Source organism: Oryx dammah, unplaced genomic scaffold (genome assembly GCF_014754425.2).
Source record: "Oryx dammah isolate SB20612 unplaced genomic scaffold, SCBI_Odam_1.1 HiC_scaffold_2, whole genome shotgun sequence".
Lineage (NCBI taxonomy): Eukaryota > Metazoa > Chordata > Mammalia > Artiodactyla > Bovidae > Oryx > Oryx dammah.
The window spans coordinates 83,472,964-83,543,924 of record NW_024070186.1 but is presented as its reverse complement, the minus strand read 5'-3'; the positions used below and the strand labels follow the sequence as shown (position 1 = coordinate 83,543,924).

At 49.3% G+C, this 70,961-nt stretch overlaps 2 protein-coding genes across 3 annotated transcripts; both read left to right on the top strand.

Annotated features, from left to right (window-relative positions):
* The first annotated feature begins 15,495 nt into the window (after window positions 1-15,495).
* Window positions 15,496-29,107, top strand: LRRC15 (leucine rich repeat containing 15). 2 transcript variants are annotated; one of them, XM_040267587.1, is made up of 2 exons: window positions 15,496-15,593; window positions 23,453-29,107. In XM_040267587.1, exon 2 carries the CDS (start codon window positions 23,458-23,460, stop codon window positions 25,210-25,212), a length of 1,755 nt encoding a protein of 584 aa, XP_040123521.1. In that variant the 5' UTR covers window positions 15,496-15,593; window positions 23,453-23,457; the 3' UTR covers window positions 25,213-29,107. The 2 variants fall into 2 exon arrangements, with proteins under 2 accessions (XP_040123521.1, XP_040123531.1); XM_040267597.1 differs by lacking the exon at window positions 15,496-15,593 and adding an exon at window positions 19,292-19,345.
* A 1,594-nt stretch (window positions 29,108-30,701) lies between these two features.
* Window positions 30,702-40,328, top strand: CPN2 (carboxypeptidase N subunit 2). The gene is made up of 2 exons (XM_040267576.1): window positions 30,702-30,816; window positions 38,406-40,328. Exon 2 carries the CDS (start codon window positions 38,409-38,411, stop codon window positions 40,050-40,052), a length of 1,644 nt encoding a protein of 547 aa, XP_040123510.1. The 5' UTR covers window positions 30,702-30,816; window positions 38,406-38,408; the 3' UTR covers window positions 40,053-40,328.
* The last annotated feature ends 30,633 nt before the right edge of the window (window positions 40,329-70,961 follow it).

The following is a 70,961-nucleotide window of genomic DNA, read 5'->3' as shown; positions in this document are numbered from 1 at the left end:
GGATTGGCTGGTTTGATCTCCTTGCTGTCCAATGGACTCTCGAGTCTTCTCCAGCATCACAGTCCAAAAACATCAATTCTTCGGTGGTCAGCCTTTATGGTCCAACTCTCACATCCATATATGACTACTGGAAAAACCATAGCTTTGACTAAATGGATGTCATGACTATACTGACTTTTTATTTGAGCAACCTCAAATCCTTTCTGGAACTGGAAGGGATGAGAGTAAATATGCAAAAAGATGAATGAGTGTCTGGATAAATACACAGTTCTCTGAGATGACTGGGAAGCGGATCCACCCAAAGTCACTAGTCCTGAGGACTATGACTCCATCCTAGACATGAGGAAAGGCTTCCCAGGCGGGATGGGTGATCAGAGCAGGAGAAAGCCAGGGGGAATCCTTGTTCAGTCCTGACACCAGCTCTGACATCAGCTCTCTCCTCCTTGTCACTTGTCACCTGGGTCTCCACTCAGCCTGTTAACCACTTGCCACTTCCTTCTAGGTTCCAGCTGTAATAAGCTCCATCATGGCACTTCTGTCTTCAAAATCCTCTGCTATCAGGAGCAAAGCTTAGTTATGTCCCTTAATTTGTCACCAGGGAAATGACTGATGCCAGAGAAGACAGCCTGTCTTTCCAAGGACTCAGGTGATGGCTCTGATGATGGAACCCAGTCACTACTGTCATTTACCCTTGTTTTCCCCTCCAAGTAGTAACCACAGCTTCATTAATGAAGACTAGCAGCTTGTTCAGCTGCCTTATTTCTTATGCAAAAGCTGAACAGAAGGCAGTTTTAAGAATAAAAATGTGTGGGGTAACAGAAAATGTAGGACTCTAATCTCAATCTTTGACCAAGACATCTCTGGAATTCAGTTTCCTTTTCTAGAAGAGTGTAGATTTAAACTAGATGAGGTCTAGGGTCCTTTCCAGATCTTGGCTTCCCCCCAACACCTCCCCAGAAGCATATGGTTTGGGTGGGTAGTGTTGTGAGGACCCTGACCACTTTTAAGTGACAAAAGTGGTTCTGGAGAATAACACATGTATAAGCAATTGTTTGAATAGAAGAAGAAACCCCAGTTCTTTACTGATTTTATTTGGAAAAGTTTGTAGATTTATTTCCTTTTTGCACAAGTCTTTAAAAGGAGGAATGGGAACCTCGCTATGAAAATGTCTCAGTTTCTGAACAGTAGCTGCCATGACCTTTCAAGGTACAGGATTGAATAGATGGCCTAAAAACACAAGTTGGGAGTTTTTTGAAGCAAACAAGGAGCAGAATTACAGAGGCCTCAGGTCAGGCAAGCCATCTGAAGGGGCTCCAATTTGAAATGCTCTTTTTAGGTCCTACTATGGAACTGAGTTGCTGAAGGCTCCAAGCGCAATGAAACCTCTGAAGAACTAACTATTTATGACAGTCTGTTATTCAGTGAAAAAATCTGGGTCTGGGACTTATCCAGACCCAGCCCAGCGGACTCCCATCCTGCAAGAGCCGCCACTTCCCCAGCCAAGTCTAGAAGGAGCCTGGTTCTCTCTATGCACCTGTCTGGTCTTGTTTACCATTTATATATAATAAATAACAACGATAATAAATTAAGCTGGAGGCTGTCGAGTCTGGGTACTGATGTATGTGGTGCACAGTATGGAGTCAAAGGGTCTGAAATTAGTCAAAATTAAGGTGTTAATCACTCAATCATGTCCAGCTCTCTGCAACTCCATGGGTTGTAGCCTGCCAGCTTCCTTTGTCCATGAAATTCTCTGGGCAAGAATACTGCAGAGGGTAGCCAATCTCTTCTCCAGGGGATCTTCCTGACCCAGGGATTGAACCTGGATCTCCTGTATTACAGGCACATTCTTTACCATCTGAGCCACTAGGGAAGCCTGAGATGAGTCAAGGCAAATGCAAATATGAACTGTGAACAAAAATTTCCCACCTCTTTCTGTCCCTTCTCTCCTCCCTCCCTCCTCTCTTTCTTCTCCTTTATCAGATGGAATGGGATGAAAAATTATGATTTTTTCACAGAAAAACAGACTGTTATAAATAGTTAGCTCACGCAATGTCCCCACTTTATGGATGGGAAAACTGATACCCGAAAGGGAACAGGACTTACTAAAGTCCAGATTCTGGGCTCCTGGCTGTCCCTGACTGTCTTAAACATGTTGGTCTAGCTAAAAGCATCTTCTTGCTCCTTTTTGGGTTGTACACAGAGAGACATTTGTAGTGGGAGTGATGGGCCAGGCAAGTTTCTCAAAGTGGGGAGCAGGAGAAGAATAGGGCTTCTCAGATTGAGCCCACGTGCCCCTGTGTTTTTGTGTAAACTTCAGTCATGTAGGGCTTTCAAACCAGACCTGTTCATTCGTGTCATAATTAAGGAAAACACAGCTGCTCTCCCTGCGCTCATCTCTGACCTTTAATTAGGTGTGGTGACGCTCTGGAAGCTGTTCTAGCCATGAGGACCAGGAACTTGCTAGTTTAATCATTTCAAAGGCTGCTCTGTTTTATTATGGCATAAAATTTGGAAGTCTCACATTAAAATGTACAATTAAATGTAACTCAAATAAATTGCTTTAGGCCAAAGAGAACTTTTCCCTTCTTCTTCTAGCTCTGTCCCCTTCCCACTCCTGTCTGTTGACTATTTTAAAACTCCCTGAATAGCTTTGAGGGAAATGGAGGATGGGGCTCTTTGAAAAGCAGTGTTTAAAAAGACATTTGGCAGGCTTGCTGGAGTCAGTCTGTACATTCAGAGACAGCTACTGGTTAGGCTCACACTGTCCTCTCGGCATGACTTGAGGCTGCCGGGACAACAAAGCAGAGGCTGAGGCCTCATGGTCCAGGTGGGCTAGTCTGACAAAGTAAATGAAACCGTAGCCACCACCAACCACCCTCCTGGTTTGCAGTCAACTATAGAAGCCCAAATCTCTCAGCCGGACATACAAGGGCTTCACGATTGACAACCAGCACCCTTCAAACAGTACCCTTTCCTGCCTTTGGTCACCCCATGGCCCTTGTCTGGAATGCTTCCTCACCCGCTTCAAACCCTTTCAGAACCCCATTCACTCTCCGAAGCCTGCAACCCCCCCACCATGGCTTCCTTGATCTGTTTTGGCTGGGGAACCTTGCCCTCTTCTGTCCTTTCCGGACACTCCGCTTGCATGAGGTCAGGACCTGTTTCAGTTTGGGATGCTTTATGGTGGCTGTTTATGTGTCTCAGGCCCCTGAGACTGACCTCTCAGGATGAGGCCTTGAAGGTCATTCCAGTTTGTCTCTGCAGACAGTTTGTCCCTACAAGTGCCTACCAGGAGCTCGGCTGATGGCCACAAAGGTTTGCTGGGATGTCTGTTCATCTGGACTGTGAGCCTAACCTATCCCTGTGGTCCTACCTGCATGACTCACTTAGCAAAAGAGCGTTTCACTCGAGGGCTGGTCCTGAGCAAAGGAGGTCCCTCCTGAGAAATACTGAGCCCTCGATCATAGGGGCCGGCATGGAGAATGGGATCTTTAAAATATGGGGAATTTAAGGAGTGTTTTCTTAAATGTAAAAATCATCAAGTCAATTACAGAAAATGTGGAAAATTACAGAAGACAAAAAATTATAGGGGAGGGAAAGATGGCTCATATACTCGTCACCCAGAGGCAAGCCAGTCTCTCTCAAAGGCCCAGACATGTCTGCTGGGTGAAGTGAGCTGAGTTCCGGCCAGAGCAGAAGGGTGCGTTCTATAACCTGTCCACGTCCATCTGAATCAGGAACCAGCTTCCTTAGTCTCTATATTTATCTTTGATAGTGTTTTCAGAAAGGCCTAATTTTAATTGCATAGAGAAATATCTCACCAGTTAAACAATGATCTTCATTTCTGTCCAGCATAATTCAGTATGAGAATTGTTCATACTTATATATTATATACATATATGTATCTCATATCTATATCTATATATATATGAGATATAGATATAGTTGTTGTTGTTCAGTCGCTAAGTCATGTCTGACTCTTTGCAATCCCATGGACTGCAGCACGCCAGGCTTCTCTGTCTCTCACCATCTTCCAGAGCTTGTTCAAACTCATCTCCATTGAGTCAATGATGCCATCCAACCATCTCATCCTCTGTTGTCTCCTTCTCCTTTTGCCTTCAGTCTTTCCCAGCATCAGGGTCTTTTCCAATGAGTTGGCTCTTTGCATCAGGTGGCCAAAGTATTGGAGCTTCAGCTTCAGCATCAGTCCTTCCAATGAATATTCAGGGTTGATTTCCTTTATAATTGACTGGTTGGATCTCCTAGCAGTCCAAGGGACTCTCAAGAGTCTTCTCCATCACCACATTTCAAAAGCATCAATTCTTTGGCTTTCAGCCTTCTTTATGGCCCAATTCTCACATCCATACATGACCACTGGAAAAACCATAGCTTTGACTAGATGGAACTTTGTCTAGATGGACCTTTGTCAGCAAAATGATGTCTCTGCTTTTCAATATGCTGTCCAGGTTTGTTACAGAATTCTTTCAAGGAGCAAGCATCTTTTAACTTCATGGCTCAAGTCATCATCCTCATTGATTTGGAGCTCAAGAAAATAAAGTCTGTCACTGTTTCATTTTTCCCCCATCTATTTGCCATGAAGTGATGCCATGATTTTAGTTTTTTGAATGCCGAGTTAAAAGCCAGCATTTTCACTCTCCTCTTTCACTTTCATCAAGAGGCTCTTTAGTTCCTCTTCACTTTCTGCCATGCATATCTCTAAGTGACTTGAAAGATAAATGCACACCCATGTTAATTGCAGCATTATTCATAATAACCAAAAGGGAGAAGCAACCCAAATGTCCAAAAGGACAAATGCTGTATGACACAACTTATGTGAAGTGCCTAAGCATTCATATTCATTAAGGTAGAAAGTAGAATGGTGGTTGCCAGGGGTTAAGAGAGGGAGGCATGGGGAGCCAATGCTTCATGGGTACAGAGTCTCAGTTTGGGGCAATTCAAAATTTTAGAGATGGGTCGTGATGATGGTTGCACAATAATATGAATATGCTTAATGCCACTGAACTGTACCCCTAAAAATGGTTAAAATGTTAAGTTTTATGTTATATGTATTTTACAACACAAGAAAAGCAATTTTCATATCGAATTATGTGAGACAGAGTTGAAGATCCTTGTTTAACTGGTGAAATGTTTTCCTATGTAATTAAAAATGAGGCCTTTTTGAAAAAGATAAACACAGAGACCCAGTCTAAATGAGCTGGTTCCTGGTTCACCCAATGTGGACAGGTCATAGAACCAACCTTTCTAGTCATTTGGATAAATATATATAAGCTTCCCAGGCTTAGCAGTAAAGAATCTCCCTGTGATACAGGAAACACGCAGCAGACCTGGGTCCGATCCCTGGTTGGGAAGATCCCCCTGGAGAAGGAAATGGCAGCCTACTCCAGTATTCTTGCTTGAGAAATCTCGTGGACAGAGGAGCCTGGCGGGCTACAGTTCATGGGGTCACAAAGAGTCGGACACAACTTAGTGACTAAACAACAACATATACGTGTGTGTGTGTGTGTGTGTGTGTGCATGTGTGGGTGTGTGTGTGAAATTGCTGGGTCATACAATAATGCTGTGTTTAATTTTATTTTATACTGTAGTACAGTTGATTTACAATGCATCAGTTTCTGGTATTCAGCCTACAAAGGCTCCAATTCTCCACATCCTCTTCAACATTTAGTAGGTTCTATTTTGGGGATAGTAGACAACCTAATGAGTGTGAAGTGATACATATGGTTTTGGTTTGCAATTCTCTGATGACTAGTGATGTTGAGCATCTACTCATGTGCTTGTTGGGCAGTTGTATATCTTCCTGGAGAAATATCTACTCAAGTCCTTTGCCCATGTTTTAATTGGGTTGTTTGTTTTTAAAATTGCTTTTTCATGTGTGAAATCCTCTCTCCTCCACCCATTGCTTCCAGGCTTGACAGCCTCTGACCAAACAGCCTCCTTGGGACACTCATAACTCTAAACACATCATCATCATCATCAGGAACAGAACGCGAGGATAAAGAACCATCTCATGACACTTGGAGAACTACCACTAATAACCAGTTATGGATGGAGATGAGTCTGGGAGTTGTCACTGAGGATTTTAAGAAGGTAACTTTCAGAACCCTCCCACACTGTTGGTGAGAATGTAAATTGGTGCAGCCACTATGGAGAACAGTATGGAGGGTCCTGTAAAAACTAAAAATAGAGTTACCATATGATCCAGAAATCCCACAGGCATATATCTGGACAAAACTCTGATTGGAAAAGATACATGTACCCCTAAGTTCACACCTGCATTCTTTTCAACAGCCAATATGTGGGAGCAACTTAAACGTCCACCAACAGAGGAATGGATGGAGATGTGTTATGTATATAATGGAATGTTACTCAGCCAGAAAACAGAATGAAATATGCCATCTGCAGCAACATGAATGGAACTAGAGATTATCACACTAAGTTCAAGGAGATCCAACCAGTCCATTCTGAAGGAGATCAGCCCTGGGATTTCTTTGGAAGGAATGATGCTAAAGCTGAAACTCCAGTACTTTGACCACATAATGCGAAGAGTTGACTCATTGGAAAAGACTTTGATGCTGGGAGGGATTGGGGGCAGGACGAGAAGGGGACGACAGAGGATGAGATGGCTGGATGGCATCACTGACTCGATGGACGTGAATCTGAGTGGACTCTGGGAGTTGGTGATGGACAAGGAGGCCTGGTGTGCTGCTATTCATGGAGTCGCAAAGAGTCAGACACGACTGAGCGACTCAACTGAACTGAACTGAACTGAAGGAAGTCAGATAGACAAATATCCTATGATATCACTTACATATGAATCTTAAAAAAATGAAACAAATGAACTGAGTTCCACAACAGAATCAGACTCACAGAAATAGAAAACAGATGTAGGGTTACCAAAGGGGAAACAGTGGGGAGAGATAAACTAGCAGTCTGGAATTAACAGATACACACTACTATATATAGAATAGATAAACAGTAAGGACCTACTATATAGTACAGGGAACTATATTCAAGAACCTATAATAAACTATGATGGAAAAAAATAAGGTGACTTTCTACTTGTTTGTCCCATTAATTTGTTTGTCCTACTCTGTGTATTTTAAGCATTTTATTCTTCCTTCATGAGGCTGGTATACGATTCTTTAAATGGCCCAAATCCTGACACTTTGGGACAAGTAAGAAGATTATAAAGTCATTTTCTTAAAGACTATCCTTTCCCTGAGAAGTAAAAAGCAGCTGTCCTGTAAGAAGGGGAGGATGGGGAGGAGAGAAGGGCCCTCCCAAGCACTGAGCACCTTCTGTGATCAGGACTGAGCTGGGTATTTCACCCATGATTTTTCTTCTCATCTGAGTTCACACACAGAGACAAGGAGGCTTGGAGAGGCGACTAATTTATCAAGGACCCAGTCAGAGAAGACAGGCAGAGGTGGAAGCCCAGCAGTCTGAGCCCTTTTCTGTGGCAGCAAGAAAAGGGTGCAGCTGTGGTCCCTGGTGCAGGGACCATACCTGAAGCTAGTGTCAGGAACCGGTTTCAAGAAGAAGATATAATTTGCACTATCTCTCTCTTCACAATCCCAGTCTCTCTGCTGGACATTTCCACTCAACCTCTGATGCATTCAATCCTCTGTCACCCCCAAAGCCCTGTGTCCCCTCCAGGATGGGCCGTTTGTCCCACCCTTCTCTCTGGGACCCGGCTTCCTACATCTGCTCTGGTCCTGCACACTACCGCCATGTCTATGGGCCCCACCCGTCAACTGCCACCCCCAACTTAATGCTCCATCCTGCTGCTCAGCACTCCTACCTTCCTTACTGCTTTCTGGTCCCTCTGCTGGGCTCCTCTTCCTCTCTCTGCCTCAATAATATCGGGGAGCCCCAGACTGCCTTTCTGAACCCCTTCTTACCTTCTTACTCTGCACGCAGACCCCTGAGAATCTGATGGCAGCCGCAAGCTGTCTCCCCCTAGAAAAGTGCTCCTGCACAGCACGTGCTTTGACAGGCCATCTCAGGGGGTCACAGGTGGCCCCTCCCTCTTGTCCTATATGTGTAGAGCCTGCTTGAATGGCTGGGGTTCTTGGACTCCACATCCAGCGCCTTTTCTGGACAGTGTCCTTATTGACAGTTCCTCACATCTCCATCCCCACCCGGACTGTTCCCCTGAGCTCAGACCCTGATCTTGGACTCTGCTAGACAGTCTACATTGTGGTCCCATTGGGCTCAAATACAGTCTGTCCAAGTGACTGCCATCTCCCCACACGCCCTTCCCTGTGTTTCCTCCTCTTGACAGAACTCACCATCCACTCAGTCACTCATGCTGATACCTGCCTGTTTTCCTTCCCGATATTTTTCTCTTTAATCATCTGTGGCACGGACTGCTGCGAGCTCTTCAGGAGCTGCTCACCCCTACTTCCATAGTTATAAGAGCTTTGCTTTTATACATGGCACTCAGCTCAAGACTGCATTTCCCTGACAAGTAGTGGCAGCCACGCAACTAAGTTCTGACTGATGGAACGTGATCAGAAGTGGTATGTATAGCCTCTAGGTCATTTCTGTAGAGAAAAGGACTGAGTCCTTCCACTTCCTCTTTCCTTGCTTTTCCTTTGGCTAGAATATGAATGTGAAGGCTGGAGCTGGAGCAGCTGTTTTGGATATGAGATGGCAACCATGGTTTGAGATGGGAATTCCATCTCAATCAGATAGATGAGAACCCATTACCGGAGGCAGCACCATTCCAGCTCTAGATGGAAAATAAGCATTCATTTAAACTCTTGCTTTTTTGGGCTCACTTTGTCGTCATCTTATCCATATAGTAACAGCTCTCACTTAATCACCATAACCAATCCATCACTATGTTTAACTCCTAATATAACGTTTGATTCAGGTTTCTCTCTCAGTCCTGGTCTTGTCTTAGCTCGGGCTTTCACCATCTCCCCTCTGAGATATTTCTATAATTGTTTTCATGTCTCCATACCCCTACCCCCTCCTCTCATGCAATCCATCTTCTGTACTGCTGCCAGAACTGTCCATCCTCTGTATCAGTGATTTTCAACCTCAGCACTGTTGACATCTCAGCCTGGATAATTCTTTGTTGTAGGGGTACTGTCCCATGTCTGGGAAGATGTTTAGCAACATCTCTGACCTGTACTCACTAGATGTTACTTGCATTCTCCAAGTTGTGACAACCAAAAATGTCTGTAGTCATCGCCAAATATCCCCTGGGGAGCAGGGTGGCAAAATCACTCTTGGTTGAAAACCACTGCTTGACCCCAAGCTGATGAATCTCTCCTTGACCAAACCCTTCCATGGCCCTCCACAGCCCGCAGAATGAGTCTGCTGGTGGGACCCTGCACACGGCACACTCTGCTTTTTTCCCAGATAGTGCTGCTATAGAACCCTCACACACACCTTGCCTGTGGTTTATTTGCTACAACTTGGATATGCCATGGTCTTTGGTGCCTGCATGCCTTTGCAAATGCTATTTGTTCTTCTCAGAGTGCCCAAAGGCCTGACCATCCTACCAGGCTTAGACCAAGAGTCATCTCCTAGGGGAAGCCTTCCTCTTGCAGCTCAGGCAGGCTGGGCAGCTCCCTTGTGTGGCCCCACCTCACGCAGGCCTTATGCTCAACTGTGACTGTTCACGTGTTTGAGTCCCTTTCAGACAAATTCATTTCTGTATGTGGGCCCCTGGCCAGACCTGCTTTTCACTGAACATTCAGTTTGCTGAGTGAATGCTGGGGCTCCAAGCTGAGCAACCAGGATGGTGGAGGGAAGTGACTGTGTGATGTGTCCAAAGGGGTAGGAGAGGAGGCGGCTCTGGAGAGGGGTGAGCCTGCTCACGGGCCCCAAGCATCCAAGGGGTTGGCCCATGGGTGATAGCAGGCATGATGGGGCCTGAAGCAGAGGAGAGAACCATTGGTAGAGGGCCCAGGAAGATAGGTCTCAATGCAATAAAATGAAACATTAAAAAATAGAATTCTGTTTTTATCTTTTAAAATAGTCATTCTAATGATCAATTAGATGCAATTCAAGAATGTATGTTTATTTAAAATTTTAAAATTGTAGTATAGTTGATTTATAATATTGTTTAAGTTTCTGATGTACAGTCCTCTGTGCTCCACAGCTGGTCCTTGTTGGTTATCTATTTTACACATATTAGTGTGCATATATTAATCTCAGCCTCCTAATTTATCCGTCCCTTCGCCTCCCTTTCCTCTTTGGTAGTCATAAGTTTGTTTTCTGTGTTTGTGTGTCTCTTTCTGTTTTAGAATTAAGTTCATTTGTGTATTTTCTTAAGATAAACGTAAAACAATACACAGTTATAAAAAATCCTCCTTCATCATTGCTCCCTGTTCCCCACTACTGTAGCAATTTTATATGTATCCTTCTAGATCTTTTTCTATGGGTTTATATATGAGATATAGACAAAGCATGTATTAACATGTATGTATTAATATACACACAAATACAGATGTATAGCTGGTTGAAATTTTCTCTCACCTGCACTGTCCTCTGTTGTTCCTCCTTGTATGTGTTGGTTTTTTATAAAACAGAGTAAGTGATCAGAGACAGGTGGTGGCTGCATCCCAGTCCTGTTATGAAAGGCTGTCCAGGTGAGCAAAAGCGATGCCTGTCTTTGGGATTCACTGCTCTGAGGAAAAACCTAAAATTCCTCCTTCAGAGAGAAGCCAGGGCTGTGGGAATGAGCTTGGAACCACAACCATGCATCTGGAACTCAGGGGCCATGGCCTTCTCTGTCTTCAAGACAGCTGGGCCACTGGGAGGGGAAGAACAGGTGAGGGCTGAACAGGGCCACCTTGGAAAGGAGAGAAGTAAGGGAACAGGCCCTGGATGCCCATGCCAGGCTGACCCCATAGGCACTGAAGAGCCATGCAGTGGGAAAACTGAAGTTTTGTACCATCTGGCTTTTTGAGTGATCGTGATCAACAGACTGTTTTCCTAAAACCAATTAGTGCAATCGTGCACTTCCTTGGTGGCTCAGATGGTAAAGAATCTGCCTGCAATGCAGGAGACCCAGGTTCTATCCCTAGGTTGGGAAAATCCACTGAAGTAGGGAATGGCAACCCACTCCAATATTCTTGCCTGGAGAATTTCATGGACAGAACAGCCTGGCAGGCTCCAGCCCATGGGGTGCAAAGAGTCAGGCATGACTGAGCAACTAACACACTATATATTAGTCTGCTGAAAACATCATATATTTTTCTTTCTTAGCAAACAGAGATGAACCTCATCTTTAAAATTAGCTGCTTGGTACGACTGAGCGACTTCCCTTTCACTTTTCACTTGCATGCATTGGAGAAGGAAATGGCAACCCACTCCAGTGTTCTTGCCTGGAGAATCCCAGGGACGGGGGAGCCTGGTGGGCTGCCGCCTATGGGGTCGCACAGAGTCGGACATGACTGAAGCGACTTCGCAGCAGCAGCAGCAGCAGGGGTTTCAGGATGCATGGAATCACTGTCTTATGGATGGACATCTGCATTGCTTACAACGATCTATTATTGCCAACAACGCTGCATGGACCCATCTTGAACATGTAGCTTCTTGTCCATACAGTTTCCCATCTGTGTATGTAACATTGATGCTGGTGAATGGATTTACACATTTTTAATTTTGGTACCTACTGCTCTGCCAATTTATATTCCCATCAAAGTGCATAAAACCACATACATCTTTCCCACGCCTAAGTGTCTCCATGTTTTTTATTCTGCCCAACTACCAGGGGACTTCACTGTGTGGTAATGACCTCCCCACCCTGGAAGCAGACCAAGCAGAGTTATAACTTCATCTCTTGAGGTGGAGGTGGAGGGGCTTCCTCCCCAGGGGGGAGGCTAGATCACATGGCCCCCAATTCCCTGGCTTCTGCACTTGTTCCCCAAATTAGAGAATCATGTGTGGGTGGGAGAGCAGAGCTCCCTGAAACTCTGAGACAACCTGGCCCTTCTGGTTCTCCCAGGGGGGCTGGAAAGTGAGCTCTGAAGTTTACAGGGCCTGCAGGGAGTGAATCAGGCTTTTACTTTCACCAGTAACAGATCTCACTTCTGGGGACTGGCTTGGATCATTTCCCTTTCCCTGTAGCAGAGAATATGCCTCCCCATGAAAAAGAGGGCCTCAGTGAGCAGAAACCCAGATGTCCTGTAGCTAGATCCCCACATACACTCTCTTTTTTAAAAAATTGAAGTATAGTTGATTTACAATATTGTGTTACTTTCAATTGTATAGCAAAGTGATTCGGTCATATGTACGTGAAGTGAAAGTCGCTCAGTCGTGTCCGACTCTTTGCAACCCCATGGACTATACAGTCTGTGGAATTCTCCAGGCCAGAATACTAGAGTGGGTAGCTGTTTCCTTCTCCAGGGGATCTTCCCAACCCAGGGACTGAACCCAGGTCTCTCGCACTGCAGGCGAATTCTTTACCAGCTGAGCCACCAGGGAAGCCCAAGAATACTGGAGGGGGTAGCCTTATCTCTTCTCCAGGGGATCTTACATATTCTTTTTCCTCAATTCTTTTCTATTATAGGTTATTACAAGATACTGAATTTAGTTCCCTGTGCTATACAGTAGGTCCTTGATGTTCCTCTAGTTTATATGTGGTTGTGTGCAACTCTTGCTGATTGTTAATGTGGAAAACAGCCCTCCCTGCACAGCCCAGTTACTGTGCTGAAACCTAGGGCTGGTCGTAAGGACAGAGAAAATGATAGAAGTGCTCTGGAAACTGCTTTCTCTGTGAGTACTCATGGGTCCTCCGTGAAACCTGGGAACCCTGCTGTACTACACCTCCAGTAGTATGGACTGTGCCAGTCCCCTCCTCCAAAACTTTTGGGGGCTCCCTACTGCCTGCAGAGGGGCAGCCCAACCCTCGAAAATATGCCCCAGGCCTCCCCGGTAGGGCCATGGCCACCTTGGGCTCATGCCGTGTTTGACTGTGAGCTCTCTCTCCTTCTTACTCTGACTCCATGATTTTCCTTAATTGTCTCTGCATTTCCAAATCCAACTCATCTTTCTATTTTTAATTACAAAATTATTTATCTATTATTTTTGCCCCACCGTGAGGCTTATGGGATCTTAGTTCCCCAAGAAGGGATTGAACCTGGGCCAAAGCAGTGAAAGCACCGACTCCTAACCACTGGGCCACCAAGGAATTCCCTCTGCTCATCTTTTTAGGTCACTTATTACATGAAACTCAAGTCCTATCCCTTCAAATGCACCCAGAGGTATCAACCTTATCCCAGGGAAGATTCTATCAGTGACTTCTGTCAGGGGCCTCCCCTTCGAATCCTTACTCTGCACCAATCACCACACAGTCACACTTCTATCTATAGTATTACATGTATCCAAGCATACAATGTGGTGAAAATAGCATACAACAAAGAATCTAAGGTTTGAATTTTAGATTCGCCACTTGGTAGGTGGCCTTGGGGAAATTAGTTAACTGCCCAGGGCCTCAGTTTTTCTATCTGTAAAATGCGGACAATTACTCGCACTCACAGGCTTATTTGGTAATCATTGGTTCTTGGCCATGTCTATGTGTATGCACACAAGTGTGTGTGTGTATTGACTTCCTAGGGGACGTTTGGCACTGGGTAGAGACATTTTTGGTTGTCACAACTTGGGAGGGATGTTTCTGGTGTCTAGTGGGCAGAGGTCTTGCACGCATGCATGCAAAGTTGCTTCAGTCATGTCTGACTCTTTGAGAACCCATGGACTGTAACCCACCAGGTTCCTCTGTCCATGGGATTCTCTGGGCAAGAATACTGGAATGGGTGGCCATGCCCTACCCCAGGGGATCTTCCTGACCCAGGGATCAAACCAGCGTTTCCAACAACCCCTGCACTGGCAGGCGGGTTCTTTACCACTAGCACCACCCAGGAAGCCCCAGGTAGAGGTCAGGGATGCCTGAGCATCCTACAATACATAGGACAGCTCCCATGACAAAGAATCCTCTGAACCCAAATGTCGATAGTGGTGAAGCTGTGAAATCCAGTGTAGACAAAGTAATGCATAAATGCAATAAATGCCTGTGCGCTTTCTGGTTCACAGTAGGTGCTCACTGAGTGGCGGGAAATGTTTCTGATTCATCCCTGTCTTGTCCAACAGCTCCCAGGATGGGGCTTAGCACAGGGCAGCTGGGTGTCAGGATTGGGAAGGGAGGAAAGAAAGTAAAGAGGGAATATTCTTAATCTTGTAGGTTCTAAGGAAAGGCAGTTGAAGACTCAAATTTGGGGCTGTGGAGGTTCCAGGGGAGTAAGGGTTCGGGGGGAGTTCTCCACATGGACTATTATTTGGAAGGGAGGCTGGTGGCTGAAGAGGACAGCTGGGAGCTGTGTGGGGATCCCCTCCAAGTTCTGCCTGCCCCTCTCGAGCCAGTGTGACTTAATGGACTGGGTGCTTTTTGTTTCTGACTCTGAATCACGGGGCCATGGTGAGGAGGCATGCGGCATGATTCAGGTTGAAGGGCTTGACCACGGCAAGCCACCCAAATGACTATTTCAATAATAACACTACGCACTTTTATGTTTTCCTTTCATCACAGATCTCAAAGCACAGTGCAAACATTAATTAAGACTCTCGGCATCCCATGAGGCACTGTGTGTAAATATCACTCTCCCCACTTGGCTGCGAGGGTAACTTGAGCCGAGGAGGGCAGGTGGCTTAGTCCAGCGTGGCTCATACCTTGTTGAGGCTCCACCTTGGAGAAGCTGGGGCTTAACAGCCTCCCCACCCCTCCAACTATGACTTCTTCCTTCCCTTCCCAGGCCCTCTTGGTGATGCTATGCACAGAAATGGTTTCTCACCCTCCCACTGGGGCAGCAGGTTGACAGCTCCAATGCAGAGGTGCGGGGCATAGGGAGACCCTCACTCTGACAGGTCCCCTGACTGCCCTGTGTACCCACTTCTGCGAGGGGCAGTGAGGGGACAGAGGATGGTGTCAGAAGGGAACTGAAACACTGTTTTTAGGAGTAACACCCTGGGGGTAACTTGCCTCAGAATTTTCCCAAAATGTTAGCACAGGGTCAACTGGGTTAAGCAAATAAGAGGGTTCCTTGTATTGTTCTTGCAAATGTTCTGTAAACTTGAAATTACTTCTGAGTAGAAGGTTTAAACGGAAAAGACAGATGCTTTTTCTAGAGCCACAGCCCTTTCTTAGAACCGCAGCAGCCCATGCCATTGAGAGTCCAAAAGAAACACTGGGGAAATAGAGACAAGAGGAAAACGTGTTCAAACAAACAAACAACGCTCCCTTCCCACCCCAGTTCCCGGGCCAAAAAAAAAAAAATACAACATCTGGCAGAAGGAAACCCCCTCCCCTGAGCGCTGCAGGCTTGCCTCCCCGGGGGATGCCGCGCCGCTGTCCTCGCACGTCGGGCGCTGCAGTGGCGCGCGAGCCCCTCCCTGCCACCGCGCCGACACTGCCCCTGGCGGTGACTCACGCCAGGCAGCCCTTAAATACGCGGAGGACCCGGGAGCCGCACTCATGCTGCAGCCTTGAGCCGCCCCACGTCCTCCTCTCCTGCTCCCTCTGGTCGACGGCAAGCGGGCGGGCGGGCGCCGAGCTGCTGGTAAGTAGGCGGGTTGGGCCCCTGCCTCCTCCCTCCCTCCTACCGGACTGGAAGGACCCCGGCTACCCACCCCCCTTTCTGCTGACCCCGCTCCCCCGGGGAAGAGAGTCCAGAAGAGGCAGGGCTGGCGTGGTGCCTGAGGATGCTCTCAGAACGCGCCTCCCTGCTGCCCAGGCGCCTGGGGCCACAGCCCGCCTCTCCTGATCCCTGACCCGCCTCTGGCTCCACTTGTCCTACCCGTCCCTGATGTCGACCTGAGATGCTGAGAAGATGTTTTAGATTGGCAAGACACATGGAAAGTTGACTAAATTATCACACCAGTTACCCATCAAGTGTATCTCTTTCGGGATACTAGCTCCATCGGGAGAAGAGTTTTCTCTTTTTTAAGTTTCAGATGATTCAAACCCAGGTCCTCTTCTTCAGCACTTACTATGGTGGCCACCAGTGGTCCATGGTGAATTTGGGTCTCTCAGGGATTGCTGGGGGCTCCCCAGGCAAGAACTGTCCTCTTTTCATAGACTGACTCACAGTTGCTACAAAAGCAGCTTCAGCAGATGTTCTGGTGTCTGGTTTGGATTCCAGTTTGGAATTCCACTGTGGATTCAGAGTTTTTCTGGATGCTAAGTTTATGTGTGGCTTAGGCCACTTTGGGCGGAGAGAGTCAGGGCTGAAGATGGATTTGTGATGAGGGTGGTTTGCATTTAAGACTGTGACTGTTGTACCTTTACCAGCTTCTCTGCTCACACATAGAGGCAGAAGTGGGGCCAAGGAACCAACTGTGGAAAACCAGAACTTTTCTAGAGTTTCCCAGCCATGCTGAGTGCCAGTCTACCTCCAGGGCCAGAGGCGTGACCTCGGAGCGGGCTGGGACTCTCTCTTGGATGACACATCACTCAGACTGAAGGTGCTAGACTGAAATGCTCTGGCTTCTCCTTTAGGATTATATTGCCGTATCTCAACTGGCTCCATAATTTAGAACTTTTCTAATGGCCGCCACTTCTTACACTCTGCCTCGATTGAACATCTGGGGCACATTCAGGGCCAGACCGTCCTATGTGCCTGTGGTCCTGAGTCAGCCAGGCAGGCTCTGTGGGGAGGAGACAAGTATGTGAGAGGGGTCAGGGCCAGGGGGAAGGGTTCTGAACAGACCCTGCAGAAAGTCAGGACATGGAAGGCTCTCCCAGGGCTGGAGACTACTTGGCTTGCTCAGCAAAGGAAGGGGTGGTGGGGTGTGGGTGGAAGTAGATCCATTTGGGGAGAAGTCAGGAGAGCTGGGGTAGAAGCTGTTCTAACTCTGTCCTGCCAGCGCACGCTGCTGGGGCAGTGATCACACATGGCAATTTGCTTCGCTGAGTCCTGACCACCAATGACTGACTCCAGCTTCCGGTTTCACTGCCTCCCTGGGCTTTGGGAACACGGGATTTAGAAACTTCTTTCAAGATCCTTTGAGGAGGGGATGATCCATTTTATCAAAGTTGGGCCCCCCCAGGTGTTACCCTGAGAAGGGGGCTGTAGCCCAAGGCTTTTAAAATAAAAGCCCCAAGTAGGAGTGTCTCTCTGGTCTGCTGGCAAGTTTGTCAGTATCTCCTGCTGCTTCTGCCAACCTAATTACAGCTCTGCTCTGGCCTCTTTAGGAAGCCCTGCCTCCCCTAACCCTGGGGCTGGAAAGGACTGGCTTTTTCTTTCTCATTTTCTTCTTTAAACAAATGAACTGTATGTTGACTTTGGTGGGCCATGAGAGATGGGGTCAATGATTGAACCAGGTGGGGGATGAGGGTGTGGCCCCTCCTCCTTTGGGGTTCCAGGATGTGTTTGGGGGTAAAGTCCTGAACGGGGCTGTGTATTGAGATGATGGGATCAATCCCTCTGGTTCCTTCCCTGCACTCCTCCAGGGCACTCAGGTGAAACTGAGCAAACATAAGCATCAGGGCAGACTTAAGGAAGAACATCTCTCAGACCATGCAGCCTGGGAGTTGGGAGAGGCACTTGACCTTGAACAGTCATGCTGGGCAGCTAGAGGGTGGACTGTAGATGAACCTGAGATCATTTTAGGATGGAGAGAGAGAAGCCACCTCTTTCTGCTTCCAGGTGCTGCCAGACACGTGGTTGATGAGGTCCTAAAGCCTCATGTTAAGGTTCAGGGTGTCACCAAGCATTATGGTTAGATAGAGCCCTGATCTGGGTGTCTGGAGTCTTCCATTGATTATGTGACCTTAGGCAAGACCCCTCATTCCTCTGGGTACCTTAGTTTTCCTCTCTACACATTGACCAGATGGTTAGATCAGATGGGCTCAGAGGACCCTGGTACCTTTGATGCCCTGCCCTCTAAGTGTTGCTCCTGGAAGCAGCCTCCACTGCTGGATTCAACTCAGTTCAGACCCCAGATTTATGACAGGGATGGAGAAAGGACCACTGAAGGAAAGAGCGACAGAGGGGCTGGACCAGGTCTGTGGCCTGACCTTTAGCTCCCCCATTCAGGGTTCAGTCTCTCTTTACTGCTTGGCAGTAAATGATATATATCAGGAGTGTGGGGTCCCAGCTGACCTAGGTCTCAAGTGGTGGTAAGGGCTGTGGACCCCTGTGTCAGAGTCACTTGGGGGATTTGTTAAATGTGCAGGGTCCTGGGCACCCACTCACCCCAGACCTCAGGGTCAGGAGCTCTGTGGGTGGAGCCTCCAGAGATTCTGATTTTACTCAACAGGTGGATAAACAATAATTGTAAGTAACATTTAGTACTCATTTGGGGCCAAGAGCGAGTCTAAGTGCTTTACATGTAATCCTCATTGATGTGATGCCGTGAGGTCGGTTCTGTTAAGCAAACCTCCCAGGTACTTCCAGACAGTGTTTGTATACTGTTTGGGGTCGGGGGTGGTTACCTCATATCAGTGAGATGGGAGGTTAGGATGCAGTGAGCCTCTTAGTGACTTCAGACCCAGCGGACCATGTACAGAGGAGCAGCTGGACCGAGGCTGACACTGGCTGAGTGAGGGAGAGACAATACAGCTCCCTCAGTAAATGGGGCAACATTCAGTGCACACGAAGCCACGTTTTGGGAGGCCTCTCTGGGGGAAGGACACAGGCCAGGGAGAGAGATCTCCTGTCTGGGGCTCAGTTTCCCCAGATGGGTTAGGAGGTGGCCTCCCAAAGGTCCCCTCTGAGCTCCCCAATCCATGAAATGGCTATTGGCCATGTGAAAATGCACCAGTTAACAAGCAGGATTACCCTACCTGGAGAACTTCTGAAACATGGTGGGCCTGCAAAGATGGATACGAGGTCCTCAAGCCTCAGTGAGAAGGTGGCTCTGCTGGTGGTTCCATGCGACCTGTAGGGGGTGGTGGGGATGGCGGGGCTTCAGGCCAAATCTCCATTCTGTCTCTGGGAAGATATCAGAGCTGCCCAGGGGCCTTGGGAGTCTTTACAGGAGGGGAAACTGAGGTCTGGAGAATTCACCTAAACTTACACTCCAGGTTGGAGTCAAGACTGGGTAGCTCATCCGTCTCCAAGGCTCTTTCCAAAATCTTTGCTCCGTGGCATTGAAATAAGAAGGCGTCTCCTCCCATGGAAGCTCGTGTTTAGGGAATGTGAATGATGGTATTAAACCCCAAAGTCCCAACCCACCAGCCAACAAAGCCCAGGGCTTCAAGGCTAATTATGTGTTTGCCCATGAGTCATATAGGCTAAGGCGACCCAGAGCCAGAGCTCCGGGTCCGAGCACTTCTCCTCCTGGGGAGGGACCACGTCAGAGTGCCCAGGTGAGCTGTCTGTCCGTCCTTCTGTGTACTGTGGGCTCAGTGAATTCCCCAGACGCCAGGCTGGGCCCCCTCCGAGGACAGGGGCTGGTCGCTGCAGTGACTGACAATGCGTTTGGCTGCTTGGAGGAGGAAGGTGTAATTAGAGTAGCTTTGTGGGACTTTAAATGGCATTTGTCACGGCTACCAAGCGGCGCAGGGCAGCGTGGGCTATTAGGCTGCTGTGTGCTGGGCTCCCGAGCGCCTCGGGCTGCCACAGACACAGGCCACACTTACTGGAAATCTAAGGGCCTGCCCTGTGTCCAGCCATGCTCCTGTGGTTCCTCCCTCCCTGGAGGCTCTGCAGCTGGGTTTGGAGTGGGCTCCCCAGAGGTCCTTTGGAGCAGTCAGTGTCAGCTGCAACAATAACAAGTGCTGGCAATTAGGAGCCCACTGCATGTGGTGCTGGGATGGGCTCTGCAGACGGGACAGTTTTATGAGGGGGAAAATCTGCAAATTCTTGCAATATTTGTCAAGCTGAGTGTGGTCTGTTTTAAACAACAGTGGCTCTGCTCCTATAAGGGAATTATCTTGTGCTTCTTCCTCCCAAATCACAAGGTACCTCCCCTGGCCCTGGGCCCTTCCTGGGCCTGGTTTGATGCCCCTCCCCAGCTGGGGAGTACAAACTCAGAGAGGTCTGAGATGTGTACCTTGGCCCACCCCCTCATTTATAGATGGGGAAACTTGAGAGGCTGCCCTGGGCTCGCCAGGTTATGGGCACTTTAATTTAATCTCTAATACTTGGGCAACAATACCATTTTGAAGCATTCTGGGCACAGAAGCTGAGTACTGCATGGCTCATAACCAGAAGTGACGCTTCCCCTGGTAAGTTAGTCCAGGGAGTGGATCTCTCTCACACACGTGTCAAGGGGATGGGTGAACACCCACTACAGTCTGCACGGACTCCCTGGGAGTGCAGACACTATTGTCTTGGTAGATGGCTCTCATGTCCTTGCTCTGACACCCAGCCTTAGAATCCTAACCTCTTGGGGATGAACAGGACACCAGTTGTCATCCAGCTCAATACTCTACCTGGTGTAGGAACCTGTTCTCCAGCATCCTTACCAAGTAGTTGCTCAGTTTCTATTTGAACACTTTCAGTGATGGGGAGCTTACTACCTTATAAGTTTGTCCATTCTGATTCTGACAAGCTGTCTTTGGTGATGAACTGAAATATGTGACCCCATAGCTTCTGCACACTGGTTTGGACCTTGGAGGCCACATGAGTAAGGCTGCTTTCTTTATCCCAAGTCAGCCCTTGACATATATTAAGAAAGTGCTTGCAGATTCTTCACATCTCTTCTTCTGGCTATTCATCCACAGTTCCTTCAGTGGGTGCAAGGATGTTCTGGTGTCTGCATCCCTTCACCCTCCTCAAACTCTTCTCCAGAAGTCCTTCAGGAGACCAGTTTATCACTGGTTTTCTTCAAGTTCAGGGTGAAACTGAGATCAGCACTGCTGATGTGGACTGATGGCAGTGTAGAGGAAGACCATCACCTCCTTTGTTCCACACTTAACACTTCTATTAATGCAATCTACAATCACATTAGCTTTTGTGAGCAGTCTTCCTTCTCTGTTACCATCAATTAAGAAGCCCTAACATCTGAGGGTGGATGTTAATTCACTTTTTAAAGTGCCCCCTATCTAAGATGTTAATTTTCTGCTCTCAAGTTCTGGATCTGACATTTGTCTATACAAGTTCATCCTTTTAAATGTGTCTGTAGCTTATTCTGGCCCCCTTCCTTTACATCTTGATTTCATTAGTCAAGTTGTTATTTTTCTTTCTTCTCTCTACAGTTTTACATACTTATTTGAGTCTTTGAAGCGAAAGCACAGCAGGTCAAGCCTTGGATGGGTTGTGCCTAAGGCAACAGTCAAGGTCCGGGGTGGGATGAACTTGGGTAAACTTTTTGGGGGACAGAGTTCCTGCACTGAGTACCTGCACTGAGTTCCAGGTAAGGAAGCCTGGACTATCCTGAGTTATGGACCAGACTCAGGACCCCACGAATTCAGGGGAGCAAAGAGAGGTCAAAGAAATACCTTGTCTACCCAGTCAGTTTATGGCCTTATAGACCATCATTTGAAATTCTTTCCTCTGACTCAGGGCTTTTGCTCATTAAAAGGAGAGGCAAGGAGAGGCACTGCATTAACACTCAAAGTTCTCATCAGGTATCTGAAGATCTTGGCTTGAGGCTTTAAGCCTCAGTTTCCCTGCTTCCTACATCCTAATGATGGGAATGCATGATCAGCAGTTCTTAACCCTTCGGGAGTTAAAGACCTCTTTGAACCTCAGATGGAAGTCACAGATGCTCTGCACGTACACAGAAATTCTTCATCACTTGACTAAGAATGCCCAGGTGAAAAGCACTTTGAGGCCTTCCTGCCTGCAAGAGTCTATAAGGGCATATTGTGGGTGAGCTTGGCACATGCTCACACATTTTCACAATGCTGTACAGATCAGTTCCACAGCCTTTCTCTTATCTGCCCCCTCACAATGGCCTCAGGTGGGGACAGTGGTTATCGGCATCACTGAGGGTGAGGAAGCTGAGCCTGGAGGCCTCAAACTTCATTCAAGATCTAGCAACCCCATGGACTGTAGCCTGCCAGGCTTCTCTGTCCATGGGATTTTCCAGGCAAAAATACTGGAGTGGGTTGCCATTTCCTTCAGGGGATCTTCCCGACCCAGGGATTGAACCCACGTCTCCTGCATTGCAGGCAGACACTTTACCCTCTGAGCCACCAGGGAAGCCCCAACAACTAGTTAGTGGTCCTTAAATATTCACATAGGGCCCAACCCCCATGCCCCATTTTCCACTTTCTATACAGTTTATAGGCCTGAACTCAAATACCAAAACTTCCATGATTATGGATCCATTCTCAGATCAGTACTGTGTCTGAGGGAACATTTGGGCCTACCTACCACCTTTCAGTGTGTCCAACTCTTTGTGAGCCCCTGGACTATAATCCGCCAGGCTCCTCTGTCCATGGAATTCTCCAGACAAGAATACTAGAGTGGGTAGCCATTCCCATCTCCAGGGGATCTTCCTGACTCTGGGACCAAACCAGGGTCTCCCACATTGCAGGCAGATTCTTAACTGTATGAGCCACCAGGGAAGCCCTCTCAGCTCAAAGTACATCCTAAGTTTTCTGGGACTTACTCAAGGCCACTCGATGTTTCTTTTGGACAGTGGTACTGGTACCCAGAAGGCAGACTCCAAACATCAGCTGACCCACAGCAGTCCTTTCAGCGAGACAGGAAGTGGTGTGGATAATTTCCTTTTTTTGAGAAGGTGGTTTGCATTAAACAGTGATAAACACCCGTGAAAGGGTTAACACGGGGCAGGCTGGTGCTGGTGGTAACGGGGCAGGGCGGGGCCCAGGAAGAGCGAAAACTGAGCTTCCCTGCAGTCTTTTCCACCAGATCACTGCGTGGTCCCGCTCTGTTGGCTGCCGCAGCTCCTCCCAGCAGCCTCCATGTTCATGGCCTCAGCATCTTCCCCCTGGTTCAGGCCTGGTTTTTTTGTTTTCATTTCCTATTGGTTTCTCCTGAGGAAGCTGTGTTCAGCCAGCAAGTCCAGGAACTGAGAGGGACACAGAGATGGATAAGATACTGGCCCTGACTTAAGGGACTCGTCGGGATGGGGCACCAGCAGCCCTGCCCTCGTGAAGCCTACTGAGTAGCGAGGAGACAGACGGGGTCACAGGGGACACCACACGTGGCCTCTGCGGCTGGGTTAGGAGGGAGGCTGGGGAAACCACCGGCATTGGAGGGTGCCTAAAGCCGACTTATGGAATCCTAAGGTGGTGGCATGTGAAGTGTGGGAAAGATTTGGATGAGGATGAAGAGCCCTCTAGGTTGGGGGCATTGCTTGGGCAGCAGCCTGGAAGTAGGAAGGCCAGCGGGGAAGAGGAAGAGGCTTGCAGATCAAGCTATAGGTAGCATGACATGGGCACGTGGTCATGGGGTTCAAAGGCAAGCCAGTGTTTGGCACCCAAGGTTGATGCTGGGTTAAAAGTAGCGGCAGTGTCGGTGAGGCAGTCCTGACCCGCGTGCTCTCTCTCCCCTTGCAGAGGCCATGCCACCGAAGCATTACCTCCTTCTGCTGGTGGGCTGCCAGGCCTGGGCTGCGGGTCTGGCCTTCTATGGCTGCCCGAGCGAGTGCACCTGCTCCAGGGCCTCCCAGGTGGAGTGCACAGGGGCACGCATCGCGGTGGTGCCCACCCCGCTGCCCTGGAACGCCATGAGCCTGCAGATCCTCAACACACACATCACCGAACTCAACGAGTCCCCCTTCCTCAACATCTCGGCTCTGATCGCGCTGCGGATTGAGAAGAACGAGCTCGCCCACATTGCTCCCGGTGCCTTCCGCAACCTTGGGTCGCTGCGCTACCTCAGCCTTGCCAACAACAAGCTCCAGATCCTGCCTGTTGGCCTCTTCCAGGGCCTGGACAACCTCGAGTCGCTCCTGCTGTCCAGCAACCAATTGGTACAGATCCAGCCGGCCCACTTCACCCACTTCAGCAACCTCAAGGAGCTGCAGCTGCATGGCAACCACTTGGAGTACATCCCTGATGGGGTCTTCGACCACCTGGTGGGCCTCACCAAGCTCAATCTGGGCAAGAACAGCCTCACCCACCTCTCACCCCGGGTCTTCCAGCACCTGAGCAACCTTCAGGTCCTCCGGCTGTATGAGAACAGACTCTCAGACATCCCCATGGGCTGTTTCGACGGGCTCAGCAACCTCCAAGAGCTGGCCCTGCAGCAGAACCAGATTGGAATGCTGTCCCCTGGCCTCTTCCACAACAACCGTAACCTCCAGAAGCTCTACCTGTCCAACAACCACATCTCCCAGCTGCCCCCCGGCATCTTCCTGCAGCTGCCCCAGCTCAACCGGCTCACGCTCTTCGGGAATTCCCTGAAGGAGCTCTCTCCCGGCATCTTTGGACCCATGCACAACCTGCGGGAGCTGTGGCTCTATGACAACCACATCACCTCCCTCCCCGATAACGTCTTCAGCAACCTCCACCAGCTGCAGGTCCTGATCCTCAGCCGCAACCAGATCAGCTACATCTCCCCGGATGCCTTCAATGGACTGGTGGAGCTGCGGGAGCTGTCCCTCCACACCAATGCACTGCAGGAGCTGGATGGAAGCGTCTTCCGCATGTTGGCCAACCTGCAGAACATCTCCCTGCAGAACAACCGCCTTCGGCAGCTCCCTGGAAACCTCTTCGCCAATGTCAATAACCTGTTGACCATCCAGCTGCAGAACAACCAGCTGGAGAACCTGCCCTTGGGCATCTTCGATCACCTGGGGAAGCTGTGTGAGCTGCGGCTCTATGACAACCCCTGGAGGTGTGACTCAGACATCCTTCCGCTCCACAATTGGCTCCTGCTCAACAAGGCCAGGCTGGGGACAGACAGCCTCCCTGTGTGTTTCAGCCCAGCCAGTGTCCGTGGCCAGTCCCTCATCATCATCAATGTTAATGTTGCTGTCCCCAGTGTCCAGGGCCCACGGGTCCCCGAGGTGCCCAGGTACCCAGACACGCCGACATATCCAGGCACGTCCAGCTACCCCGACACCACCTCCATCTCCTCCGCCACTGACTTCACCAGCCCCACACAGGACTACACTGATCTGACCACCATTAAGACCCCCGTGACACGTGACACGGGGGGCATGACCCGGGCCCAGAGTGGACTGGCCATTGCCGCCATTGTCATCGGCATCATTGCCCTGGCCTGCTCCCTGGCTGCCTGCATCTGCTGTTGCTGCTGCAAGGAGAGGAGCCACGCGGTCCTGATGCAGATGAAGGCACCCAACGAGTGTTAGAGAGGAGGGCTGGAGGAAGGGCTAGGTGACGGTGGGGCCCCCAGAGGACCCGGGATTTCACTGTGCTGCCTCTACCTCTCGGTCCACAGACCATCCCCTGTCCCTCTCCCTCAGGTCCCCTAGAGAAAGGCATCCCTAGCTTTTCCTGACCTGCCTGGTTCTCCTGTAGATGAGGTGCTGGCAGAACCTTCTTACTACCAGGGAGACCTAACCTGCCATGGAAAAAATCCTGTGGTGGTCCCAATTCACATCCCTGGGCTTCTTTCAAGAAAGCCCCTCCTCTAAAGCTCACCAGCTCTCCTCCCAAACGTGCCTTCCCTGTGTCTGTGCCCCTGCTGGCCTCTGTAGACACAGTTATCACACACCTGCCACTTTGTGGGAATAGTTCTCCACCGGGACAGCCCCTCTCCCAAGTATTATGTAAGTTGATCCCCCTTCTTTGCTCGTCTTGTTTGTGGCATGGCTCTACCCTGTCCCCTCAAATGAAAAGTCTCTCTTCATTTCCTGCTCCTGAAGACAAGGTGACTTTTCTCCTCACTGGAGGCTTCAAACCTTTTAGCTGCTTTTTCAAGAACTGCCAAATGCCCTGGCTTTCAGGATGCTATGATAGAGAGAAAGGGAAAACCGAGGCTGCTCAGTTTCTGAAGGCAGAGCCACCATCAGTATCTCTCTTGGGATTTTTATCTGGAAAAGGAAGAAAGGCACCAGTGAAACAAGTTTTGCCTCTTTAGAGAATATTTCTGAACTGCAAACTTTGCTTTGAAAATTTTAATCCTTTAAGGAATAAAATCATGTAATTCTGACCTCCCCAAAACATGAAAGTCAGCTTATTGGTACTGGATGGAGAAAGCAGTCTGGTACCTGGGGGTCCTTGTGTTCACCTGCAAGGTTTTTCTCTTTTAACTGTTTCTGGAAATGTAACCTACATACAGAAAAGTGGGAGCATGCTAGTGTAAGGTTTGATGGATTTTCACAAACTGTACACACCTGTGTGATTAGTACCCAGTTCAAGAAACGAGACATCACCAGGATCCTCCATCTGGGGCTTTTACTGGAGAAGACTGGGGCTTGTGGAGATGGCATGGACTTACCTGGGAACTGGCTCCCCAGAGATCAGGATAGGCCCCTGCCTGCCCTCCCCCTGCAGCCAGTCCTTGCAAAGGCCCAGCTAGCAGCGGTGGAGGAGAAGATGTAGGTATACTCTGGCCTGAGCAGGAAATTGTGTTCAGTGCCAGACCTTCAGGCACCCAGACTGGGCAGGCCAGAAGCATCTCAACTAGAGAGGCCCATGCAACCACACACCCTACCCTGCCAACAAACTGTCTGTTGCTCATTGGAGGTTCCTCTGCTTGGGCCTTTTATGGGCATGAGATGCCCTGTATCTGTTTTTAATTTTCACTCTGCATCTGGGGAAGTGAAATAGCTCAGAGATGAGATCCTTTAATTGGACAGCCAAGTATAATAGAACCCAGCAATCCCTCTGGCCGTGGTAAAATTCCTCATAGACATTACAGTCAGCTAGAAACTGAACTTCAGCATTCTCACACACAGCAGGCAACACAGATACACAGACAGGTCAGACTGGGTCAGGGACCTCTCTGAAGCTTCTCCCTGCCTGTGGTCTGGTTACAACAGTTGAGTGCTTTGGTTCAGTGTTGCGGTCACGTGAATACCTGCCCTGGCCACCATTCCTGCTGCACACATATTCACACTGGCCAAGAAAGTACACTCATGACGATGCACGTCTTTCTCTGGACAAGTGGTATACCACTTTAGAAGAAGAAACAGTGAAATGGAGACTTTCAGGTGTCTGTGTCTTCCCAGAAAAGAGCTGAAGCCTATACTGTACAGATCTGGAAATCTGCCATCAATCCTGACTGGCCTTTACTAGTTCCCTCTGCTGCACGAGACAAATAAGAAAGCCACCTCAGCCTTAACAGCATGGTGCTGACAGGCCCTGACGAAGAGTCCAGGAGCAGATGTGTGTTAAGAGCTAGTGCATTTTGTAGCTTTTCACTCTCTGTCACAGGAAATCTGGGAGAGATATTGTTGGAGGCAAATGACATTATCTCCCCAAGGTAAATCTGGGTCTCCAAAATGTTTCCAAAATATTTATAGTACCTGGCAGACATGTACCAGGGTTTGCCAGGGTCCAAAAAGAAATGAGCCTAGAGCTTGGGACTTGAGCATCATTCCCAATGGTAACCTGCCTTGCTGATCCTGGGCCCCAAAGGGGAAGCATGGCCTACTCTCCTCCTGACAGGAAACATGGTTTGGCACTGCATTCCTCAAAGGACTTCTTGTAAGGAAGCCCCAGCATCTCATTGTGCAAGGGTACAAATGGGCCAGAGATATCAGAAAGGTAAGGAAGGAGTCTTCATCATCCAGTGTGACCTGTCAAGCTGAGCCCAGACCGCTGGGTATTGATAGCATTGGCCATGACCTTGGAATATCTTCCTCTCTGACCCAAGATACCTCGTGTGTCTCCAGATCAAAGGCTGGTCTGAGGGCAGCTGTCCTCAGATGACTCCCCAGGGAAGCACACTGGGTGGGGCTGGTGGACCCTTTTCCTGACCTTCTGAGTGCCCCTGGTCCTTTCTCCATCAGAGACTGGAGGGAACCATTGAGCCTCCACTTCCTTGGCAGGCCATGTGGTCTCTCTAAACCATGTTGTCTGGTCAGGAAGCTGCCAGAAAAGGTGGGTGGAGTTTCCTTTCCAACAGGCTCTTGGCTCTTGGCATTTGCTCACTTCTTGGGGCTGAAGTGAGCTGCTTGGTTCCCCAGAGTTGAGTTCACTTTTCTCCGAAGCTCACTGGCTTCTAGTCCTCCTTGTCAGTTCTCCATTTGGAGAGGAGGATCAATATTGGAGGAAAGACAATAAAAACTGGTTAGAACCACTGTGTTTCAAAAATGTCTACTCTGCAGAGATACCCTTCAAAGCACTTAGCAGGCATTTTCTTTTTAACCCTCACAACAGCCCTATGCAGGAGTGGTACATGTGTGAGGATCTAAAACCTCTTGCTTCTGCAACATTATTTAACAGGCTGTGAGTGTTCCTTCTCTCTTTAAGCTCATACAAGAATTCACGGCCTGTCCTAGGCTTTCATTGCTAAACCAAGGAAAATGGGAGTCACGGTCTTGTTGCTCCCCGTCATAGCTATTTGACACCACCTGGTACTGTGTGGATCCAAAGCTTTGTAAATACAGGAAAAGTTAAACTCATCCATCCATTAAAGAAAAACTGGCTTTCCTCAAGGGAATGTTGGGCTGAGTGTATATTTTTCCTCCTTGTCAGGATTTAAAGGCACAACACCGTTCTCAGAACTCTTCACGGGCAGCAACAGGATTGTCACAGATGTCTGTGTAGTGCAGTGTTGGGAATCATTTCCAGACTCAGGAAGTTTATGAAGAGGAGGCAGCTACAGATAACTAGATAACTGGAGTTGCTATAGAGACATGGGAGGTAGCCTGCCTTTAGCTACGAATCACTCAAAGAAATCAACCCACAGACCCCATAGTTGGAACTGAACTGGAGTTGCTGGGGAGGCAGTGGTGGTCTTGGGGAGGAGGTCATGGCTGTGGTTCAGAGAGGGGCGGGGTGGGCACTCCTCCAGGCCAAACTCCTCCCAGTCTGAGCTTTCTTCTTCACCCAAGGAGGGATTGTTCTCACCAACTCATCGCCTTCATACTGCCTTCAAAAGTGGATCGATTTTGCCTCACTTGGGGAATCATTGCAAATAGTCCCAGGTGCTTGGTGATGCATTTACAGCTTTCTAGGCCCCCAGGGTTTTATAGAGTGTGAGCCCTGGTGGGCGAGGTGGGGGGTCCTTCTTTGCTGGATGCTGCTTGTAACAGCTTTGGAATACAGAATCAACAATAAATGGTATACATAGGACACATGTGTTCCGATGGGCGCCTTGGCTAAGGGATCTCGCTGTGGATTCTATGCTTGTCACACGAATGCAAGGCTGACCCAGACCGCTCTTGACAGACACCAGATATTCATGGCTGGGAAAGGCCTTTGGAAAGTGAGTCAGATCAAAATGATATCCTGAGGTCACTATGGCTGGATGGGGCCTTAGGAATAGGCTCAACCCATTTTATAGATGGAGAAAATAAGACCAGGACAGGAAATGAATTTCTCATAGTCACCTAGTGAACGAGTGGCTGAGCTTGCAAGACAGCCAGGCCTCCAGAATCCCAACCTGGAGTTTCTTCTATGTCTCAGAAAGGCAGTGAATTTCCCTCAGCGTTCATCAAAGTACACATGCATTCACACTCATGCACACACAGGTGCACAGAAGCTTTGGTAGGTAGGACTCTCCTGCACACGTCTGGACTCTTACAGTGCCTAAGCACCCAGACTCAGTGAGCCCCGGGCTCTCAGAAGACACCCTGTGAGTGAAGGTGACTCTCCAGGTGTCCAGAAGTCCCTGGGACCTTTTCAGGCCTCCAGGTTCGGGGGTTGTCACCACTGCTGGTGCAAGTCCAGGGTTTATGAGAAGGGTAATCTTTTCTCTGTCCCTTCATCCCACTGCCATGCCCAGGAAGAGGGCTTCAAACCATATTTCCTGGGCTCTCTTAGCTCTTCAATGCCTTCTGCCGGGTGTAACCCTGTCCCAGGAGGCTGGACCTGGCGAGGATCAGTAGTGTGTTCACTGTTTCACAAAGCAGGACCCAATCAATGACTGGGACAGGGCCTTATGCACCTTCCCTAACCACTGAGCCCATCCACTCAGATGGGAGCCTGGAATTCCAATAATGGAAGAAGAGTGAGCGCCTATCTCCCATGTCCCAAAAGGTGCCTGGAGTTCTTAATACAAACCTGCCCTCCACACCTGCACATCTGCCCAGGATCCTGCCCGCAGCACAGACCCACTGTTTGATTTCACACAAGTGCATACGAATGAACACACACACACTCACACATGCTCTCCTCACTCTGCTCTGCAGCCCCTGCATGAACACCTTCAAGGCCAGAAAATCACTGCCTCCTCATGCAACTGCTTTCATCCTTGGATAATCTCAGTGGTGAATGCATTCCTGTCCATACTGAGCCAAAATTCACCTCCCTATATCACTTCCCCCTTTTAACTCAGAAAGTGTTTAGAACATAAGCATTCAATAAACAAATACAGAAGGACAGCAAACCTGCAGACCTCTTAGGATTTCTCCTGGCACTGGGAGTCTGCAGGTGCCTGTGGCTGGCTGCTCAGGAAGGGATATGTTTTAACCCCTGATCCCAGTGGTCGCCCCAGAGCAGCCTACTGGGAACTTTCTAGGGCCTGGTGGATTCCCCTGGGGTCCTAAAGACGCCAAACCTGTAACCTTGGCTGGATTTTGGCCCCAACAAGAATCTGTCCATGGTAAGAGTGCAGGGTCATTTTGTAATCTTCAGAGGCCTTGCCTAGACTGTCTCCTGCTGTCCTGTGACGCTGGTGACATTGCAGGAATGCTCAGGCCACGTGAGGGGAGGAACCTCTGCCTGGAACTTTGATCAGCGCCAGGGCTGCTGGGTTAGTGCTGACCACTGACCACTCCAGAGGCCCTTCTGCTCCAGAGGAAGAGCCAGGGCAGCTGGTCCTCACCTGTCAGCCCCTCACGGTATGGTCACTACAAGACTACAGGGGCCATGGGGGCATGGGAGGAATCTGGGGTCCCAGCTCAGGGGCAGGAGGTGGGCTGGCCACTCGTCCCAGATTTCAGAGCATATCCTAACTCCAGGCAGGCTGCACCTCTGTGCCAGGGTAGGGGAAGTCCCTGAGGGCTTCTCAGCCAGGGCTGTGCTGGGTTGGGACTGGAGGCAGGCTGTGGTGGGGGAGTTCTGAGATGAAGGTGATCTGGTCCCTGTGCTCAGGGAGCTCCCAGTGAAGAGGAAGGATAAGTAGTGTGACCACATGTCCCACTTGGCCTGACGCCACTCTTGTTTATGCCTGTCGTTCTGGCATAAAGAGTCAGACACGACTTAGTGACTGAACAACAACAAAGTCACTAAGTCATGACTGACTCTTTTGTGACCCTGTGGACTGTGGCCTGACAGGCTCCTCTGTCCTTGGGATTTCTCAGGCAAAAATACCGGAGCAGGTCACCATTTCCTTCTCCAGGGGATCTTCCTGACCCAGGGATCGAACTCATGACTCCTGCATCGCAGGTGGATTCTTTACCACTGAGCCGATAGGGAAGCCCGCAATTATCAATAGCTCCTCTTTTATTCTCAGAAGTGTCCTGGTTTGGATGATAAAGTGGAAATAAAACATGCATGTGGCTGCCTTTTAGTCAAACATTTATTATATACCCTGCACTGTATTAAGTGCTTTATTATTTACCATCTAATTTAGCATATTGTCATCCAACTGGGTGCTAATTTTAATACTAAGGGATGGATTATAACCAGGCATTGGGAAATTGAGGCTTAGAGAAATGGAGTGAACTGCCCATTCCGACACAGCCAGTAGGTAGTGGTATCAGAATTTGCACAGGGTGCAGCGCCAATAGAACCTCAATCCCTGAAGCAGGGAGGCCCTAGATACAGGCTCACGAGAGCCGCAAATACATCCAGTTCCATTTGGCACCCAGGGCCTGAGCACTTATCTGTGCTCAACTTTGAGTCAGGTACTGAGGTACACAGCCAGGTAAGGGATGCTGCGATCTCCAGACCTCTGCCCCTCCACCCCCATCCCAGAGGCTCCTAGTCAGGCGGTGCAACTGACTAGAAGGCAGAGAAGGACCCACATGGTCAATAGAAGACAAGCTCCTGAGGGAGCCGAAGGAGATGCAGTCAAGGAAGGCTTCCCAGGGGAAATGTGACTTATGCTGCCCTGGAGGATGGGGAGAATGGGGGCAGGTAGCAACAGGGAAAAGGTCAGGATGGGCCTTCTGCAGTGGAGGGGGCTATGTAATCAAGGACCAGAGGTGGGGCCCATGGGGAGCATTTGGGGAAAGGAAAGTGACAGGTTCACAACCTGCTCTTACTTCAGAATGTTCGTTCACTTCGAGAAACTATAATGGAAAAGAATATACAAAAAAGAAGACTATATATGTCTGACTGAACCACTTTGCAGTACAGCAGAGATTGGTACAACATTGTAAATCAACTATACTTCAATTTTTAAAAATTAAAAAAAGAAGCTAAGACACAGTAGATAGACAAGTTTCGTTGAGTCTCTACAATGTAATTGCAAGGAAGGAAAGGAATCAAGGAAGCACCTATTGTGTGCTTGGAACCATGCTTCAGGTTTTATATGATTTCTTTAATAACGTTCAATCTTACGACAACAGTGATGCCTGTTTATTAGTTTTTAAAGTTGAAAACATATGATTAAGCAAAAGGAAAAAATGAGAATCACCTGCAATTAATTCTGTTCGTCAGAGATAACCCCTGCAAATATTTTTGTGTATAATCTGAAGCCATTGAGTCACTTCGTTAATTTAGCCTCCAGTGTGGGTGGAAGGGTCTTATTATGAATAGCAAAGACATTCTTCTCTTATTACTCAGGATATTCCAAAGGTTTCTGCAGCTCTGCGCCAGGAACAAAGAGGGAGACCAAATATATATTTATTATATCAGAGTATCACAAACCGATGGCCAATTATCTCATTTAATTGCCACAATAGCCCTAACGGTATGTAATGTGAGTTTTATTTTCACGACTGTTCTCCATTTACAAATATGGAAACTGGGACTCTGAGGGATTACTTCACTGTGTGTTTTGGGGGGTGGGGGCGGGGTTGGTTGGTGGGGAGGGGCCTGAGGCAGGAGCCCAGCCCAGGTCTCCCAGTCTCAGCCACTTGGCTTATTTCTCTGGTTGAGAGCAAAGGAGACTGGGGTCCTGGGAACCTGGGTGAAGCAGTCAGGGGCTCCAGACGAGCCTTGGAAGCCCTTTTTCTTGCCCCCAGATGTACTGGAGCCAAGGGCAAAATCCAACCGTTGGTGAGACAGACCCTGATGTAGGTACCCCAGTCAAGGGGCAAGCCCCTGGGGCTTTCGGGCTGGACTCTGAGCTCCCATCACCCTCTGGAAGGAGTGAGGGTTGGCTCTGTGGTGGATGACACAGAAATGTCCCAACACAAAAGCAACTTGAGAAGAGGGAAGAGTCCATTTGCAGCCAGTTACATCCCCCACCCTCAAAAAGCCAGGCTTCTGTGGCTTGCTGAAAGCATGGAACATTTTTGTGGGCATATTGCTGCTCTCTGCGCAGTTGCAGAGGTGGTTTGTCAGGTGGCGAGCTGGAATCTTCCGGCTGCTGCCCCACCGTCCCCTCTGGTGCCAGCCTCCAAGGTACCTAGGCAGGGATGCTCCCCGTCTCCTAAGTCCCTGGTAACCTGCTCTCAAGGGTGGTTTAGGGAAGGGGCCAAGTCCAGGGCATCCTGGCCAGAGCCATCAGAATCCGAGCTCCACTAAACCAAGCACAAAACAGTGACCCGTTTCCGCTGGCTGGGAGGAAAGAGCCAGAAAGCTTAAAGGGGCCTCTCTCAGGTCTGCCAGTGAGGCGCTCGGATGATCCCATCTGTTTCTCCTTAGCTGACTCCTGTGGCTACTTCAGCCCAGAGCGGGGGCTGGCCTGGGCTCCTGTAGCTGAGAGTCCTCTCTGTGCCTAGCTCTGGGTTGGGAGCTTTCCGTGCATTTTCTTACTCAATCCTCAGAACCCACGAGGAAGGTAGTGTTGAAGTTTGCTATTTTGAAGATAAAGAAATTGAAGCACAGAGAGTTTAAGTAATTCAGCCAAGGCCACACAGCTAATAAGGGGTGGAGATAAGATTTGAACCCAGACTGTCTGACATTAGAGCACAAACTCTTAGCCATTCTAGAGGGATGTGAGCGTGAGTCTTGGGCTGGGAGTGGATCATCAGTGTTTGGAAATCATCAGTGTTCTCACTGTGAATACTATCCTCCACTTCCTCCTGCCCCAATAGACTGGGGCAAGAGGATCTTGCCCTGAAACTTTCGAGGCCCTGTTCTGGCTCTCCTCTTACCATGGCACCCCAAAGGGTGAGAAGTTTGCAAGATCAGAGGGATATGCCCAACCAGAGGCTGCATCCCCATTTGAAGCCCTGCTGCAGGGACCCAGGACCCAGGGCTTATGTGGGGCACATCCCAACTTCATCTTCCCTAAGCCAACTCTTGTTATGGAAGTGCATGCCCGTAGGCTTGTGGGGTGCTGGGGCAACTGTGGGCTCTCTACTCACAGTACCAGAGAGACTTGGGTGGGAAGAGGAGGGACCAGGCAGTAGGCCAGGTCCCTTGTTTATGTTTCACTGTGGGTCTTGGAAATGTGAGGAGGGGTCTGCCTGTTCCAGGAGCCTTGTGGTATTGCTGCAAGCACCTGGCTCAAAGCTCAGGCCACGGGGATAGATTCTGGCCCGCACTTCTTAACTATAGCTCCTAGTCGCTCTAGCTCTGGGAGCCCTGGTTTCCCTGTTCTGGGAATGTCTCCATCTGCCAAGGATCGTGATGAAAGCTCTAGGAGCTAGCAGGTGGGATTAGCCCCTTAGCTCAGCTCCCTATATCAGAGAGGCTTCCCCCACCTCCCCACCCACCACTGCTTGAGCCTAAGCTGATTTGTTTACACTTGATTTTCTGTGCCTCTGATGCCATAGTTTTGTCTCAAGTCTTGAATTCTCTAGTTATGGGTTCTTTTGGAAAATTATAAAGGATATTATTTCCAAGTTACAGTGGGTTAGAAGTTAGAGGCACAGAGCGGGGTAGGTGGGGCACAGTCTCCCCCTCTCCATGACCCCTCATTCACGGGCACCTCCTGCTTTGGTCGCAGCTCTTCCAGCAGGAGTGATCAGGGAGACCAGATCTCGGTTCTAACCAAGGGCCCACTGTGGACCCCTGGGAGCCTGGCCTTGCTCTCTTGATGAGGCTGGCCAGATGGTCCCTGAGGACTTTGTGTCCATTCTAATGAGATTTCTCCCAGAAACTGCCCTTCAAGAACCAAAGACTGAAGGGGTTAGCAGGAAGAGGCCTGGCATGTTGATAACATCACAGCATGTTACAGACAAGAATTGCTCCCTCTGGTTGGCAGGGGTGTAGGGAGGAGGGTGCAGGGCCACGTTCATGCCTGACTGTGGTCATTCTCTCCATGCTGGAACCATTCGAGGGAGAGGCAGTTCTGCCCCAAATGCTGCTCATCCCAACCGTGGAAGGGTTGGTTCAAGAAACTCTAGCTGAGCCTACCATGAGTCAACACTGTGCTGGATGCTGAGCATAGAGCGACAGCTCTACCCTAGACAGCGATCACTCTATCTTCTCACAAAAAAGACAGCTGTGAGAACGCATCCTGCAGAGGACCATGCTAGGTTGCTAAGACAGAGAAACACACAGCCAGGCACCTCCTTCCTGGGGTCAGGGAAGCCTTCTGTCAGGATCCCCAGGGGTTTGTGTAGAAGTCTAGGGGCAGCCCAGCTGGCAGATATGAGTGGGTGAGTGGAGGGGACCATGGCTACCCCATCCTTCTTTAGCCAGGCCCTCTGCTTCTTATTTGTATTCTGTGCATCCAAACTTGAGAAGATAAAGTCTCAGGCTAAAGTTGAGCTCTGTAACTCTGGTCTGAGTGGGGGCGGGCGGTAGGACCAGGAGGCTTGTCCCTTTCCCTAGTGTGTCCTGCGTGGCAGGCTGGTGCCATCACTGTTAGAGACCTTCCCAATCACTGTATAAAATCCACTTCCTGTGGCTTACATAGGAGCCTCCAGGGAGTTATGTGCTTTCTTAGGGAGAAATTGTTCCTTCTCTATTGATTAGGCAGAAAAATTCCTGGGAAAACTGAGGGTTATGTTCTTGCCTGGAGAATCTCAGGGACGGGGGAGCCTGGTGGGCTGCCGTCCATGGGGTCGCACAGAGTTGGCAACGGCAACGAGTGAAGCGACTTAGCAGTAGCAGCAGCAGTATTGAGTGTCTGAATGGGACGAGGTCTCAGGGGGCTTTTTGAAAGCACTGTCTTTGCTTGTGGAGCCCTTTGGCCCAAGCTGAATCTTGTGATGGAGAAGGCAGCCAGCAAAATGTGCTTGAGGCCAGTTCAGTTCAGTTCAGTCGCTCAGTAGTGTCCGACTCCCCGCGACCCCGTGAATCGCAGCACGCCAGGCCTCCCTGTCCATCACCATCTCCCGGAGCTCACTCAGACTCCAGCCATCTCATCCTCGGTCGTCCCCTTCTCCTCCTGCCCCCAATCTCTCCCAGCATCAGAGTCTTTTCTAATGAGTCAACTCTTCGCATGAGGTAGCCAAAGTACTGGAGTTTCAGCTTTAGCATCATTCCTTCCAAAGAAATTCCAGGTTGATCTCCTTCAGAATGGACTGGTTGGATCTCCTTGCAGTCCAAGGGACCCTCAAGAGTCTTCTCTAACACCACAGTTCAAAAGCATCAATTCTTTGGCACTCAGCCTTCTTCACAGTCCAACTCTCACATCCATACATGACCACAGGAAAAACCATAGCCTTGACTAGACGGACCTTAGTCGGCAAAGTAATGTCTCTGCTTTTGAATATGCTGTCTAGGTTGGTCATAACTTTTCTTCCAAGGAGTAAGTGTCTTCTAATTTCATGGCTGCAGTCACCATCTGCAGTGATTTAGGGAGCCAACTGAGCTCTTGGCTGAGGATAGGTAAACTGAAAAAAATTATGATTTATATTGTGTGAGGGTTTTCTCTTTTTTCTGCCTTTCCTTCTTGCTATCTTTAAAGCTAAATATATTCTATCCAAAGGGCATTTTGTTATTCCTCCTTTTTTTGGTGTTCAAATAACCTTTTCTGTAATGATGGTGGTTTGCACCCTTTAACAATAGTTAACACAGCTTATTAATTACACTTTCAGACACTGTCCTAAAACCTTTACCTATGTTTACTCATTTAATCCTCCGATTATCCCAACATGGTTAGCACATGGCTATTATCCTCATTTTACAGATAAGGAAGTTGAAACACACATCCAAGGTCACATAGCTAGAACACTGGAATGAGCTGGGATTCCAATGAATAGAACTTGAATCACTACATGCCACCTAAATGTTGATGTGGGTGAGGGCAATGGTGACCTGGTGGTGCAAACCCCAAAATGGGGCAATTAAGCCCCTGTTGGTCTTGTTATGTGAGAATGCGAGCCCAAAGCCCCTAAGTCATCCTGAAATCTGGAAACATTTAATGTGTTATTTCTCAGTGTCAATATGCCAACTAGTGGTTCATACATTAAAAAAAAATTTTTTTGAATGGCAAGGAAAATTGGCTTATAAGCTGTGTCACCAATTTGTGACCTGTGAATGGATACTGGCATTCAAAAAATTGTATATTTAGTGAACTATAAACCTGGTTGCCTTCCCTTATTTAAAGCAAACCCACCCCCCAAGCAAATACCTATGGGTCTGTAGAATATGCGCCTCTGGGACCTTCTTGTCCACACAGTGTTGGCAAGTTTTGTGGGCTCCAAGGTGCTGGTGAGGTGAGGGGAGCATTTTGACAGCAGTGCTGAGGAGAACACAGACTCATTTCAAGATAAGAGCCCATCATATCCCGGTGGCCGCTCTCAGCTTCAGCTATGCAAAGAGCTGATGGGAAGAACTCCTCATAATTAGGTTCTGGAATGTGCTGAGGTTTGGAAGCTCAGGAAGAGTTATGGTTTAAAAATTTCCAACTCAGGAATGATCTGCCCATATCTTACGTATTATCTTAAAAATTCCACAGTACCCATGGTCTCCTCTCATACGCTTCTTCCATGCCTTTTGGTCTTGTTGCTACCTCTTTCCTTTTCACTGGAGGCTCAGATGGTAGAGTATCTGCCTGCAATGCAGGAGACCTGGAGATCCCCTGGAGAAGGAAATGGCACCCCACTCTAGCATTCTTGCCTGGAAAATCCCATGGTCGGAGGAGCCTGATAGGTTATAGTCCATGGGGTTACAAAGACTTGGACAAGACTAAATGACTTCACTTTCACTTTCCACTTCTTCCCTCCAATCTGGAAAGAACACGGCTAGTCCAGGAGGCCAGGGTCTAGGTCCTGACAGTAACCCACAGGTGACAGCCTTGCTGTCAGGAGGTTAGAACTGTGGTCCTACTGGCCTTGCAAGGCTGCTGTGAGGCCCTGTGAGAACAACTATCAGAAGCATAAGCAGGCTCCTGGCTCTCTGACAGGTGAGCTGGTCACCGGGCTGCCTGCCCTCGATGAAGGTGCCGCTTCTGTTTTTCCTTCCCATTCGGGTGTAGGAGATGCCGCCTGGAGCCTGGCTGCGCTGGGCCTGCCTCCTGCTCCTGGCCGGGCCCACCCTGCCCTGCCCCCAGGGCTGTGACTGCTTCATCCGGGAGGTGTTCTGCTCGGACGAGGGGCTCGCCGCCATCCCACTGGACATCCCGCCACATGCCACAGACATCATCTTTGTGGAGACCTCGTTCACTGTGGTGGGCTCCAGGGCCTTCAGCGGCAGCCCCAACCTGACCAAGGTGGTCTTCCTCAACACCCAGGTGTGCCACTTCAGGCCAGATGCCTTCGGGGGCCTGCTGGGGCTCCAGGACCTGGAGATCACCGGGGGCAACTTCTCCAACCTCAGCGCCGACATCTTCTCCAACCTGATCTCGCTGAGCAAGTTCACCCTCAATTTCAACATGCTGGAGGCCCTGCCTGAGGACCTCTTCCAGCACATGGATGGCCTGGAGTCCCTCCAGCTGCAGGGCAACCGGCTCCAGACCCTGCCCCAAAGGCTTTTCCAGCCTCTGAGAAGTCTGAAGACCCTCAACCTAGCACAGAACCTCCTGGCCTACCTGCCCGAGAAGCTCTTCCACCCCCTCGGCCGCCTGCACACCCTGAGGCTGAGCAACAACCAGCTGGCAAGTCTGCCCCGGGGGCTCTTCAGCCGTCTGGGCAGCCTGCAGGAACTCTTCCTAGACGGAAACTCCATCTCCGAGCTGCCCCCAGAAGTGTTCGCGCAGCTCTCCTGCCTGGAGGAGCTGTGGCTGCAGCGCAATGCCATCGGTCACCTGCCCGGGTCTGTCTTCTCCGCCTTGCCCAACCTGACCTTCCTGAGCCTGCAGGGCAACGCGTTGCAGACGTTGCCTGCTGGCCTCTTCGCCCAGTCCCCAGGCCTGGTCAGCCTGTCCCTGTCCCACAATCAGCTGGAGACAGTCCCCGAGGCAGCCTTTGCCAACCTCACCAGCCTCAGATACCTCACGCTCTCGCACAACGCCCTCACCCATCTGCCGGCCGGTGTGTTCAGAGGCCTCAAGGGGTTGGTCAAGCTCTACCTGAGCAGCAATAACCTGACGGTCCTGCACCCCACCCTCTTCCAGAACCTGTCCAAGCTTGAGCTGCTCAGCCTCTCCAGGAATCTCCTGACCACGCTCCCCGAGGGCATCTTCGACACCAACGACAACCTGTTCAACTTGGCCCTGTATGGGAACCCCTGGCAGTGTGACTGCAACCTGGCCTATCTCTTTAGCTGGCTGCATCAGTATAGCGACCGGCTTTTCAACATCCAGACCTACTGTGCTGGCCCTGCCTACCTCAAGGGCCAGGTGGTGCCTGCGCTGAAGGAAGAACAGTTGGTGTGCCCCATTACCCGGGACCACCTGGGCTTCCAGGCTCCGGGGCCGGAGGACAGGGAGCCAGGGGGCGCCTGGGATCTGGTTGCGGAGGAAAGGGCAGCCAGGAGCCGATGCACCTACAGCAATGCCGAGGGAACCGTGGTGCTGGCTTGTGACGAGGCCCGGTGTCGCTGGCTGAGTGTCCAGCTGTCCCCCAGGCAGGGCTCGGGCTCCCCAGGACTACCCATCAATGCCAGTCAGGAGTGGGACTTGAAGTCCAGCTGTGGCTCTGTGAGGGTCACTGTGTCCATTGAGGCTCTGGCAGGGGAGCCATAGGTGCAGGGCAGATGGACCAGGACCCTAGGCAGATGGCCTCTGGGCCCAACTGGGCAAGAGATGGTGAGAGGAGCTGAGGCTTGGGTTCTTCAGATGCGAGAGGTGGAGTTGCATCTCCAAGGTGGACGAGAGGGCATGGCTGGCTCCGCCACCCAGAGCTTCTTTCATTACCCTGGTCTCTGAGAATGATACCTAACAGGACCTTCTGCAAGCTTTGCAAAGCACCCATCAAAGCTGCGTTGTGGTCTGGAGAATAAAGTAATGCGGCTCCTCTGGTGTTTTTCTGTTATTTAATACTCACCCCTGTCTCATCTCCGCCCTGAGATACCAGGGCTCCGTTTCCACAAAATAGAGGCCAACCTCTCTTGACATCCAGTTCAAGAGCCAATGTCTGTTTCTATCCCTCTGCCTCGAAATGTGGTGTTTTGTTTTTTTTTTAATTGAAGGATAACTGCTTTACAATATAATATCGTAGATTGACGCATATACATGGAATCTAGAAAGATGGTACTGATGAATCTATTTGCAAGGCAGCAGTGGAGATGCAGACATAGAGAACAGACTTATGGACAAGGTCACGGAGGGTTGGTAAGGAGAGGGTGAGACAAACAGAGAGAGAGGCATGGAAACATACACTACCATATGGAAATGTGGTTTTAATTGACAAAAAGAGAAAGGGAAAGGATAAAAGCAGAGCTGATGAGAAGATGAGGGGCGGGGTAGAGCTCTGACTTGGTGTTGAGGACTCAAGCTGTGCGCACCCACCTCCGGGGGGGTCCAGGAGAAATCAGGTGACGGGGGCCCTGGGGAGGGTGAACACCGTGGCTTTGCCTGCTCAGCTGATAGGATGGCTCCTCCCTGAGGAGCGAGCCAGGAGGACAAGGAGCTGGGTGGGCGGGGACAGATGTCCTTCAGTTCTGAGCCTCTGTGCCCGTGGGCTGCTCACTCACAGCAATGGTCCTCTCTCAGCTCTCAGGACACCACCCTCTCACCCAAGCCTGGCTGCAGCCCCCCAACCAGTTTTCCCCTCACCTCCTGCATGCTGGTCGCCTTCGGGTTGGCTGTCATTCGGGTTCCCTGGGTAATCCCCATGCAGACCCTTGCAGTCAGATCCCACCTCTACACTGATGACCTCAAATCTCCATCTTTAAAAAAATAATTTAATTAGCTTATTTGTTTGTTTAGTTTTGGCTGCACTGGGTCTTTGTTGCTGCGTGGGCTTTGCCCTAGTTGCGGCAATTGGGGGCTCCTCTCTAGTTGTCTCAAATCTCCACCTTAGGCCTGGTGTCTGGCTCCATGGTGACACCTCTCTCCGCTCAGCAACTGGTGTTCCAGCAGGACAGCCACACACACGTGTAAGCCAGACTCTGTCCCCAGCTCCTCCAGGACCCCTGCCCTGCAAGTCACCAAGCCCAGGAGCTGGGAGTGGTCTCCAGCCTCTCCTCTCCTTAGTCCTCATGGCCAGCCTGTCACTGAGTGCCTCTGAGTGTCCTCTGTCCGTATCTCCTTTCCTGTTCCCAGCCCGGAAAAGCTCTTGGTCTCCCTGGACTGAAACCACGGCCCAGCCTCCTGCCCGGTTTCCCTGCCCATTCCTACAGCGTGGACTGGCTTAGCTGAAGTCCAGGGGTTGGGAGAAGAGAATCAGATGTAAGCAGGCTCTCCAGGAGCTCACGGTCTGATGGGAAAGATCAGATAGGGGGTGTCTGGGATGAAAACACAAGCTCGATGGTGTGGGCACTGAGCAGGTGCTGGCGAGTTCAGGGGAGGCAGAGGTCAGACAAGCACAGACCTCCGGAAGCTGTGTTGGATCCCTGAGCTTTGAGATTGTGCAAGCAGAGTGTGAGCCAAGGGGTGGAGACAGGCAAGCGGTGAGGTCAGGGCTGAGGCCTCTGGAACAGGCTGGTTGGAAAGCAGATGGAAAGACAAGCAAGGCTGGAAAGCTAGCTGGAGTCTTGAGGGCCACAGCGAGCAGGCTGCATATTCATTATGGACGCCCAGCTGTTCCTGAAGGACTTTATGGAAAGGAAGGTGCCGGGGTCCAGCCCTGGTGGATCCAGGGTAATTCAAAGGGGAGACGGAGTAGGCGTCCTAGGAAAAAACTTATTTAATTACAGATATATAGAGAGATTAGAAACGGATAGTGTAGTAGGAAAATTAGTGGAGAAAAGGAGGCTGAATAACTTGGTTTACGTGGAATACCAATCACCACCTACGTAGGCCACAGGTGTCTTTCCGTTCTCCCGAATGAGAGGAGGCACTGAGGCCTCCCCGGTCCGATCTTAGAAGCCCAGGCAAAGTTAGTAGGCTGGGTGAGTACCCACGTACCAGATGGGAATTCAGCCAGAAGGGAAGAAAACGACACAGGAGAATCAGTCTTTCCACAAACTGATCCGATTTCTTTATTTTGGGGTTTGCTTATATACCTTTTGTTACACATAGGGATGAATACAGAGTCATGGGGGTGTCAGCAGTCCTGACTTTTATCAAAATCAGGTGCTTTACATAAAAAAAAGATCTTAGGGGTTTTAAATCATCTTCTGGCCATGAGGCCTGCTGACATTTTACGACCCTTTCTTTCTGATAACCAAAAACTTATTTTTTCCAAGGGTGTTTTTTCTTAAACCAGGCACCACCCTCCAAATAAAGTTGCATTCCTATAGGGTGAGGGTGTAGTGAGTTACAATCAAGAAAGGAATTTCTTTAACCCAAGGTTCAGTTCAGTTCAGTTCAGTCGCTCAGTTGTGTCCGACTCTTTGCGAACCCATGAATCACAGCACGCCAGGCCTCCCTGTCCATCACCATCTCCCAGAGTTCACTCAGACTCACGTCCATTGAGTCCATGATGCCATCCAGCCATCTCATCCTGGGTCGTCCCCTTCTCCTCCTGCCCCCAATCCTTCCCAGCATTAGAGTCTTTTCCAATGAGTCAACTCTTCCCATGAGGTGGGCAAAGTACTGGAGCTTCAGCTTCAGCTTCATTCCTTCCAAAGAAATCCCAGGGTTGATCTCCTTCAGAATGGACTGGTTCGATCTCCTTGCAGTCCAAGGGACTCTCAAGAGTCTTCTCCAACACCACAGTTCAAAAGCATCAATTCTTCGGCGCTCAGCCTTCTTCACAGTCCAACTCTCACATCCATACATGACCACAGGGAAAACCATAGCCTTGACTAGAAGGACCTTAGTCGGCAAAGTAATGTCTCTGCTTTTGAATATGCTATCTAGGTTGGTCATAACTTTTCTTCCAAGGAGTAAGCATCTTTTAATTTCATGGCTGCTGTCACCGTCTGCAGTGATTTTGGAGCCCCCCAAAATAAAGTCTGACACTGTTTCCACTGTTTCCCCATCTATTTCCCATGAAGTGATGGGACCAGATGCCATGATCTTCGTTTTCTGAATGTTGAGCTTTAAGCCAACTTTTTCACTCTCCTCTTTCACTTTCATCAAGAGGCTTTTTAGTTCCTCGTCACTTTCTGCCATAAGGGTGGTGTCATCTGCATATCTGAGATTATTGATATTTCTCCCGGCAATCTTGATTCCAGCTTGTGTTTCTTCCAGTCCAGTGTTTCTCATGATGTACTCTGCATAGAAGTTAAATAAGCAGGGTGACAATATACAGCCTTGACGCACTCCTTTTCCTCTTTGGAACCAGTCTGTTGTTCCATGTCCAGTTCTAACTGTTGCTTCTGGGCCTGCATACAGATTTCTCAAGAGGCAGGTCAGGTGGTCTGGTATACCCATCTCTTTCAGAATTTTCCAGTTTATTGTGATCCACACAGTCAAAGGCTTTGGCATAGTCAGTAAAGCAGAAATAGATGTTTTTCTGGAACTCTCTTGCTTTTTCCATGACCCAGAGGATGTTGGCAATTTGATCTCTGGTTCCTCTGCCTTTTCTAAAACCAGCTTGAACATCAAGGAGTTCACGGTTCACGTATTGCTGAAGTCTGGCTTGGAGAATTTTGAGCATTACTTTACTAGCACGTGAGATGAGTGCAATTGTGTGGTAGTTTGAGCATTCTTTGGCATTGCCTTTCTTTGGAATTGGAATGAAAACTGACCTTTTCCAATCCTGTGGCCACTGCTGAGTTTTCCAAATTTGCTGGCATATTGAATGTAGCACTTTCACAGCATCATCTTTCAGGATTTGAAACAGCTCAACTGGAATTCCATCACCTCCACTAGCTTTGTTCGTTGTGATGCTTTCTAAGGCCCACTTGACTTCACATTCCAAGATGTCTGGCTCTAGATTAGTGATCACATCATCATGATTATCTGGATCATGAAGATCTTTTTTGTACAGTTCTTCCGTGTATTCTTGTCACCTCTTCTTAATATCTTCTGCTTCTGTTAGGTCCATACCATTTCTGTCCTTTATCGAGCCCATCTTTGCATGAAATGTTCCCTTGGTATCTCTAATTTTCTTGAAGAGATCTCTAGTCTTTCCCATTCTGTTGTTTTCCTCTATTTCTTTGCATTGATCGCTGAAGAAGGCTTTCTTATCTCTTCTTGCTATTCTTTGGAACTCTGCATTCAGATGCTTATATCTTTCCTTTTCTCCTTTGCTTTTCACCTCTCTTCTTTTCACAGCTATTTGTAAGGCCTCCCCAGACAGCCATTTTGCTTTTTTGCATTTCTTTTCCATGGGGATGGTCTTGATCCCTGTCTCCTGTACAATGTCACGAACCTCAATCCGTAGTTCATCAGGCACTCTATCTATCAGATCTAGACCCTTAAATCTATTTCTCACTTCCACTGTATAATCATAAGGGATTTGATTTAGGTCACACCTGAATGGTCTAGCAGTTTTCCCTACTTTCTTCAATTTAAGTCTGCATTTGGCAATAAGGAGTCCATGATCTGAGCCACAGTCAGCTCCCGGTCTTGTTTTTGCTGACTGTATAGAGCGTCTCCATCTTTGGCTGCAAAGAATATAATCAATCTGATTTTGGTGTTGACCATCTGGTAATGTCCATGTGTAGAGTCTTCTCTTGTGTTGTTGGAAGAGGATGTTTGCTATGACTAGTGCATTTTCTTGGCAAAACTCTATTAGCCTTTGCCCTGCTTCATTCCACATTCCAAGGCCAAATTTGCTTGTTACTCCAGGTGTTTCTTGACTTCCTACTTTTGCATTCCAGTCCCCTATAATGAAAAGGACATCTTTTTTGGGTGTTAGTTCTAAAAGATCTTGTAGGTCTTCATAAAACCATTCAACTTCAGTTTCTTCAGCATTACTGGTTGGGGCATAGACTTGGATAACTGTGATATTGAATGGTTTGCCTTGGAGATGACCAGAGATCATTCTGTCGTTTTTGAGGTTGCATCCAAGTACTGCATTTCGGACTCTTTTGTTGACTGTGATGGCTACTTCATTTCTTCTGAGGGATTCCTGCCTGCAGTAGTAGATGTAATGGTCATCTGAGTTAAATTCACCCATTCCAGTCCATTTTAGTTCGCTGATTCCTAGAATGTCGACGTTCACCCTTACCATCTCTTGTTTGACCACTTCCAATTTGCCTTGATTCATGGACCTGACATTCCAGGTTCCTATGCAATGTTGCTCTTTACAGCATCGGATCTGGTTAACATGATTAATCTTAAAGGTTAATACTTATTTCTCCTATATGCTAGTTATATTCATTATAAGGGCAGGGAATATGGAGATTTAGCAGCAAACATCAGCCCAACAAATGAAAATCCTTTCACCAATACTCCCCTTAAGATCTATTTAGTCTTAAGATAGTGAAAAAGTTACATTTTTACATAGCAAGGACACAGTGGTTTATAACAAAGTACAGTGATCTATTACAAAAGAGAAAATTCATTAACTCAAAAAGTCTAGTATTGCTAACCTTAAAAACTACTATATTTCCTTTTCTATATTCCAAATACATTGATTAATATATTCCCAGGTTCATAAGGATATGCAGGCCTGGCGGCAATCATTGACACAACAATGAGAAAAGCCCTATGCTAATTAAGACTCTCAAAATACTCCAAAACTCTTTGTGCTGTTTATGATTGAGAGGTAGTAAACAATCATGTGCATAGTGGCAGGAATATGGATAATCCTGTCACACAAGCTAGTTTGCCAGCAGAGAGGTTTGACCTGAGACACCCTTGTCCCACCCAGGGCAGGGAATTAGCAGCAATTTTTGGCACAACAAATGAAAAACCCTTCACCAATATAATTCCTAACCAACCCACTATACTGACAATTTCCCAGAAGAATTTGCCTTTAGTAAGTCTAAAACATCTCATGCCTCTCAGGTTAGGAGGCTGTAAACAATCACATGTGGCTGGAAGAACCTATACAGGTGGGCTAGATAACCTTCAGAGGAGTTCGTAAGTTGAAACACTCTTGTCACGCCCAGGAATTTTTATTGACTTGGAGCTGCACGTTTACTCCTTCTCCAAGAGAACTGGTGGGGAACAGCCCCCCATAAAGTCAGAGGTGTAGGCGAGAGCATGAAACAGTAAAGTAGGTAGACTCTGGCTTGGGGGGTAGATGCTCGGGAACAGGGGGTTTCCTGAGGCTTGATCACGCCTTTGCGTATGCCAAGTCTCCTTCCTCATGACCTTTGCCATTGGTGGAGTTCCTCAAGCTGGCCCCCGGCAGAAAGGCTTATGCCTGTGAAGTCTGACAGCAAGAGGCAGGGAAAACAGTGAGGACTCCTGCCTGGCTTGGGCTGGGAGCCCCAAGGGCCAGGGGCGACAAGGAGATAGAATGAAAAGTTGTCAGGACCTGAACAGTACTTATACCAATGGATTAAAAGCCTGAAATGTGAATTACAGAAATGCAGATTCAAACAATACAGGCATTGCCTTTACCCATTACTTTGAGAATTAATATTAATAATATGGAAATGAGAAATCGGGATCATGCTCAGTGCGGACATAGCGGAGCCTCAGGGTGCCCCTGGCAGCCACTCCTCCCAGCACAGGAGACAGCCTGAGGCAAAGAAAGCATTTGGTGAGGGGGACAGGGATGGGGTGGCTACTGGAAGGTGGGGGCAGGGAGGGAGACACCTGGGGTGACTCTCAGTTTTCTCTCCTGGGAGACGGGGAGGACAGTGAAGCCGCGGACCATGGGCAGGTGGAGTTTAAGGGCAAAGGAGGAGCAAGATGCCAGCTTTAGGCAAAAAACTACAACTTTGCCATTCTGTCCTGTCCACTGATGTCCCTTTAAAAAGACGTGCTTCCTGAGAGTCAAACCAGTTAGAGTCTAAGGTGATGGAAGGTAGTCTGGCAGATGTGCCAAAGGAACAGACTTTCCCAGGTTCATTTGGTCCAGTTCTCCAAAGCATCTGGTTTAATAATGATCCTGACCAGCTCCTCCAGGTTGGGGAATATGGCTTCCTCAGACAGGAGGAGATCCTGAGTGACTGAGGGTCCCGTGGTGCTGGCCCCCATGCTTTCATTTTCACTCGTCCAAGTCTAGGCTGCGCTGACCGCTGGCTTCCAGCGGGTCGTGAGGGCCACTGGGGAAAGGATGGCCATAGCCAGCACACAGGAGACACATCACAAATCTCCATCAGAAGGATGCCCGCTGAGCTACAGCTCCTGGTCCAAGAGGTCTTTATGTCTACTGCCAGGAATAAAGGAGCAAGATAATCAAGCAGACATTTCTCTTAATTATATTCCCCCCCAAATATAACACTTTGTTAAGTTAAAATATAATAATCTTTCTTTGTGTTGAACGGTGCTGGGGAAATGGGGGGAAAGCACTGGCCAGCAGTCAGGGCAAGCTGTTTGCAGGCCTTTTAAGTTGGCTGAGCGAGACCAGAGTCACTATGCTCTTTGAGCAGGGTTGCCAGGGTTACAAATAAGCTCACACATGCTGCATGGGACACACTTATACTAAAAATAGGATTCTTAGTTTATCTGAAATCCAAATTTAACTGGATATTTTATGTGGTGAGCCAACCACCTGATGAAGGTAAAGTAACAAAGGGGATGGAGGTGGGGGGTTGGGGATTCACTTCCGGGTTGGGGAGGTCAGGTCTGAGCCCGCAGTGGTGCAAGTCCTGACCACTGAAGGCCACTAGGATCCTGAGGCTGGAGTTGACAGGAAGCAGGAGATGCTGAGCATCCCCCAAACAGAGGTAAGCAGATTAGGAGACAGCTCTGAGTGTGCGGTGTACCCGGGGTCCTCGGTCCTGCTGCCTTCTTGTGAGGGGGTCCCGGTCTGGTGCCACAGTAGGGCTTTTTTTGATGGGTTCTGGAAAGAAATCAGGACGCTTGACTCCTCCTTCCTCGACATTTGCCCTTTGGCAAGTCATGGCTCCTCTCTGGCTGGAAGAGGTTGGTTCTCAATGCTGACTGAACCCTGGAATCACCTGGGGGAAGGCAAAAAACCAACAGGACCCCATTTACAGAGATGATGATTCAGTTGGCCTGGGGAGGCCCAAATATCAGTTTTAAACACACACACACACACACACACACAGCTCCAGTGATTCTAATGCTCAGCCAGGCTTAAAAACTCAGGGCTGGATTTTGTCCAGTTCTAGGTCTCCCCACTCTCTATAGCTGCCCAAGGCTGGGGAGCAAATGCATGCCTTGTCAGGCCCACCTGGTGAAATGCTCAGATGAACTCAAGAATGAAGCAAGCCACAACGCCAAGTGGCAAAATATCTCACCCGGCTTTTTTCTTGTGGTGCATTTTATTCTATGTAATCTTCAGTGCTCTCAGGTTTTGGAGTGACAATAAGCTGGGTGCAGGATGCCTTGTTTTCTTGCAGTACAAGGGTGGCTAAGTTCCTTCAAAGTGCCTTCTTACAGCAGAAGAGAGTCCTTGCGCCGATGCCTGGAAAGTTCCACAGTTCTTCAGTGATTCCCCACCACTTGCCAGCAAGGCAACCTTGGGCCAGTTACTGAAACCCTTGCCAGCAAGGCAACCTTGGGCCAGTTACTGAAACCCTCTGCAACTTGGTTCTCTCATCCATACTGTTTACCATGGGGATAACAGTACCTATCTCATAGTCATTGGTGAAGATAAAATATTCATGTCGAGATCCCAGAAAAATGAGATGTGCTAAGTTCTCAAAAATGTCATCTATTATTATTATTTCTAGGGAATTGTCAGGGGTGTTGGCAGGGGGTAGGAAGGAACTGGCTAATTGCTTGGCCACTGCATTTGTTTCACCTGTATCCACTGGTATTTCTAGAGGATGTTAACATTGCTGTTTATATATCAAAATTATAATTATTGGGAATATTGGAAATGCCATTTTCAAAACTGTTCAGGGCTAACAGTGGATATTGGAAAACTGGATGGTTCTGCCAAAGATTAGACAATTTAGCACAACAGTAGTCCAGTTGGAGAAGGAAATGGCAACCCACTGCAGTGTTCTTGCCTGGAGAATCCCAGGGACTGGGGAACCTGGTGGGCTGCCGTCTATGGGGTCGCACAGAGTCGGACACGACTGAAGCGACTTAGCAGCAGCAGTCCAGTAGTGAATTCTCTCTCACACTGCCATCTCCCACTGCCTCTATCTCCCACTGCCTCTTGTTGCCTCTGCTGACAGTTCAACGTCTCACAAACCTTCAAAGATTCCCGATTCTGGGTCTCAGGGCGCCCCCACGTGGCGTACTGGCAGAATAGCTTTCCCAGAAGTCAACCTGGGCCCCGGCGCCCTAGGAAGGACACCGCACCACAGGGACTCCGTGGTCTGGGACGCTTCCCGGATGCCGCTCCTGCGGAGGCTTCTGTTTCCTGCGACTCTGGAACGCGCCCGCGCCGAGGAGCGGCCGGTGCGGAGGCTGAGGTCTCGCGCTCACCGCCACCTCGTGGTATTTAGGCCCGCCGGGCTGAGGCAGCGTGTCCTGCACCGGGGTGAGGTAGGGGTGTGAAGGGAGACAATCCTGCACGACTCGGGTAGGATGGGGGAGCTGGTCCTACCTCTCCCGCGAACAGATCTCCAGACGCGGCTGGGGGTGCAATCCTGCGGGCGGTAATGATCTCTGGTCACATACAAAGTAGTCTCTGCCTTGCTGTCTGAACACTTTCAGTTTTCCAAGACTGAAATGTATTTCCTCAGCAAATACATTCTAGGAAGATTGTGCTTTGTTTTCTTTGCAATTTTATGCAAGTTGTTCTGGATTTGGGGGGGGGGGAATTCCCCTTGGCAATACTAACCCTTATTTTAAGAAGTAGAGTACAGAGGAAAAGCAACTTCTCTAAAATTCATCCTTTACTCAGTATGGAAGTAAGTGAAAGCCTCTGGCTACTTCACCAAGTCTTCACCAAGACCTTCACCAAGGTGTGACGTCTAATCCAAGCATTTACACACAGAGCTGAATATTATTTTACTATAAACTACCTTTTGGGGACTTCCCTGGTGGGCTTGTGGTTAAGAATCTGTCTTGCAATGCAAGAGACTAGGGTTCAATCCTTGGTCCTGGAACTAAGATCTCACATACCGCGGAGCAACTAAGCCTGCACGCCCCAACTAGAGAGTCCGTGCATCTCATCGAAAGATCCTGAATGACGCAACCAAGATTCCATGTGCCACAACTAAGAATGGATGCAGCCAAATAAATCAGATCAGTGCAGTTCAATTCAGTCGCTCAGTTGTGTCCGACTCTTTGCGACCCCATGAATCACAGCACGCCAGGCTTCCCTGTCCATCACCAACCCCAGGAGTTGACTCAGATTCACGTTCATCGAGTCAGTGATGCCATCCAGCCATCTCATCCTCGGTCGTCCCCTTCTCCTCCTGCCCCCAATCCCTCCCAGCATCAGAGTCTTTTCCAATGAGTCAACTCTTCCCATGAGATGGCCAAAGTACTGGAGTTTCAGCTTTAGCATCATTCCTTCCAAAGAAATCCCAGGGTTGATCTCCTTTAGAAGGACTGGTTGGATCTCCTTGCAGTCCAAGGGACTCTCAAGAGTCTTCTCCAACACCACAGTTCAAAAGCATCAATTCTTCGGCGCTCAGCCTTCTTCACAGTCCAACTCTCACATCCATACATGACCACTGGAAAAACCATAGCTTTGACTAGACGGACCTTAGTCAGCAAAGTAATGTCTCTGCTTTTGAATATGCTATCTAGGTTGGTCATAACTTTTCTTCCAAGGAGTAAGCATCTTTTAATTTCATGGCTGCCGTCACCATCTGCAGTGATTTTGGAGCCCCAAAAAATAAAGTCTGACACTGTTTCCACTGTTTCCCCATCTATTTCCCATGAAGTGATGGGACCAGATGCCATGATCTTCGTTTTCTGAATGTTGAGCTTTAAGCCAACTTTTTCACTCTCCTCTTTCACTTTCATCAAGAGGCTTTTTAGCTCCTCGTCACTTTCTGCCATAAGGGTGGTGTCATCTGCATATCTGAGATTATTGATATTTCTCCTGGCAATCTTGATTCCTGCTTGTGTTTCTCCCAGTCCAGCGTTTCTCATGATGTACTCTGCATAGAAGTTAAATAAGCAGGGTGACAATATACAGCCTTGACGCATTCCTTTTCCTATTTGGAACCAGTCTGTTGTTTCATGTCCAGTTCTAACTGTTGCTTCCGGGCCTGCATACAGATTTCTCAAGAGGCAGGTCAGGTGGTCTGGTATTCCCATCTCTCTCAGAATTTTCCACAGTTTATTGTGATCCACACAGTCAAAGGCTTTGACATAGTCAATAAACCAGAAATAGATGTTTTTCTGGAACTCTCTTGCTTTTTCCATGATCCAGAGGATGTTGGCAATTTGATTTCAGGTTCCTCTGCCTTTTCTAAAACCAGCTTGAGCATCTGGAAGTTCACGGTTCACGTATTGCTGAAGTCTGGCTTGGAGAATTTTGAGCATTACTTTACTAGCACGTGAGATGAGTGCAATTGTGAAGTAGTTTGAGTATTCTTTGGCATTGCCTTTCTTTGGAATTGGAATGAAAACTGACCTTTTCCAGTCCTGTGGCCACTGCTGAGTTTTCCAATTTGGTGGCATATTGAGTGCAGCACTTTCACAGCGTCATCTTTCAGGATTTGAAACAGCTCAACTGGAATGCCATCACCTCCACTAGCTTTGTTCGTTGTGATGCTTTCTAAGGCCCACTTGACTTCACATTCCAAGATGTCTGGCTCTAGATGAGTGATCACACCATCGTGATTATCTGGGTCGTGAAAATCCTTTTTGTACAGTTCTTCTGTGTATTCTTGCCACCTCTTCTTAATATCTTCTGCTTCTGTTAGGTCCATAGAATTTCTGTCCTTTATTGAGCCCATCTTTGCATGAAATGTTCCCTTGGTATCTCTAATTTTCTTGAAGAGATCTCTAGTCTTTCCCATTCTGTTGTTTTCCTCTATTTCTTTGCATTGATCGCTGAAGAAGGCTTTCTTATCTCTTCTTGCTATTCTTTGGAACTCTGCATTCAGATGCTTGTATCTTTCCTTTTCTCCTTTGCTTTTCACTTCTCTTCTTTTCACAGCTATTTGTAAGGCCTCCCCAGACAGCCATTTTGCTTTTTTGCATTTCTTTTCCATGGGGATGGTCTTGATCCCTGTCTCCTGTACAATGTCACGAACCTCATTCCATAGTTCATCAGGCACTCTATGTATCAGATCTAGGCCCTTAAATCTATTCCTCACTTCCACTGTATAATCATAAGGGATTTGATTTAGGTCACACCTGAATGGTCTAGCGGTTTTCCCTACTTTCTTCAATTTAAGTCTGAATTTGGTAATAAGGAGTTCATGATCCGAGCCACAGTCAGCTCCTGGTCTTGTTTTTGTTGACTGTATAGAGCTTCTCCAGTTTTGGCTGCAAAGAATATAATCAATCTGATTTCAGTGTTGACCATCTGGTGATGTCCATGTGTAGAGTCTTCTCTTATGTTGTTGGAAGAGGGTGTTTGCTATGACCAGCGCATTTTCTTGGCAAAACTCTATTAGCCTTTGCCCTGCTTCATTCTGCATTCCAAGGCCAAATTTGCCTGTTACTCCATAGCTTATTACAATTAGAACATCTAATTTTTAAATTTTCTATGAGAGCTGATGATAACTGTGACATTTATTTCAGGAGACTGAAGCGGATGTTAGGATTTATTTCATAGAAATTTCAGAGATTCTGGGGTCAGCCTTAATAGAGAGACACTTCATAGTCAAAGACATTCCTGGTTTTGAGTGGGGAAACCTAATGCTCCTGCAAGGTTGCACTGAGCATTCAGGACAAGGGGGCTGAGTTGTTTTCTGGAAACTCCTTGAGCTGGAAATGAAGAATCTGGAGAGCAACCGCCCTGGGAAGATTCCATGTCCTGATTTCTTTGGGCCAGTCAAGCACACAGGACGAAATGCGGCTTTTTTTTGTTTGTTTGTTTTCATGGTCTGTACAATTTATACAAGCAGCAGGGACCCAGGTTGGGTTCCTGCATATCCTACTAATATAGAATTCTCTCTACAAAATACAGATAATTTAGTCTCCCACTGAGGATTAAAGAGAGGCAGCCATAGAGGGGTGGGGGCGGAGTGGGCACAAGGAGGAAGGTTAAGATCCACCCTCTGAGGCAGGAGAGGGCAGGGGCAGGGCCAGGCCAGGACAGAAGGCACCATCAGCACTGGCAGGGATGGGTCCAGGGAGGGGCTACAGAAGCGTAGAGCAGCCAGGGGCTGGGGGCAGCAGAGTGGGGGTCAGTATGTTTGAGAGGAAGGGGTTTCACTAGTGTCTTTTGTAAGAGCTGAAGGTACCACCAGTGGAGGTAGGGGGTCTCAAGGGATACAAATAAGGTGAAGATGAGAAGGTCAGGGTTGGGTGACCTCAAGTCCTAGGAACCCAGGGGCTGAGTGGCTGCTGGGACACTCCCAGTCCAGTTATGCATTGTCGCGCTCTGGGAGCAGGGGTCCAGGTCTGAGCTCCCGACAGCCCTATGCTTCAGCCAAATTGCCCTCAACCAAGAAACTGATTGCTTCTCATAACCAGATTTCACCTCTGGCCTGGGGAATCATGGATTTGGGAAATTCACAGATTTCTGCATGGAAGCCAGTTCAGTCGCTTTTTTGAAGGGATTATGTTTTCTTCCCTTGCCAAATTTGAGGAGTCTCTCCCTGCAGTCACTGAGGTGATGAGCTGGCCTCAGGGGGCTTCTGCATCCCCGTTGACACTCTAATCCATGAGATTTCCTTCTCAGGTGGCCCCAGGTGGGTGGAGTTGTCCACATCTTGCTGCCTCCCTTCGTGCAACAACTCAGAGGGATGATGGGCCTCACTGAGGCTGCAGCATCCTCAGGTGCAGTGAGTACCAGCCCTGCTGACCACTCGACAACCACCTAGCCTCCCGCCTCTCTGCAGCCAGCCACACTCAGCCCCCAACCACATCTTCATCAGCCTCCTCTGTATGAACTCCAGCCTCAAACCACACATAGTAAGCACCCCCGTGATGACACTTTATCAACCCTGATGTCTTTGAACAACTGTGATCCTCAAACTTTAGCCCTCCTGTCACCTGCCACCTTGCCCAGAACACCAGGCTTTGGGGTCTGCATAGCCGAGGCTTGGCTAGGGGCCAGGGCCCCAGTGGGACATGCTTCCCTCTGCCTAGATTTTGTCCCTCACTAGAGGGGAGCCCACTGCCACCCTGTGGGACTGAACCTGGCCAAGAAGGAAACTCCCATTCACCATTCAGTCCTGGGAGGTCCCAGGTCCAACAACAACACCTACATGCTTTTGCCACCCCTGTTCTCAGCACTCAGCTCACTGACCCCTGGCTTCACTCCCAGGGCTCCGGGTGGGTTACCACTGGCACACCTACTGCAATACGTCCTCAGCCTGTCCCTGAAATGTGGCTCTTTTGTGGCTTTTCCCCAGTTGTACCATCAGCCATGGCACCCAGAGGCTGCCCCATGCCCTTGAGGCTGAGAAAGGTGCCAAGGAAAGAGGCAAGCCCAGAACAGAATTCTTTCCATGGGCAGAATCCCATGGAGTTACCTGAGGCCAGTGTGGGCACACACCTCCTGTCCCCAAGAGGGGCCATGTGACATCTTGGGAGAGGAAAGAGGCTAGACTAGGAGGCTGAATGTATGCTAAGTCACTTTAGTTGTGTCCACCTCTGAGCGTCCCCATGGACTGTAGCCTGCCAGATTCCTCTGTCCATGGGATTCTCCAGGTACGAATACTGGAGTGGATTGCCATGCCCTGCTCCAGGGGAGCTTCCCAACCCCAGATCCAACCTGTGTCTCTTACATCTCTTGCATTGGCAGGCGGGTTCTTTACCACTAGGGCCACCTGGGAAGCCTGGGAGATTTTAACTCAATCCCTGGACAGATTCTCGCTCCAAACTGTGTGTGTCAGTCATCATTCTTTGTGGAGTGTGACATTTTTTGGCATCTGTGAAGCTGGTAAACTTGTGAAGACTCTTAGAGTCTTAAAACTTACATCTATGGAGTCAGCATATCCTAATAAAAGGCAGGCTGAAGCCTTAGGGCATTTGCAATAAGTGTTATTAGATCCACTGCCTTTGCCCACAAACACTTCATCAATATAAACTGAAATACAAGAACTCACTCATGCAAAATTTCACTACCCAACCACTATGCTCTCCAAATTAGAGCTCTAAACCAGGAAAAAGAAACATGTCTTGAGAGCAGCCAATGTAAGTTTTTGCTGCCTTGGATGAAAGCATGTGCATTTGCTCAAAGGAACATTCCTGCCCTTGGAATCTGTTCACTTGGTTAGACACAAGTCCATCAAGTTTGATCATATGGTTTCCAGACTGTAGTAGATTAAAGGCAAAATCGTAAATTCGGAGGAGAGTGGCAGTCCTGCTGGAGACTTGCCAACAACAAAGAGAAAAATAGCAGAATCGGATATGAAATCCCAAAGAGGAGCAGCTAGGCATTTAGTAGGGGGCACTTGGGTGGCTCTGAGGGCAACATGTTATTCCAGCTCAGAGCTGGAGGTAAATATGGAGCTCCTGGGTAGATGATGATGACCCGAGATGATGATGCCTGGGAAAAGTCCACGTTAAGTATAACGCTGGCTTGGTTTTCGATTCCCTGCAAGCACAGTTTGGGGCAAGGGCTTGAATGCAGTTTAATTAGGAGGTGATCCCAAGAAGAAGGCCCAAGAGACAGGGAAGGAGGAAAAACCAACACACAGATAACTGTGGAAGCTGCTCTGGGCAAAGGGACTGATTCCAGAAGGACAGCCTGAGACACATCCAGAGCGACTCTAGGAGGCAGAGCATTTAGCCACTAGTGCCCACCTCCAGCTCCCACCGCACCCCCCAATTCCAGGAAGTGGGCACAAGGATGGAGGATGATGGATGGCGGGGATCATTCACAGGGTGCATGCTCAGTTACCCCAAAGATGAACCCATCCAGAGTGGTCCTTCAAGAGGGCTCTGGGCTCGCGGCGTCCGTGGGAGTGCTGGAGAGCCCGTGCGCTGGCCCGTGTGCTCCTGCGCGGGCCAGAGCCTGTGTGCCTGTTTGTTTAAGTGGAGGCTCCTGGAGACTTTTCATTCTTCCCGGTGTCACCCTTCTGGGCGCTCCAGAGCCCCTCCAGCTGCCACCTCCCCAGGAGCGTCCCTGGAGCCACACTGCCTTCACTCGCTCCCCAGACGTTTCCTGATGGTTTTGGTCAGGCTTCCCAGAAGCAGACCCATCCATATTGCTGCAAATGGCATTATCTCATTTATGGCTGAGTAATATTCCACTGTGTATGTCCCACATTGTCTTTATCCGTTCCTCTGATGATGGACACTCAGGTTGCTTCCATATCTTGGTTACTGGAAGTGGTGCTGCTGTGAACATAGGGCTATCTTGTTGAAGAAAGGTTTTCAACTCTTCTGGATATAAGCCCTAAAGTTGATGTTTGTAGGAGAGTGAGATAATTGAGACAAACCAGGCTTATGAGCAGAAGGCAAGAATGAAAGGTAATTGTCACTTGAGGACAGGACAAAGAAGTGTAAACAGTGGCGTTGAGTGTCCTCTTGGTCTTGCCCACCCACATTGCAAAGAGGACAGAGCTAGCTTTTCCATAGAGTATTACATGCCGAAGGAAGCTATAGCTGTGTGGGCTCATTTGCACCTTAGAATCCACCGTGACCAGATCGACCACATGGATGGTGGCTGTAGCTCTGCTCTCCAGAGCCCATTTTGGAAGGAGGGGCTTTTTGAGTGATGAGAGTTTTCCTGCCTATCTCCAGCCTCCATAAAGTATATTGGCAGGACACGGGGACCTCTCAAAGCTGTGTGCTCCCGGCTGACCCATTCTATGCCTGGGAAGGACGCTGAGCCCCTAAAGAATGCTTGGGGCCGGGGTCGGGTCACGGGCGGAAGCCTGAATGCCAAGCAGTCATTAGGAGAGATTGATGGAGGGGAGCGCGTTGCAGGGGCCCCAGAGGCCTGCTGCAGTTTCATTGCGGTTATTTATGGCCTAGCTGGGGCGTCAGAAACGGGTTGACAGCTCGCCGTAAGCTGACCTGGCTGGCGCACAGCCTGCAGCCTTCTGCCTGCCCATCCCTCAACTTGAGGAATGTCAGCCTCAAAGACAGTGACCAGACGCGGGAGGTGTGGAAGGAGAGATTCCAGAATGCATCCTAACCCTGAGACCTCTTTATCCACAGCGAGGCCTGTGTGTGCGTGTGCAGGACACATGCTTGTACTCCCTAAATATTTATATAAGCAGACATCTGTGAAAGAGACATAGCACAGCTAACTGAATTTTTTTTTTTTGGTACACGGGGAAAGGAACACAAATAATCCCAAGCAGCAAGTAATCCAAAAATTGGCTTGGGGAATATATGCTAAAGTTTTTTGGTTTATCTTTTTGGTTGTTTTTGCTGTGTATATGTGAGTGTGTGTCTTTTGGCAACAGAAGTACCAGTCTAATCCTATTTAATCTATCCGAGCTTCGTTTTCTTAACTGACACTGTAGGTCAAGGAAGTCCAGAAATGTCCGGTGCCAGGGGCTAACTGACATGGTTACTGAGATGGTCAGACGTCTGTGGATGACCCAGTACACCTCAGGGACAGACGGCAGGACCCACCACAGTGATTAGCAGCAGCCTGGCCGATTGTGGCCCTAGCAGGGTTGGGGGCAGTTGTGTACAGGCAGAAGCCCAGTTTGGAAGCCTGGTGAGGCCACTTCCTTGTCACATCTGCCGGGTCTGCCTCGGTTACCTGGAGATCAAGGAGATCAGGGACACGGAGCAGGAGAGAATGCTCTGGAAACTGGAAAGGGCTCCTCGTGAGGTCCCTGTCAAGACATTTCTCTGCCTGCCTCCTGAGAGGGAGACGCCCTCCCAGAGGCAGAGGCCAGAAGTCTGGTCTGGGCAACAGAGTGGCGATTCTGTGTTTGGGGCCCTTGGGAGGGTGGCTTCTGGGGGGGGCTCAGCCTTGGGGAACAGGTGACTGCCTGGGGCCCTGTAGAGCCCCAGGAGGAAGGGAGAGATGCTCCCTGAGACGAAGGCTGCCTGTTGTTGGAGGGCCCGCTGAAATCACAGTGTGAGAAGTATTGGGATGACCAAAAAGTTTGTTTGGGTTTTTCCATAACATCATACAGAAAAACCCAAATGAACCTTTTTGCAACCCAATAGAAATCTGCACCACTCAGTAGTTCTGTGAAGTCACTGAACTGAAAAGCTGAAGGGAGAATCACTGGCCTTGGGTACCTTTATGTCCTTTCATCAGTTTACTCCACACCAAGCCCTGTAATAAGAGACCACAGTCTACGGTGACCAATTCATAAAACCTTAAAGCTTTCAATGGATACGTTCTCACCAATATTTCATTCATTAAAAAAAACACAATTTACATCTTTAGAGCTGTAGCTCAAATATTTCTCTGACCCAGGAATTCATTTCCGCTATCCCTAATCATCTCTCTCTTACTTCCTAGGTTTCACGGGAGGCACGTTTTCGGGGTGTTCTGTGATCAGCAAGCAGTATGTCTAGTCCCTGCTCTGGGTGCTCAGCATCTGGAGGGTTGGCTGTCAGCCAACACTTCCAGCTTCAGGAGAAAGTGCCTCAACAGAGAGAATCAGAGGGGTCACAGGACTCCAGAGAAGTATTTTTGTTAATTGCTGTAAAGCAAATTACCCTGAAATGTTGTGGCTTAAACCAACAGTAATCATTATTACCTCTCAGGGACTCTGGGGGCCAGTACACAGACAGAAGCTTGGTGGGGACAGCTTGCCTCTACACCATTATGTAGGGCCTCCCAGGGGTGACCTGAAGGTCCACACTTGCTGTGGTTGTTGACTCTAGGCCCATGGCTGTCTCTGTGGCCCTGATTCCTCCCAGTGTGGTGACTGATCCAAGGAGGACTCAGAGATTGAAGGGGAAAGAAAGAAAATGAATGAGAACCAGGCAGAGGGCTGTCTTTTTCTGACCTGGCCCCTGAAGGCATCATTGTGCTCCATTGGTCAGGCCACCCTGCCCTCCAGATCCAAGATCCAAGGAGAGAGGACAGAGACTCTCCTCTCCGTGGGAGCAGTGTATATTCATCATACTGCTGGGGGATCTTACAGGATGGCCTAAGTATGTCAGAGCCTTTGGAGAATGCAGTCTGCCACGTCCATCTAGGACTGGGGCCAGGGGGCAGGAGGCCAGAGGAGGGAGGGGTGCTTGAACTGAGTGTTGAAGACTGGAGACAATCAAATGTGTGGGAGGAGAGGGGAGGAGAGAGATTCCAGGTGGAGGGGCAGCATCCTCTGACGGTCAAGGATTTGAAAAAGCCTGGAGCGTTGGGGGCAACCGCTAGCAGTTCCATGACTGGGGCTGCTGGTGCAGGCTGGGTGGGTGGGAGGTGGGGCTGCAGTGTGGAGTGGCTTAACCTGTAGTTTGTCAGCCCCTGTGGTTGTCAATCCTCTGAGAATCAGACTCTCTCGCAGGAAAGAAGTACCTGTAGGATCTTGCACCTCATTTCAGGGATCCAGGCCAAGGTTCCTAACACCAGGGGAATTCAAGGATCCCATCCCGTCCTGTGTTCTGTGGAGCCAGCTTGGGTTCTGCACTTGCCAGCGGTCTCTCTGCAGGCATGTGTGACCTCAGGAATCCCCAGGGGCACAGCAAACTCAACCCGAATGCCTTGCCCAGCCCTGGTGTCACTGAGCCCTGGTTGTTCCTGGCGACTGCTGGGCATTCTGGTCTTCCTGGCATAGACAGAGCCTCATGTTCACAAAGTGCCTCTGTACGGTTCTGTTCTCCCAGTGATGGGGGCGCAGTATTCTCTCTACTCTACAGACGGGAAGCCAAGGCCCAGAGAGCACCAAGATGTGGATGATGACGTGGGTCTGACAGCCTGTCCTGGCCAGCCTTTCTCCTGACCTTGGGGCTTGGCATCTCACTGAGCCACCTGACACCCCCTTGCCCTGCCCGACCCACGAGGCTCAGCTCCGGGACAGTGTGACTCAGGCATGAGTCAGCTTTTGCCTCCCCTGGGAAAACCTCCAACAGAGCCATGCTGATGACACTTGCCTCTCCAGCCCTAAGTCTGCGTCTCCAGTGCACGCTGGGTACGCTGCCAGGGAGGTCCCTCACATTTCCCATGTTGGGTCTGCACTCACCTTTGCTCTCCCAGGTGCCTCTAGTAGTCCTGTGCCAGGCATTTCCTGTCTTTGGGCTTTCATGTTCTTGGCCATTAGCAGGTGGGCAGAGAGAGGCCAGGATCTTCCCCTCTCTCCGCTCTGGGAAGCGTCTCCAGGAGGGCCCAGGGCTCCTCCCTGCCCCCAGTTCCCACTGCCCGGGCCTGTTCTGGTTTCGGCTGGCCTTCCAGCTCTCCTTACACTGCCTCCTACTCCATCCCTCCTTCTCTGGGTGGTGCCAGTGGTTTTCCCCATTGTTAACCTCTGTGCAGCCTCAACATCTTCTGTGGCTTCTCAGCTTTTACATCAGTATGCAACCAATTCCCTCTGTTTGAGATACTAGTGTGCTTCTTGTGGCCCAACTGAACTCCTGACTGAGACCACTCCTTCCCCCTCAGGATGGCACCAAGTCAGAGTGTTCAGCCTCCCTCGCCTCCCCCCCACACAACCAGTCACTGAGTCAGAGGGCTGTGCCTCTGGAATCCTCTTCAGCTCACTCACCCTCCCGTCTGCTGCAGCCTGGGGTAAGTCTTTATCATCTCTTGCTAGGATGACCCCAGCAGCCTCCCACAAGGATACCCTGCCACCCCACCTTCCTCCACAGTGGCCTGGGGCTTTAGACAAGGTCCCCAGACCTTTTCTAATCAAACCTAACTTTAGAGCTGGTGTTTCCAGTCTAGTCCCATGCTACCTTCCAGCCCTGGCCATCCTCCACACCCACCTCCTCCCACCACGCATGCACGGCGTGGCCCTCCACCCTTTGTTCACCTGTTCCTTCTGCCTGGACCACCCTCTCTTTCTACAGGTAAATGTCTATTGATTCTTTAAGACCCGCAGCAGATGCTGGTGGTGAAACACATCACTCCCCATTCTGCCTTCTGTGGCCCTGGACCTGCCTCCTCAAGAACCCTTCTCCTGGGCTTCCCTGGTGGTCCAGTGGTTGAGAATCTACCTTGCAGTTCAGGGGACATGGGTTTAGATCCGCGGTCTGAGAAGACCCCACATGCTATGGAGCAAAGAAGCCCGTGCCCAGCACTACTGAGCCTGCGCTCTAGAGCCCATGCTCCGCAACAAGAGACGCCACTGCAACGAGAAGTGCAGCACCACCATTAGAGAGTAGCCCCCACTTGCAGAAACTAGAGAACACCCGCACACAGCAGCAAAAACCCAGCCCAGCCCCCCACTCTGCCCCTGCTCTCCCCTCTCCCCCCTGCCAAAAAAAGTCCTCCTACGTTTCTCAGGGCTGGAACCCTGTCAGAGCCCTCCTGGTACCCCGGCACCCAGCCCTTGCACAGACGGCCATTCAGTCTTTGGTTGACTGGAATAAAAAGTGCTATTGGGGTCAGCTGGCCTCCCAATCCTTTGGCAACGAGGCCTGCTCATGTCCCTTTCCTGTTTGAACAATCAGCCAGAGTCAGGGGCCTCTCCTCTCCTAACACCAGGCCTGTTCATTTCACTGACATTCTCAATGATCCCGGTTAATGTTTAATTTCAGTTTCTTTGTTTTCTGGAAAGCTGATAATAGGGTGGTATAGCTGGGAATGTAAAAGACCACAAGTGGAAAACAAACACCTACCCATTTTTAGTTAACAATTACAAATTGTTTCTTCCCCTGCCCCACCACAGCCCCAGCTTTGGGGGAATGAATGGAAACGAATGGAGGATGTTAAAATGCATCTATCCCTTCAAAACTGAGATAATCTTACGGAGAACTTTGGTGGTTCTCTCACTCCAGGCCCTAAAGCTAGAGCTTTACATGTCAGCCATTTGGCAACTCACTCGAGTGTTCTTGCCTGGAGAATCCCAGGGACGGGGGAGCCTGGTGGGCTTCCGTCTATGGGGTCACACAGAGTCAGACACGACTGAAGCAACTTAGCAGCAGCAGCAGCAGAAAGCCTCAGTCTCCCTGAAACTTCCACCACTGTCTGTTTTCTGCATCACAACTGGCTTCCCATAGGGTCCTGGCTAGAACCCAAACTCATCAACTGTAAAGTCCCTCGTCCCCATCTCTGTCCAGCCTCAGCTGCTTCTTTTTCAGTCAGACATCCTGTTTACAGATCCCAGACAGGACACGGTGGGGGTAGGGGTGCGGTTCTCACCTTTGTACCTTTTGAGGGCAAGGCGGTGAGTGGAGTGGTTAGGAGTGTGAGGTCCAAACTCGGGCACATTCAAAGCCCATCATGCCTTGCTTGTGAGGGCCACACAGCCTCCCAGACCCACAATGCGCATCCCTCCAGTGTCCATTTGCTCCAAACGCCATCCCTCCTCCCACCCTCATGGGCGTCAGAACTTCCAGTCCTGTGCTATCTAGTCCACGGTCATTTATTTGTATGTTTCTCTAGCCTCTCCACCTGGACTCTGTGTACCCCTCAGAGTACCTGCATGACAAATAACAACAACAACAAAGAAATCCATTGTGAACTGCGATCAGAGCCCTCCATCCCGTCCACTTTGGAAAGACCGGATGACCGGTATATCCCCTCTATAAGTCAGGTGCCTGTGTCTTTTCCCTGAGAAGTCAAAAAAATAATCATGAGTGAAAAATGGGTGTCAGTCTCTATACACTTAAAGTCAGTGGCTGACCCTCAGCTCTCAAACCCAGCCCCTCCTGAGTCACCCTGTGCAGGCCACCTTGCACAGTGTTGCAGTTTGCCTGTGTCCCACTCCCTGCCTCAGCGTACTCCCAAGCAGACAGGACAGGAAAGACCTGGGCCTCTGCAGGCTCCCCTGAGTGCGAGGTGCCTGACCCATGGATGAATGAAACCATAACTCACAGGACTGTTCCCTGGGAGGAGAGGGAATATTTATGAATAGATGAAACTTGAGGTGCCCAGGGTGACTGACCCTTGGCGAGTTCCTTCCTGGCCTGGGGCCTTACTTTCCCCCATCTGTCATGCAGGAGAAAGGGATCAGATAATCTGGAATGCCCCATCCAGCTCTCTGACCCAGAGGTTTTGGGGAGGATGGGGAGAGGTTTTGCCAGCACTCAACACAGTCTGAGCCTATGAGGCCTGACAAAATGGTGTTTAGAGCGTGCTTCTAATCCTATCGTACGAATTGATAATTTAGATTATCAATTCAGTGGATCTGAGGTGGGGCCTCAAGTCTGCATTTCCAGGCAGTTCCCAGGTGATCTCAGTGCTGTGCCCTGCCCCTCCGTGAGTCATGTAGTTCAGCCCTGGGTCCTCAAAGTGGGTCCTGGGAACCAGAACATCAGCGTCACCTGGGAAACTACTAGAGCTAGGAAGACCCCACCACACACGTAATGGGGCAGAAACTCCAGTAATGCCAGGCCGGCACCTGGCAATCCTTGTTTTAACAGCCTTCCAAGTGACTCTGATGTAGGCTCAAAGCAGTAGAACCAATACTTTAAGGGAACCAGAACTGTACTTGGTGGACCATAGCAAACACCTCAAGAGTTTTAAAAAATATTGGCGCCTAGGTCCCGCTCCAAGGGGTTCTAATTTAATTAAGGTGGGGCGTCTCCTGAGCACTGGAGTTTTGAAAAGTCCCTCACACGATTGAGATGTGATCGCTCTGAGTGTTAGAAGGTATCAGAGATGTCAGACCCACACCAAGGGCTGCGGGGCTCCTGGACGCGCTCTCCAGGACATGGCCACTAGGGTGCGCTGTTGCGCCGCCTGGGAGGCTGCCGGGCGTGCGACTCAGACTCCTCCCAGCCCGGGGCTGGAAGGGCTCCGAGGCTGGGGAAGGGGGCCCACGGGAGCGGCTCCCGGCCGAGGCGGCCCTCCTCCGTGCATCTGTACCTAGTTAGAGCTGGCCGCGGCCCCACCGCGCTTGACGTCAGAGCTGTGCTCGGTGCTGGGGAGACGCGGCCATTGCAGCCACTGGTCACGAGTTGCTTCGCCCGGCCAGCCATGCTGCCCGCCTCCTCCAGGCAGGGCGCCGGGCTCACCCTGGGTATCCTTTGTTCATGCTCCTTGGATGACGCGAGATCTCTTCCCAGATTCCACCGGACTAGAGCAGCAATGTCCTTGCCCATTCCCGGGCAGCTCCCTGCCCCTCCTCTATCTTATCAGGATCCCCGAAGGTCCCCGGAAATCCCCCAGACCCCGTACCCCCCGGCCAGATCCTTGGATCTTCCACTTCACCTGCAAGAACCAAGTCTTACCTTTCTCCTTCTGAGTTTTTCTTCTCCCTGGCTCTCCTCAGCTCAGTTCCCTGCTGCCTACTCCTTTTCTCTCTTATCTGAGGTGTGTGGATCAGATATTTCAACCTGATAATGTTCTTATATGCAGGAGCAGGAGAGATGGGGCCAGAGATTGCCTCCCTTGAATATGACTGAGAAGGCAGTTGTCTTTGTAAGGAACGTTGTCTGTGGTGGTGAGGAGTGAGTTCTGGTTGTTGATGAAAATTTAGTTTAAAAAAAAAAAAACACTTCTTCCTTGAAGCCAGGATGGGAGTTTATTCTAGAGGAGATTGCCCAGTCGGGTGCAGTGACGTTCTCTCTATGGCTTCCCCTCCGGCTGAGGACGTCCCTGGAGTTGCTTTCCCAGCAGGCATGCCAGAGCTGCCTTTATCATAAAGACTCCCATTTCACCCGATATTGCTCCCTTCCCCCATGCTTGATTTTCTGGGCCTCTGTGTGAAATTTCATCTGGAGAAAAGTTTTGTGGGTAAAAGCAGCCTGAACACCTCTGATCTGGATGATGTCTGAGACTCTCTGGGCTTCAACAGCTCATAATTTTAAGAAGAGGAGAGGAGGTAATTCTGGGAAGCAACAGGCAGGCTTGATTCCTGCTCTCTTCTCGACCTTCAGTGCCTGTGCCTGGCTCCTTCACTTGACACCCCTGCCCCCTCCCAACCATGGCCAGCCAGTGAGGTGGGCATTCCCTGCAGCCCCCGAAGGGGGAGAGGCTGCTGGGGTGTTGGAAAGAGACACAGACCATCAGCACTGGGCAGATGACAGGGAGCCAGGCCAGCCCAGATGGGGAAACCGAGGCCCAGAGAGGGAAAGGACATGTTCAGGGTCACACAGCTGGTCTGCAGCATGTCCCTTCTCAAGCTGATTCCTCAGAAGCCCCTGGTAGGGCCCCTCAGGGCTCCAGACGCAAGATTGGACACAAAGTTGAAGGAGTGATGGCTGGGTTCCAAAGGGAGCTGGTTTGGTTTAATCTGAGAAATGCTAGTCTCTGCTCGAATCTAATGAGCGACCCCTTGCCAGAGGCAGATGTCCTTCCAGGGCTCAGCCTGACCCTGGGGTCTTGGACCCAGCAGGACTGGCTGGAAACAACTGCCCCAGGACTCGGGAGATTTCACCTGCCAGGCACCGGTCCCTATAGACAGAAGGTCCCTATAGAAGAAGGAAGAGATGTGGGAGGTCAGTACAGATCCTGCACCTTCTAGCAGAGCCTCTGGAAGTAAAGATCTGAGCCTCGAATTGTACCTCAAAAAGGGCCTGGGGGCGACCCCGGGGATCCAGGTGGCTGTGAGCTTGGACCAATTTCCCTACTGCCTCAGCTGCACATCTGGCTAGAGCCCAGCTGGAAGTCAGGGCCTCATGAAACAGAAGCTGGAGGAGGACCAAGGAGATTCATGCTCTCGTCTTGTGGGTCAGGAATTAGTGCAGGGCAGGACAGGGACAGACCCAAGGTCACCACACAGTTGGCAGCAGAGTGGAGCTGGGACAGGCTTCTGGACTCTGAGTGGACTCTCCTCGCCGCTGACCAGCTTTCCATGTGGATGGAGGCTCTGCTTTCTTTCTCTTTGGGATGTGTAATCTGTATGTGTGTGTGTGTGTGTGCACGCATGTGTATAGACATTTCGTGTGTCTCTGCCTCCAATTCCTACCAGCTTCATAAAACTCAGAGAAAAGAGATTCTATAACCTCAGTCACCTATTCCAGGATCACTATCAGGAAATCCTGTTCCCATCTTGCCCAAAGCTCCCATGCTCTAGTTTAAGTCTCTCCAGGTGGGGCTGGCAGAGTCTGTGGGATTTACTCCAAGGACCCCAGGGAAACTGGCTGGGCTGTTTTGGGAGGAATGCTTACTTCCACTTTGCAGCCTCCAAGCACATGCTTTCTCTGCCTGAGGTCTTGAGTGATGCTGCTTTTGGAGGGTGAGTGTGATCCCAGCTAGTGATTTATTGTTTGTTTACTCAGAGAACGCTTGTTCATTCCTGCTGGTGGGAAGGGATGGAGCAATGGAGGGAGGTGAATGCGTGTCCTCTGAGCTGCAGAAGGAGCTGCAGGGAGGACCTCCCCACTCCCCCTAACGGGTGGCCTCTGTTAGCTCGTCCTCCCTGGCTCTCTCCACAGGATGAGAAGAGCATGCTTCTCCCCTATCTGGGAGGCTTCAGGCACATTTTCTGCTCAGAGGTCATTGAATGCAAAATTCTACCCAGAAGATGAGGAAGGAGGGAAGAACTCTGCAGGTGTGGCAGTGCTCTGGGGAGGATCTGTGCTGGATCCTTCTGTGGCAACCCTAGGCTGGAGGGATTGCCTCCATTCTCCAGAGGAGAAAGCTGAGGCTTCTGGTGCCTAAAGGGTTTGAAGTCACGCAGAAGTGAATAGAGTTGGGGTCCACACTTTCGTCTGGTTAGTACTAGTGCTCATGCTCTTCTTCCACCAGAATTACCCTAGTGTGTCCTGGGCCACTTATGTTAGAACCACTTCCTGATTCTGTCCATCTTTTTAAACAGATATTATCCACCTTGGCTGTTCCAGGTTCACTGGAGTCAGCAGGGAGCTTCACAGAGCTTCCATGCCTGGGGAGATCAAGATATATAGAAGAACCAAGTCAATTATATAGTTGTCTGAGTCAACTTGGGCTGCCATAACAAAACACCATAGACCAGGTGGCCTAAACAAGCATTTATTTGTCACTGTTATGGAGGCTGAGAAGTCCAAGATCAAGGTGCCAGCAGATTTGGTGTCTGGTGAGGACCCTTTTCATGGCTTGCAGATGGCCACCTTTATGCTGTGAACTTACATAGTAGAGAGAGCATGCTGGGGTCTTCCTCTTCTTATAAGGGCACTCATCACATCATGGGGGCTCCACCCTCTTGACCTTATTTAAATTTCTCAAAGGCCCTGTCTCTAAATACCATCACACAAGGGGTTATGACTTCAAGGTATGAATTTGAGAGCAGGAGGACACATTCAGTCCATAGCAATGGTATAACAGAAGGTGATGATGCTGTGTGACAAAAAAGGAGCATGAGATAGGAAGTGAGAAGTGGGGAGGTGGTATGTGGTGGGGTTGTCATTTTATTTTTTTAACTTAAAATATTTTTATTGAAGTATAGTTGATTTACAATATTGTGTTAATTTCTGCTGTACATCAAAGTGATTCAATCATACATACATATATTCTTTTTCATATTTTTTCCATTAGGGTTTAACATAGAATATAGACTGTAATTCAAATATTGAATATTGTTCAAAACGTGTGCTATATATTAGGTCCTTTTTTGTGTTGTCATTTTAAACATAATGGTAAGGACAGGCCTTACCAAGAAAGTGCCATTTGAACCAAAACTCCAAAAAGATAAATATTTTGCTGTTGAACCTGCACTTCCCTTATCCACTTCATACCTGCTCCTTCAGAACCTCTGGGAATGGGGTCTTGAAATACATGTTTTAACAAGTCTTTTATGCCCAGCTAAATTTAGAAATCCCTGTCTGCATCCTGGTGCTTCTTCTCCACGCAAAGGACATTTACCTAAGAGGTGAGGAAATATTTGTGCAAATCTAGGTGTGACTTCAGGAGTTCAAGAATGAAACTGGAATCCAGGTCCTGATGATGACTCCCTTGGTAACTAGCTGATACTTGTTAACTAAAATAGGTAAAGTGCACTCATGACCATGACTGGGTCTGGAAGGATCTATCAGTGCAAAGCACAATGTTCATGTCGTCCAGTCAAGGTGCAGCCCAGGTCCCTGGAGCAGGAAGCCGTTGTCATGAGAAGAGCATGGATCAGAAGACTTGCATTCTATTAATAGATCACTCCCAATGGTGGTGAGCTTGACCAAGTTATTTGCTTTGAGGAGCTTCAGCTTCCAGGGTTGTGAATTGGCCTCCTAAAACTTTTCCCACTTATTTCAATGCTACCTCCACCTCTGCCACCAGCCAACCTGTGTATCCATCCATCTACCTATCCCATCCATGCATCCATTCATCCACTCACCCATTCACCCATTATCACCATAAACATCAGTATCCCTATTTCATTATTACCAACATTTCTGGCGTCCCTTATTCAGACCAACAAAATTCCAATAGCTTTACAGTAAGCTAGAACTTTTTGTAAAGGAATTCAGTTCGGTTCACTTCAGTCATGTCTGACTCTTTGCAACCCCATGAATCGCAGCACGCCAGGCCTCCCTATCTATCACCAACTCCCGGAGTTCACTCAAACTCATGTCCATTGAGTTGGTAATGCCATCCAGCCATCTCATCCTCTGTTGTCCCCTTCTCCTCCTGCCCCCAATCCCTCCCAGCATCAGAGTCTTTTCCAATGAGTCAACTCTTTGCATAAGGTGGCCAAAGTATTGGACTTTCAGCTTTAGCATCAGTCCTTCCAATGAACACCCAGGACTGATCTCCTTTAGAATGGACTGGTTGGATCTCCTTGCAGTCCAAGGGACTCTCAAGAGTCTTATCCAACACTGCAGTTCAAAAGCATCAGTTCTTCTGTGCTCAGCTTTCTTCACAGTCCAACTTTCACATCCATACATGACCACTGGAAAAACCATAGCCTTGACTAGGAATAAAGGAATTAAACCTGGAAAAAAAAAAAAAGGAAGAAAAATTGTATGGAGAGTAATTAACTGGGATAGTGAAATCTTTCATCTGGGAAGATGTGTTCAATGAGGTCCAGCAGTGGAGTTCGTGCTTGCTTGTCTGGGGGAGCCAAACAAGTGCCTTGTAACTTCAGTTGCAGTGGGAGCCGCCGAGAAAGGCAGCTTCAGAGTTCCCCTGATGGCAGGGCGCCCTGCCTCAGTGCCCAGCCCTATTAACTGTTGGCTTCCCAGTTGCTGAATCCAGCCAAAAACATCCTCCGCTGTTTGAAGTACTTATTGGAAAAGCAGATTTCTTCTTGGCTGGAGCTCTGAGCAGTTCCTTGTGTGGGGTACTCCCCAGGGCTGTAATTGAACACAAGAAGGCATCGGCCTCCTTTTGGCATTCTTGCTTTCATCTCAAAGTCACATTTTAAAATTTATATTAAAAAAAAAAAAAAGTCAGGGCAAGGGGCCAGCCCGGCTCGCGCGGCCACTGGTGCCAGAACCCCCAACACGGCAGCTACAGGAATGAAGGCTGTGGAAGATTAGTGGGGGAATTAGGACCATACAGTGAGTGGTGCTTCACGCCAGCTTCTGAGAGTTTGCCGAGTGCTTTGGAGGCTGGGCCTTGGTATGATGTGGGCTTTGCAGAGCAGGAGGCCTGTGGGTATGGAATGGGCCCCACTCACAATAGTCCATTTGGAGGAAGTTTTCTAAAAGCCTTGGAGAACAGGACACTGAAGCCTGTGTGGACACCCTTTCGGGGTCTGATCAGCATGGTCAGCAGGAAATGCTCTCTCCTTCCAATCCAGATCCATTATGCTGCTGGGGAATTTGCTTCCAGAAGCTTCTATGGACACTGGTGACCAGGATTGGAAGAAAAGCCCTGAGTGCAATGGCTTGTGCTCTATTCTTTCTCCTCTGGATGCTCCCTCTCCTGGGAGCTGGGGGCAGGATTCTGAGAACAGCAGGTATGTAACGGATGTTTACTAGACAAGCTCTCCCAAGCAAAAAGATTGCAGTTAAGCATGGCACAAACTTTTCCTGCAAGCCTTAGTAAGATCATTATCTTTTCCAGGGGCCAATGTGAGAGAGAAACACTAAGCGTCAGGGAGGGTTGAAATATAATAGCGTCTTGGAGAAGGAACTGCCCTCACAGTTCAAACATACACCCAAGTACCCAATCTCTTAGGCCCAGCTGCCCCTGGCACAGGGCCATCGTCAGCTTGTGCTCCACTATGACCCCTGAATTGTTTTCAGGAATTTTTGTTTATGGGAAATCACTATTGTTTATGCAGCTGGATCTATGTCTATCCCTGTTTGACACTAAGATCATTGATACTTTGTGTTTTGCCAAAAATTAAAATTTAAAAATTGTGTGCTTACAACAAGGAACATATCTTCAATAAGGTGATTAAAATCATTTTCCTATTTTCAGGACTACAAGAAGGTGGCGGGAAATAAGTATATAAAACCTAAAACTCTTATTAAACTTAACTCTGAGGGTCCCAGTGGCCAAGAAAAAAAGGGGGAGAAGTTGGGTATTTTGGCTTCTGTGGGGATAAAATTTCTCAGTTTTGAGTTTTAAAAGAAATTTCTGAGGGGCTCCTGTAGAGCGATAGGATGGACCAACATGTTGACAACAGTTTTATGCTAAAC

Coding starts and splice junctions, on each gene's coding strand:
- LRRC15 (XM_040267587.1), top strand. CDS start 23,458: ATGCCACCGAAGCATTACCTCCTTCTGCTGGTGGGCTGCCAGGCCTGG.
- CPN2 (XM_040267576.1), top strand. CDS start 38,409: ATGCCGCCTGGAGCCTGGCTGCGCTGGGCCTGCCTCCTGCTCCTGGCC.